The sequence below is a fragment of the Gordionus sp. m RMFG-2023 genome, chromosome 5 (assembly GCF_954871325.1).
Source record: "Gordionus sp. m RMFG-2023 chromosome 5, tfGorSpeb1-WG-v2, whole genome shotgun sequence".
In the NCBI taxonomy this organism is placed as follows: Eukaryota; Metazoa; Nematomorpha; class Gordioida; order Chordodea; family Parachordodidae; genus Gordionus; species Gordionus sp. m RMFG-2023.
This window is the reverse complement of record NC_088779.1, coordinates 2,570,133-2,642,221: the sequence shown is the minus strand read 5'-3', so window position 1 is coordinate 2,642,221 and position 72,089 is coordinate 2,570,133. Positions and strand designations below refer to the sequence as shown.

Genomic DNA, 72,089 nt, shown 5'->3' with positions numbered 1-72,089 from the left:
AAATTAAAAATTATTAAAATTAAATAAAAATATATAATTCGTTAAATTACAATCCGCTAGATGGCGCACTATTATTTTAATTTTTTTTAAAAATTTCTCTTTTATATATTTAAAAAAAAAATTATTTTAATAATATTATCACTTAAAAATAAACTTTATTACATTCCATTTATATTATCAATAAAACATATGATTGAAATTAAAACTTGTTTTAAATGGTTGTATTTTGAATAATGGTAAAATTGCAAATGGTTTCGTTCAAGTTTAAATTTTTTCAATATCAAGGTTTAATGCATCCTCAAAAGGATTTCTAGGTAATAATATTGTGAATAGGAATAGTATCAATTGATGAATCACAAATCGTTGAGTGATTTGGAGTCAAAAATGTACACAATAATTGGAATAAAAAATAATTATTTTATGGTAATCCTCAATCGTGTCCACGTTAATAATTGGACAATTTGTGTGCCAATCAGGTCCAGGCTTGTAAATAACAAAGTCATATTATATTTTTTTATAAATATTATCGGTGGGGTTATATATTTTTTTATATTAAATTATAATTACTTTTATAAGTATTTTTGGTTGATAGAATTTTTTTTTTTTTAAATTGGTCATATTGCAATTTAAATATATTCGGTTGTTGTTTGGTAAATTTTTATATATTAACAGAATTTAGGGTGGTTGGTCTGAGTCACTTATTTATAAAATTAAAAAAAAATATTCAATAAATATGAAATATTTTTTTTTACCCATATTTTAAAAAAAAAATATTATTTTTTAAGTAAACGACAAACGAGTAACGTTTTACGTTTTCCATCAAACGTTATGAAATTCCAAGTTGACGAATTAGGCGAGATTCATATTGAGTGATCAGTCACAATTTAACAGCTGATCAATTTTTGTTTTATGAGATTAATATAATTCTTAGAATTATTATTCAGGAATAGAATTAAAAGTGATAAATTGATCTCACAAACCGACTTTAAGATCAGCTGTTAAAATAAAGACGATTCGGATCCCGCTAGAATGCTTTATCGAAAAAAAAATTGTAACTCACCAGAAAAAAATAAAATCATTTTTTTATATCCTCCTAAAGGAATAAAATAATAAATATTTTGAAATCAAATAACAAATGCTAAACCATAACCACGTTAAAATCATCGTATATAGAATGGGAGATTAAAAAGGTCCTTTTAAAAGAAGTTTCGTAAATATTTCGAAAAGGAAAGAAAATGTGAGCAATAAAACGAATATTAAACGGCCGGATTGTTGTTAAACGGACCAATTTAGCCGATTTTAAATCAAGATTTTGTTCAAAATAAATATTACGAAAGCCTCAAGATTTTCGATAATAGATGTCTAAACTAGAGGTCTGCATTGGGCGGAGTTTTGGCCCGCCCACACCCTCCCATCTAAGTAGGCGGGTGGGTGGGATGGTTAAGAAATTTAAACAATGGGCGAGCGAAGAAATTTAAAATCATTGTTGTAATACCCGGAGGTGACAAAAGATTTGCCATATTAAGATTAGCAAGAAAAATATTGGCAATTCCTGCAACTAGTGCTTCTTCTGAAAGAGGATTTAGCATTGCTGGAATATTGTATATTTTTTTTTTATTTTGAAGAATTATGTATCAATTATTACTTTGATTATTAATGTCAGAGACCTGCAGGCCGCGGCCCTAAGCCCTCCGGGCCGTATTTTATTTTTTTAAATATAACTGTGCCGGGCCTGAAATAATTTTTTTTTAAAAAATACGGGCTGGGCAGTGCAAATGGTATCTTTTGCAGGTCTCTCTGATTAATATATTATTTTTATTTTATTTGTATTCACTCTTTAGAAAATGGGTAAAAATTGCCAAAAATTATGATTTTTTTTAATTTCGTTATGGAAAAATAAAGTGGTTATTGAGGCTGCGTCCAAAATCTTGAAAATATAAATAAATAAATTTTTAGGAAAAAAAAAACATAAGCTATTTTTAATGTAAAAATAAAATAGTGTCCAATTTCATTTTTCGGTATTTGTAAAAAATTTATTCAATAAAAATTTTTTTCAAAATTTATTTGTGAAATTTTTATCAAAAAAATTTAGTAGGTACAATTTTTAATGCAATTTAATTTTTATAAATTTACTAACCCCAACGATTTGTAACCTTTTATATTAATGTATTTTAGTGTCAAAAATATTTTTATGGACAGTATAAGAAGTTCACAGGAATCTAATGGTGCAATTAGAGGTCTGCATTGTGTGGGGTTTCGCCCCCCCCCATCTAAGTGGGTGGGTGAAAAATCTTTCGAAAATAGACGGGCAGGTTAAAGAAATTTAAAATAAACTAAAAAAAATAATTGTTTAAATGAACTATAACAATATTTCTTTTTTTTATTGTACCAATCGTTTTTTTTTAAGTGGAGAACATTTTACCTAACTATATAACACAACAATAAAACTTTTTTTCTCAGAATAAATAAACATTTTTGTCTATTAAAAATTTCTTTTATGGGAATGTAATAAAACTTTTCTCTTAAAATTTCCTTTTTTTTTTGGGTTTGCAATGTGCATTGTATTATTTTATTTTAGTAATAATTGTTTATCTTTATAATTGCCCTTTTCATTTTTATTTTATTATATAATACTAGCTAATAACCCGTCAAGAATGACGGGGAATTAGAATTTTCTCCTTTATAACTATTTTTATATCTTTAAAAACTCAATCTATGAAAGGATGATAGATATTAGGGCTCCCAGGTTCTTAAATATAGTCGAGACATCCCGGTGCTTGAGACATTTTCTTTATTGTCAATATATATACATGTTTAAAAGCAATGTCAATATTATTTAAAATTATACGTCATTACCTCTTGATAATATATTTTATTAACCCATTCAAATAAATAAACCAATAAAATTCTAAGACAGACAACAATATTCAATATTTTATTGGGTTACAAAACTAATACCAATACAAACCAAAGTATAAAACTAATACCACTTAAGCCAATCTCAATAACTGATAAATTCATCTACAAGTAAAGATATATACATGTTTAAAAGCAATATCAATATTATTTACAATTATACGTCATTACCTCTTGATAATATATTTTATTAACCCATTCAAATAAATAAACCAATAAAATTCTAAGACAGACAACAATATTCAATATTTTATTGGGTTACAAAACTAATACCAATACAAACCAAAGTATAAAACTAATACCACTTAAGCCAATCTCAATAACTGATAAATTCATCTAAAAGTAAAGATATATACATGTTTAAAAGCATTATCAATATTATTTACAATTATACGTCATTACCTCTTGATAATATATTTTATTAACCCATTCAAATAAATAAACCAATAAAATTCTAAGACAGACAACAATATTCAATATTTTATTGGGTTACAAAACTAATACCGATACAAACCAAAATATAAAACTAATACCACTTAAGCCAATCTCAATAACTGATAAATTCATCTAAAAGTAAAGATATATACATGTTTAAAAGCAATGTCAATAATATTTACAATTATACGTCAATACTATTTTTTAATTGTAATAATAATAAAAGTATAAAATAAAATTTACTGATGATGTGGTGTCGTTTTTTTGATGTTTTCCTTGCTCGTAACTTGCCGTAAATAACTGGAAATAAGATGTGTAAATTGAAAGTATAAAATAAAATTTACTGATGATGATGATGGTTGATGGTTTTGCTCGATGTGGTGTCTGTTAAAAAATATAATTATTTACTGATGATGATTGAAGGTTTTGCTCGATGTGGTGTCTGTTAAAAAAAATATCAATTATTGTAATTATTATATTATTATATGTTTTGTAATTGTTTTTTGTATTGAAATTCTTTTTTTGAAAATGGCGGTTCGATTTGGTTTATGAATGCGTGTTTGATATGTTTAAGCTATGATGATTTTTATTGAATATATATATTATAGATTTGAATTCCTTAGCTCTTGTAGGATTATCTGCAAACATTTTTTTCATACTAATGTTCCTTCCTGCCTATTGTCTCAAAATACTTCTGAAATGCTTTCCATGATTTATAGGAGATTAAATCCATTTTGCTAATATGATCTAAATTGGCTTAAAATTGCTATGATAGATAGATAGATAGATAAATTATAGATATATAGAAAGAACAATATATTTGACATCAATTAAGACAAAATATTTACATTTCAAATTAAAAATATAATGCTATTTAAAATAAAATACAATATTATAGATGGTGCTAAATATCATGGAGATTAAAACTACAATTTAACATAACTTAAATACTTCTGAATTTGTTAATATTAATTAAATATTATTAAGAATCACTCCATATTTAAGTAGGACAAACGTCCAATAATTAATAAAGAAGTTGAATATTACATAATATATTAACAAAATTATAATTGACTATTATCAGGTAAAATAATTGACTATATAATGTCACAGTTGTGAGAAGTCATTTATTATATAGAAGATATAAATTTTAAAACAAAGAAGAACGTGTTTGAAATGCAGAAAATGTCGATTCATGATTATTTTTGCATTATAATTACATATAATATTAATTTTACATTTATATTTTTTTCATAAATATTCATGATCAAATAAATTGCCCATATTTTACATTAATTATTTTTATACTTATATTAATTTCCTAAATTATAAAATTTTTGTAGAGGAGTAATGAAATATTTTTATTAGATGCTTAAAAAAATGAAAGAATGACCATCGTTAAATTTTATAAGCGGGCTTGGTTTAAAGATTTTTTATAAATAATGGGAGGGCAGGTAAAAAAATTTAGACTAATGAAACTATGGGCGGGGATTAAATTTTTTTTAAAACATTGGATGGGCGGGCTTTTGGTCCAAAAAATCGCCCAATGCATACATCTAGTTGCAATAATGACTTAAAATTATGAGATTCAGTAGAAAATTGGAAAATTTAGGAGGAAATAAGATAAAACACACAACTTGAAATGTGATAAAATGAGAAATTTTTTAGATTTAATTTGGAAAAATAAAAATTATATTAACTTATTTTTAAATTATTTATTAACTGTTAATTAGTTAATTTTTTTTGAATATAAAAAATTTTATATTTTTCTTTTTTTTTAACTTTTTTGTAAAATAAATTTTCGTAAATTTTCTTTTACTTTTTATAAAATATAAGGACGAACTTATCGAAATTCTTTTTTTAATAAAACCTTTTAAAAAACTTATTATTTCAATATGTAAAAAATGTAAAAAAAAGTGTAAATTAAAATTGTATCGATATAGAGCACAAAATGTTAAAGAAAAATTATATTAAAATTTTAAAAAAAATTTAAATATTTTTCCTATTTTTTTAGAGCCTTCCATTAAAATTATAATTAATTTTACGGACTTATTATATTAGTTCATAGTAAAACATTAATCTAATAGTTTCATACCGATTGCAAAAATAAACAACATTTTTTGATAATAAACTGGTGAAAAGGAAAATTGCCCATTAAATTATTTATAAGATATTTTAAATTCTACTCTTTATAAAATAAATTTTTTTTATTATAATTTCTTTATTTAAAAAATATTTAAAAAAAGATAAAATTTTATCCGTTAGGTAGCGTCTTTTTAATATATATATTTTTTAATTATTATATTTGTAAAAATAAATTTTTAATTCAATTTATAAATATTAACGATATCAATTTATCTTAGTTAAATATGAAAAAAAAACTATTATAATAAATGCAAATCAGCTGGCGACGTCATCTTGGTTTCACTAATCATTATTAAAATTTTAAACGGAAGCCTAATTTATTCCTATATCTGATGCGAACTTTATTAAAGAATTACCGGATCATCGAGATAATAAGGAAGCAAGTTATCAATTTAATAGTAGTTTATAACATGAGAATAATTACTATATGTGTTACCAAAATGGCGGGTCCAGCTGATTTGCTTTTAACGACGCTTAAAAATGCATTTTAATGAATGAATCGTCAGTCTAGGCATTGTATATGTCATTGTATTTTTCTCTATTCCACTTTATTTGAATAAATAATTTAATGTGCCATCAAGCGGAGCCATATTTTTTAGCCGAGCTATATTTAGTAATAATTTGATAATATTGTGTGGTTTAGCTGAACGATATTTTAAGTTATAAAATAATTCATTATATGTTTCGCCCAAGTATTATTTATTTTTATAAATGGTTTTTAATTTGTGGTCAAGCTGAACGATATTTGGTCATAAATGATTAATATTTTTTTTAGCCTTGAGACCTAGTGTTGTTAAAAAGCCCGGTCCGATTATAACCATAACAACATCATGCAAGCCCAAAAATTTTGTCTATAACTGGCAGAAATGCTTGAACATCTATTTGCAAAATATCGATGCTTAAGTAACATTATTTTAGCTAAAATCTTAATCGGCCCATTTTGAAAAATCTAATCCAAATCTGGCTTTTTAACAACACTACTCGAGACTCTTGCTAGGGTGCGATAAATAGATCCACCCGAAACATAATAACATAATATTGAAAGAAAAATTAATATATAGATCAGTCTGATTTGTCCAATGACATTTAGTGTTGTTAAATTAACTAACTTTGACCATTCTATTGTGTATTAGTCAAGTTTTTAGGCTAAATAAATTTGAATAAGGCTTCTAAGTTGAGCCTCGACTTGACGATTGATTAAACTATTTCTGGAAAAAAATATGGCTATCATGTTTTTTTAGTTGACTAAAGATAGGTAGTTTAACAACACTAATGACATAATGATAAATATGTTATTGGATTTATCGGCTCACCAAAATATTTTTGATTGTAGGACTTGTAATTTAACATTTTATGTAATAAATAATTTGTAAAATCATACAAATGAGTATTAAACTGACATTTATTATTTTAAAGTTTGAGCGAATTTGAAAATATTAGAATTTTGTTCAAATCAAATATTTCGAATGGGGAAAGCAGATTCCGTAGTTTTACCATGGATGGGAGATGATCATTACAACTATGGTAATCGACCATCAAAATGATAATATCCAAGAAATAAATGGACGAATATGTTTGGAACAAGTATAAGAGTGTTGCGAAAGATCATACGATTCCTAAACAACACGTAACAAAGTTTCTTATTTTGATCGGGAGAATAAAAAGCAAATCTAGCAAATGTGGGTCGGGCAAAGTTGGGGGGGGATATGAATCTATCGAAAAGACAACTCCGACTTTAAAGGGCATAGGAAAGAAACGTGAATGACATAATATACTTCAAAATAACAGGTAATTTCGATATCATTAATTTTTAAGATACAAAATACTTTTTTTTTTGGATCATATTTCATTCAAAATAAAATGTATACGAACAATATTATAATTGTAATTGAGGAAAAATAAATCTAATTTTAAAATAAAATGTGGATGAGTATATTTATAGATGAGGGAAAAAACCTACCTAAGGGTGGCTTTTAAAATACGGCCTGGTTAAGATTTTAACCAATAATATTATGTAAGCTCCTTGAGATTTAGCAAATAGAGGTTCAAATCTTTCTGCCATCTATGAGCAAGATCTCCAAACTTACATAATATTATTTTGGATAAAATCAATTTGGAGCCGTTATTAAAAATCGACCCATATCCGGGCCGTTTAACAACACTATTAGGAGGTGTAAAAAAAGACATATCAAACACATTTGTTTTTTAAATGTTTTATTTAAAAAAAACAAACAATTTTTTAAAAAAAAACTAGTCATGCCTAAAAATCATTAAAAAAAGTAATTAATAATTTTTATTTTTTTTTAACATAAGTAAAATGAGTATAATTATTGTGAGTGATAATGAGAAATTTCTGATACTGTATTTGTATTTGATTGTGACAATAAAAAATTTGGTTGATATTGGTCGATTATATTCGATTAGAATGGTAATAATATTAATATTTTTTCAAAAAAACAGAAAGTTACCTGTTTTTTTTTAAAATTATTAAACATACCTCATATGTTAGGAAAAATATATATCTTTCCATTTATTTCCTTTTATTTTAAATTATAATCGAAACGTGTAATGTTGATGATAAGCAATTAATACCTAGCTTGTGTGATATCGGTTTCAAAAAATTAAACATAAAACTTCAAAAAGATAATTGACCAATACGGTAAATAAACCAATAGTAATTATATATATCTTATTTGTCTCTTTTAGGCAAAATTGTTTAATAATATTCAACAAATATAAAATAATTAAAATATTTATATTATTATTTATCTATCTTTTGTCAAAATTTTGTAAATAACCCAAATCAAACGGAGTAAACATAGCAGTTATAAAAAAAATTAAAGTATTAAAATTTTTATGGGAAAATTAGCTAAAAATTGGGAACAGGATTTTAAAATTATTTTTTTTATTAAACATTAAAAAATCAATATTCATAGATATTTTTTTGATGCTCCAAAAAACTGAACCAGGACTGGAAAGAATTCTCTTGTTTTTTTATCTGGCTCAAAACGAATCCCATAGAATTCATTTTCTTAATACAAAAAAATAGAAATATTTAAATATATTATATTGTTATATTTTTCATTTTTTTTAAAAAAATAAAATTTAATAATATTGTCCATTGGCGATTTTTTTTAAAAATTATTGTATTGGTATATATTTTGTTTTTTTGTAAATTCATTATATGTATTTTTATCACGCGGAGTAACCCAGTTTGTTAACCTTAGCGCACTGATTTGTTTTTGGATTGTAAGACTCAGAATGAGTCAGTTTTTTTTTAAATTTTGGGAAAAAGAAGAATTTTTGTAAAATTTAATATATATTTTTTTTTGTCTTAAAAATTTGAATAAAAAATGAGTTTAAAAAGTTTTTTTTATATTTTCTGAATTAAAATATTTAATAAAGTATTCTTCGAAGTCAATAGAATTAGTTTTTTTTTATTTTGAATTAATAAAGTTAAATTATTCATGACGGTCTCGGATTTATTCTTAACGGCACAACAGAAATAATTATATATTATATTTTGTTTTTTAAGGAAATATATTTTAGAATATTTAACATAAAATTTCAATTTGTAAATTTTCGCCATTTCTTCTTTTAATGAGTGATTAATTTAATTGAAAATAATTATTCTATTATAAATACAATTAGATTTATAAATGTATAATTCATTTTATAGGGTTTTTTTAAACATAAAAGTTAGTGTCAAAATTAATTTTTTTTTTAAAAATAATTAAGTCTAGTTTTAAAATAATATAAATATATCTTTCATTTTATATTATGTTTTTCCAAAAAAATAATTTGTTTTTTGGAATCATAATTAACCCAATCAATTTCCATGATATTACGCTACATATTAAATTTTTTATCTCAATTTCGGGTATCTCCTACTTGAGCACAGGAAGTAGTTGAATGATGTCAGCGCTGCTGAAATCTAGAGCATAGGTGACAAAATTGAATTCTGACAATTTGGAGATTATGTTGCTTGAATAATCAATAATCTAGCACTCATTCAATTTTTGCCTTTTTGATAAGAAATTTAGAAATTACTTGTTTCTATGACAATTTTATATCAAATGTTATGAATTTTTGTTATATACCAATTGGATAGTTTAAAAAAGCCATTGAAACAAATACTAACTTTTCTTTTAGTTATATTTACATTAAGTATAATATATAAAAATTTACTTGTAAACATTTCGAAATATTGAGTTCTGGATGTATTGTAAATTTTTAAAATTAAATTTGTAAATAATGTTAAAAATGGCATTCACGTTTTTAAAATATTACATAATAAAATGCACCAAGATAGAATCAGAATTCTGATTTGTATTTAAAAAAATATTTTTATTATACCATTGTAGATTTTAACAAAATAGTGGATTTTTTTGCATTTAAAAATATTTGCACTATAGCGTTTTGATGGTGTATCATATTTTTTGATAATATATAAGATTAAAATCGTAGCCTCTCCCCCGTCAAAATTAGGAAATATACCGCTGACTATTATATGAAAGACTTTAGTTTTCTGTTATAAAACAGATAATATTTGGGACATTTAAATTATAGGACATTTAATAAATATATAGTAATATGTTTTCAAACACATTGGATGTCAATCACTTTATTATTTTGGACAAAATGAGCTCATCTATGGATCCTAATCTGATAAATGCTCTGGCTACAAACTGTGGGTGTATTCTCATTTTAGATCTTCCAATTGGTACAACGTTTGGAATAGATATTAACTGCTGGAATACAGATACAAAATTTAAAGGAATTAAATTAATTCCACCTGGATTACATTTTATATTTACAAAGTATTGTATCAAATTCATAATTTCACTATATCAATAATCAAAATACGTAGCTCAAACGATTCTCATGGAAATTCATCTTTTAGATCAGGATTTTTTCATTGGTTTGAATCAAAAGATATTCAAATTAAACAGTGGTGTAAAAACTCAGAAGGTTTTATACAATATATTACTGTATATTTTTTTTACAGGGCAATAAATTGAACTTTTCATTTGGATCAGGGGGAGAGGAGTGCATTAATTATATATGCACATTTTGAGCATATTCTTTCTTTTATCCTTTTCTCATTTACTAATTATACTAGGTTTGTTATTTTTAAAATGGGGTTCATAACAGCTTAGAATATGAATTAGCTAAATATGTACAATACTATAGAAATAATTTTTTTATTATAAATGTTTGGAAAAGGTATTCAACTTAATTTATTTAATTGGGGGGAGGGGCTAATCTTGTTATTAGTTGTCTGCAAATGCTAAATTTTTAGGACCTGCTTCATGGGAAATTAGTAGTTTCCTAGCCTGGGAAAATTTTTTCTGCGCTCTATTTCAATTTTTCTGCTAAGGTTGCCTGGCCTAATTTTTTAAAATTTGCTTTGTTTTTAAAAATCTGAATGATCTTGTTAAAATATGGTTGTACGTCAAATAAATAACTATAAAAATAATGGGGAGTAGTTCAATATACTTTATAGATTATCACTTCTATCAAATATCAAAATGTAAAAATGCTTATCATGCTAAAATATAACTAAACAAATCTTTTGTTCGAATTCTTCATAAAATTTAGTATCTAATACATTACAAAATATGTATTTTTGACAATAATAATAGGTTCTTGTGATATTAAATTTAAATAAAAAAAACCTAATAATTGTCATCATTAAAATTATAACCCAATAGAAAAAATTATTTTAGCAAAATTAGACTTTACAATATTTTTTGTATATTCTCTTATCTCTATTAAATTATCTGGCCACCTTTTTCTTTGCCTGGCTGATTATTTTTTTCCCAGGTTGGCCCAGAATTTTTTTTACTTATAGTTATATAGTCTTGATTTTATAATAAACATAAATAATTAATCTATTAGTCCTTCTAGATAGAAAATTTTTTACTTATAGTTATTTAGTCTTGATTTTATAATAAACATAAATAATTAATCTATTAGTCCTTCTAGATAATGAATTGAGTCACGAGGAAGCACTTAAATACAAATCAAATATACTTAGCTTTGACCAAGATCTAGCCCCATATCCATATGATAGCTTTAAAAAATGGACTTCACTAACAAATTACATAACAAAAGATATATTGAACAAATTAAATTCAAAAATAATATCATCTTGCCCTGATTATACCACCAAAAAATTTATTTCTTCCAAGAAAGGCACAATTAAAGAGTTGGTAACTACTCAAAACAATGATAATGAACATAATTCATATAAAAGCATAAATCTTCCAAAGATTCAGCCCGATAATGATATTAAAAACATAGATGATTTGTTAAATATTAAGCCAGAATACACTATATCCTATACAACAATACCTAAACGTTTGTTATATCCTAAAAATTCAAATCCTAGTGATATAACTAAACATAATTTAGACACATCCTACACCCTTCAAAGTTTAATCATACCTCAGGAAAATGAGGATAATCTAAAATTAGGCCATGAATTATTAGGTGAAATACAATTCTCATTCATATGTTTTATATATGGGCATCATTTTGAATCATTTGACCAGTGGAAAAAATTAGTTCTCTTATTGTGCAATAGTGAAACTGCAATCAGATCTATAAGGTATACCAATCTGTATATAGGACTAATCAGTGTACTTTATTATCATATTCAAGAGATCCCAGCTGATTTTTTCATTGACATTATCGAAGATCCTTCCCAAAATTTTCTAATTAATACCCTAAATAGACTTTTTAATAGTATATCCCTGCCATCATTGTCTGACGAGGATGAGGGAAGGAAAAAATTGGTTAATCGAGCTAAAAATTTTAAAAACTATTTAAGAAAAAATGGATACCATTTTAAATCAAGCAAATTTGTTGATGATGAATATCCTGTTGTCATTAAAACATTTTAAAAGATGTATTAAATATTGTATATAATATTATAAATTATGATACATAAATAAAAAATATTTAGTATTTATGATTAAATGAAATTTTACGGCAGTTTGATAATCGATCAAATAAGTTTTATAATATTGACACTCAATTTTATTACCTTTATTTGACCTCACAATATTTAACATATAGACCAATCCTAGACCACAACAGGTGTTCAGGTAATCAATAGAAATAACAGGAATTACGCAGGGAGCTTCCACAAGAAATTTCAGGAGAGAGGAATAATATTTTTATAATATAGCAGAATGAAGGACTACTTTCTATTTTTTTTTAAAAAAATCACCAATTTATTGCTTTTGTCATTTTAACATATTTCAAGCCTATTCACCATTTGTTATGCTTTTTGTGTATTTTGCATGTTTTCCTTAATTTGCTTTGGTTAGTAATTTTTTTTAGTGTAGTTTAGAATTTGTCATCGTTATGCATGTCTTTCTATCATTTGCAAGGTTTTTAATTATTTACAGGTTTGTGTGGTTTTAAATTACAAGTTTTGCGTGGTTTAGTAATAAATGTCACCCTAAAAAATAAAATATCATAAATTTATCCTAGTTGTCAAAATATTGAAATAAATTCTTTTGCCCTAGCCTACCATTGCCCAGTTCTAAAAAAATTTATATGTTTCGATTGCGATGGTTACTCAACATGATTAATGAAGCTAACCTACTATCACGCATTGTTGACCTAAATTGTGTTTTATTCACCCTTTTCTTAGCGCTAATTTTGCATGTAATAGGTAGTGATAAGACAATAGTGCCAGGGTGTTCTTCAAGTTATTTATTCCATTCAAATTATATGATTGGTACTCTTTATTTTGTTCTCCCTTTACACATTCCATACCAAATTTTTCCTTTTTTTCTGGAAATTGTCTAAAATATCGAAAAATCAAATAATTTAACTACCATTTTTATATAAAATTTAACACGTGACGTCTTTAACATTTGATTGGCCAGAAATTTCCATAATAAAATATTGGTTAATGATGCTTACTACCAAGTGAATGTATGGAAATATTTTAAATACCAATCTAATTTGCTAAATACCGACCAAAATTTATTAAAATGTAATAAGACCCTTATTATTTAATATATTAATACGGAATCACGTGGTCGAGTCCGGCCTTCTATATATCATCCCCCCAAGGATGGAACCACCAAGTTAGAATAAGAAAAAAAATATGATCATTCCCGGGATTCGAACCCGAGAGCATAGGATAAGTAAGCCAAGCTCTTGCCTACTAGGCCATAGAGGCTTTCCAAAAATCACGATTTTTCAAATATATATTATAAATATATTTGGTAGTGCCTATCCAAATGAAAAATGAACAAAATTCAAATTTGATAGATGGTACCTTAAGGTACCAAGCATCACTAACCTAAAATATTCTGGCCTATTATATTATTATTTTTTTTGTGCAGAATCATAATTCGAGTGGTGCAATATTAAAACTATTTTCTGCTAACTCTAAAAAAATTTTTAAAAGAATGTAGAAAAATATATTGCCATGGTCTTTAGATTTAATTTTTTGAAAGAGGGCAAAACCAGGGATGTGAGCTCAAACCCAGGTTCAGGAATTTAAAATTGTTTGGTTGGGAATTTTGAAAGCACAGACCAAACAGAGACCGATTTAAGGACAACTCATTAACCACGTGGTAATATAGATCTGGGGCGGGTTCGGACCCTCTTAGGAAATCTGTTCGATTAAGTTCCCTTATATCGAAATTTCCACTAAATAGAATTTAAAATTCTTTGTATCCGGGTTCGGGTTCACGTCCCTGGTCAAAACGTTCTAGTACTAAATTATGGAATCCATAAGTCAATACGACTCTGAAATTTTTTTATGAGTGTATTTATCATTTACAATATCGACCGATGCCATTTTCAGTTTAATCCATGTCCAAAAGATGATCATTTATCCTCAGAAATCCTAAAACGAATTTTTATTTAGCCTCTATTTAAAAGTTGTGAATTTATAACAAAAAATTTATCAACCTATTTCTAACCCACCATAAGAAAGTAAAAAATAAAAGTTTAGTGCTTTTAATTAATTTTTCCTCCAACATTCGCTCGCTTTCTCACTTTTCACGGAAAGTTACGATCTGATTGCAGCGCATGCTAACTGCATTAGTGTCAAGGGAACAATATTCAATCAAAATATATTAGTATTATCTAAATATCTAGATTTTGGACAGAGGTGGGAAGGGTGTTCAAAGGAATCCAAGCCGGTGGTGGAAATAATAAAGAAACTGCATTTTGGGTATGAGCTCTAGTTAAATACTTCAAATGTTGGTATCAGTAAATTGCAATCCAGACAATGCCCGGTGGTATGTTGGGGAACGAAATGTATCAACATCTCCGGTGTCCCATTGAACAGACCCATCAGAAATAAGAATATATTTTGATAGGCATATATCTTAAACTAGCGCGAGATATTATTTTTATTTAAAGAAAGGTCGCCACACTTATTATTACTTGAAAAAAAGAAATATAATTTATTTATAATATCGGAATCTATTCGTATAATTTTATAAAAAAAAATTTGAGATGTAACATTTATTTGTTTCTTTTTTTCTATCTTCTTTCTCTTCTTTCTTTCTTTCTTTCTTTCTTTCTTCTTTCTTTCTTTCTTTCTTTCTTTCTTTCTTTCTTTCTTTCTTTCTTTCTTTCTTTCTTTCTTTCTTTCTTTCTTTCTTTCTTTCTTTCTTTCTTTCTTTCTTTCTTTCTTTCTTTCTTTCTTTCTTTCTTTCTTTCTTTCTTTCTTTCTTTCTTTCTTTCTTTCTAGTTTATCATTGAGTATATACTTTAAAAAAAAATTAAAATGTTAGTGTCAAAAGCTAAGCATACCCTTTTGTGATATTTATAATATAAATCTGATATAATCTACTGATGCATCTAATCAAATACCCGAAATTAGCATTTTATGTAGTTTCATCAGCATCGTTACATTGTTTATATTCTTTTGATATATCAAGCTCTCTACATGCAGTATAATTGCCATTAAATTTATCTAAAAAAAATTGAAAAGTGTATAAATGATTTATTCAACAGTGTCATTAGATTTTTATTTGCTGGTGATAAGTGGGTGATTACTATATCTTTAGCCGTTTAAGCCAATTTTTAGCCCAAAACTATAACTCTGGTCTCGGAGTTTTTCACTAAAAGATAGCAGCTCAAATTTGGCAGAAACTAGCATAAATTAAAACGCTTTAACGTTAAACAGATTATCCCCGGCAAAGCGCGTGTTGATTCCCATTACCCAACAAAAAAAAAATGAATACATATTTTTTTTTGCTTCAGAATTTGTATTTTTAGAAAATTTTGAGAGGTCTCTTCGAAATTTTGACCTTCTCGAACTCCCTAATATAACCCCTCCCTCCCCCCAGTGACGATATTGGATTAAGCTTCGCCGGATGGATTCATTCGCCCATTCCTTATTTTTAATCTTGCCGCGTACTGTCGTGGCTATCTGAAGAATCTTTTCGAATGAACAAGAAGAAATATAAAACTTTAAAAAAAGGAAATAATTGTTGTTAAACGCGATTTTTTAGAAAGGGCTAACCCAATATTTTATCCATAAATATTCCGCAAGACCGGAGATTTTGCTCATAGAGAGAAGAAAGGTTTGAACATGTATTAACGAGATCTCGACACATACATAACTTTTTTTTGGCTAAATTCTTGTGTTGGCCGTTTTTAAAAATTGAACCGTTTAGTTAAAAGATACTTTTTAAATGGATCTAGATACAGATACATCGTCTAAAATAATATCTAGATACCGATATTTTAATCAAAAATCTATCTAGATACAGATACCACATTTTTATATCTAGATACAGGATCTAGATACTTGTATCTAGAGCCTTTAACAACTCTGATATATATACATAGGTGAAAAATTAATTCGTTTGGGGTTCGATGACGATAGTATATCATAAATCGTACGAGAAAAAAACCTTAAAATTAAATGTGTATATGTATATGGTTTATATGTAATAGTTATTTTGATAAAGGACCTAAAAAATCGTCAGTTGCATAGAGGATAGGTTATTTGTTCCAGTGGCCCTGTGAGTTGGTGTAGTTGTGGTCATCTCAGTTCTCTAGTAATTTGCATTTTTTTTTAAATAAAATAAAATATGAGAAATTAACATAATCAATTATAAACGGAAAGTCGATTAAGATAAGAATGACTGTTCTGACTCGTCTTATTTCCAAAAACATATCTCTGTTCAGACATTCAAATCAGATTTGGAACTAGGAGACCCTATATCGATTTGTTTTAACGGCTAACTCAATTTTTTAGCCAGAAAAATATTATCTAAGCCTAGAGCTTTTGAGAATATATGTCTAGACCCTTTGTTCCTTCTATGAACAAAATCTTTAGGCTTGCGTGATATTTTTCAGGATGAAATGTTGAATTAGCCATTTTTAAAAAATCGGCTCAAAACGAGCCGTTTAACAACACTAATACTAATTACGGCCTTAAATGCTTAAATTAAATAATATTTTTATAAATTTAAATGGCCTTTTTATAGTATTTTTTCTATTAAAATCGCTTATAAAAAATAAAGGAATTTTTTTTTTGGGAACGAACAACATCCCCGAAATTATGAAAATTATAACCCAACCCCAAAAACGTTTCTTCAATATAAAAAAAAACTAGGGGCCACATAAAAATTTCAGTCATATCCTGAGCATATCCACTGATGGCGTTCCATATTATTGGAATTCTGAATATGGATATCATTTCACCATATGAGAGGTTTAGGCACTGTCCTGGTTAGAAACTTATTTTTGACGCCGATTTCTAGTTAGCCTAGGCGAAACAGCTTTTGAACTAGGACACCCTATTTTGGTTTGTTCTAAGTGTTAGTGACGTTGTATGACCAAGAATATTTTTTTTAAGATAAATTGATATTCATGCAGTACTAAACAGCTCAAGTTCGGATCGAATAAAATAGGGATTCAAGTTTGTTTTCTAATAAAATAACGTTAAAACAAATGCCTTTTTTTTAATATTAACGTCCATAACCTAATTAATCGCTAAAAAAATATTCACAGGGTAAAATTACTCTGTCTTATCACCAATAGGTTTGTCAATCACATTTTCTTTTCGGGATTAACAAGCAATTCTATTATTACCGATACATAATTTTATTTCGAAGTACACAGTGGGCACCAATTAACAGCGAAGTACACGAAGCTGAATTTTTGTGGGTCATTTCTATATATTTCGCCTTGAATGCGCGGTAACTGTAAACGCAGGGTTAGACATCATTTTTTGTAATCGCGAAATAGACGCGGTGTCATTGTGATGAGCAATTCATCACTCTAAATCATGACATACCGTGCCAAATAAAGAAGAATACAAACCTCTATTTTAAAATCTTGTCATGTGATATTAAATTTAACCCCCTGGGATAATATGAATTTTAAAGTAATTGACATCTTGCATATGCCGTGAAAAAGGAAATAAGAACTATCTGGGATCATGAGATTTAAAAGAATTAATAATTCGATATTTTAAAAAGTAAGGTGTAATTACGTTTTCAAGTGATACTCGGGAATCTTATTTTAAAAAGCACTTTCGCGTTCGGTTGGTCCTAGTTCGACTTATTGCCACCCGGCCATTATAATTACAGTCGAAAGATATTTCAATCTTATTTGATGCCCATATTCAATCACGCGATAATAAATTCGAAGGAATCACAGATCCCCCCCTACCCCACCTCACCCCAACCACGCTTTACTACAATCTGAATATATATTAAATACTTAATTATTGATATCTTATTCTAATATAGCAACCCACTTGGTGGGATCAAACCCATTAAAAGTGAAATGCGATTAATACTATTTCAGTCAAATGGTATTTTAATTAGCTTTAATTTGAAAATCGTATCGATATGTCTGGTTGATAAAAATATTTTTGACCCCTATTCCCCCCAGGGCTAAACCGCTCATTAAGAGGAAAAGGTTGACCTCCAATTGGCTTGATCTTTTAATTAGCTATCGATTGATACCTCTATTGGACATATCTACTTTAATAAAGCCCAAGATAAAACAACTTTGAAAATAGATAGATTCCACATTATCTCGGTTAAAGTGTGATAATCAGGGCTTCGAACCGTTAATTATAGCGGTTCGGTTCGCTTCGCTTCGGTTTTAGTTTAAAATTTTATAAAGGTTTTTGTTCCATTTCCGTTTTATTCGAAGAAATTTAGATATTCATATATTTTTGGTTCGGTTTAGAATTTATAACGGTTTTTCTCGGTTCGTTCCGGTTTTTATAAATTTTTTAAAAAATTACCGGTTTTGCGATTTGGTTTGAAACCTTGGTGATAATACCACCGGTCTGTAACATAGGGTCCAGGGGCGGGCCAGGTAACCTCTGAGTTTACTTTTAGGCCGAGCTGGCCAAAATAATGAACGGCCCGGGTAAAATTTGGCAAAAAAGTTTGTTTTCATATTTATATTTGATTACATCTGATATTTCATAAAATGCCATAATCAACCAATAAAGTATAGTGTGGTTTCTATTTCCGCTCCCCGAGATTATAAATAGCAGTTTATTTTGGTGTGTGCAACAAACATATGTTTTGGTTTAGGCCTAGTTTTAAAAAAAAATATTAACCAGATTGTAACCGAACCGGGCTGGGCAAAAACTTAATTCCTGTCAAGCTGAGCCAGGTCTGAGAATTTTGCCATTTGCAGACCTCTGCCCACCGTATTACCATTCCCTAAATAAAGATTCCGATTTTTTTTAGACAACTCTTTCAAAACCTCTGATGATCCAAGAACATTCTTGCTTCCTTGAAAAAATTGCGATATGTAAAATCTCCAGCCCTAATTTTATTTCTTCTCCGTTTTATGCCGATTTCCAGGTTTACCCGGTTAGGCCAGTTTTCCCTCTGATTTTTCTTTTCCATTTTTGACGGTCCTGAGCATCAATACTTGTAAGATTCATGCTTCTCATATCCGCCGCTATCACATTTGTCCACGTCATCTTGGGTCTTCCTCTAGGTCTTGATCCTCCTACTTCCATCATTGTGCATCTCTTTACCCAGTCATCTCTTGTCATACGTTCCACATCCCCAAACCATCTTAGTCTATTTCGTTGCATCACCATACCAATCATTTCTATACCTAATCTTGCTCGCAATTCCTTGCTAGTTTTTCTCTCTCTCAGAGATACCCCACACATCCATCTAACCATCCTCATCTATTTCTAATTTGGCTTCGTGAGTCGCTTTCATTGCCCATGTTTCACATCCATAAACTAAACAACTCCTCACACAGCTTCCGTAAACTTTCCCCTTTAACTTCAGAGAAACTTTTTTATTTGTAAGAATAGACGACATCTCTCTGAACTTCTTCCAAGCTTGTCTGATCCTTGCAACAAGGGCAGAATCTACATCACCATCTGCGTTTAGCATATCGCCTAAATAACAAAACTTATCCACTTTTTCTAGAGTTAACCCATTGCCAATATCCAGACCACCATTTTTTAGGTTATCATTATTATGTATCCCTTTCATGCATTTCTACAAATAAAGGTCATTCTTTCTAACATCAAACTGCCTTTTTTCCAGCTACATCTTTTATGAACCCATTTCTGGCATCTGGTGCATTGGATAGAATTTCTAGCAACTCCTTTCCCACATACACCACAAGGCCACTTACCGGATTCCTCCGTCTTTAGATTTTCCCCAATCATCATCACCTTTGTTTTTGATGCATTCATTTTCAGGCCCTTTGCTTCCATAGTCATCTTCCATTTACTAACTTTATCCCTCAATTCTCCCTCACTGTTTGCCATTAATACAAGGTCATCTGCATATAATATCTCCCAGGGAAGTCCTTCACGCATTTCTCTAGCCACCACATCTATTACTAAGATAAATAATAATGGACTCAGCACGGATCCTTGATGAAGTCCTACCTTCACCTCAAAGCTGTCACTATCACCATAATTCGTCTACTGCTGTTTGTGCTCCAACATACATTGCCATCACTGCGGTAACCAACCATTCCTCCACACCTGATTTTCTCAAGGCCCATCTAGTAATCTCACGCGGCACCCTATCAAATGCTTTCTCCAAATCAACAAACGCATAATAGAGTTTCTTTTCCTTCGTAAGATACTCCTCCTGAATTTGTCTCACCACAAAAATTGCATCTGTTCTGCCTTTTCCCGATGTAAAACCAAACTGCATTTCATCAATTTTAATTTGTTCCCTTAACCGCTTCTCCAACACTCTCTCAAATACTTTCATTGCATGTTCCAAGAGTTTAATAGCTCTGTAAGACCCGCAATCTAAAGGACCACCTTTCCCCTTGTATACTGGGATAATTATACTTCTTCACCAGTCCTCGGGAATAGTACCTTCTGTGACAATTTGATTGGCTAAATTCATTAACCTACTACTCGCCCCCACATGTCTATTCAGATCATTAGCCAGGATAATTCCCTCTCCATTTGCCAGTCTCGATGTCACCCCCAATAGACTGTCCCAAAATATATCTTTCTCTTCTTCACTTTTTCCAACCTGAGGAACATATGCCGAGATAATATATTATAGCTTTCTACCAAAAATCATCTTGATAACCATTATCTGGTTGTCTAGACTTCTCACTTCGATTACTTTGTCTACCAATTTCTCCGCAACCAATACCCCAACTCCAGCTTACCATCATTACTCCTTGCCAATCATTCTGCTCCCATTTCCTTTCCATCAAGTCTCCTGTATGCAGCACACATCTATATGCCTTCTGTGCAATACATCGACGTCATACTCCCAACATTCCATGTCGCGACCCTAACTCGATCACCCGTAAACTGGTTTCTCCGCTTTTTATCAGGTCGTTTATGGCCGTCATAAGTTTCATTTTCATGAATAGTGGTTCCACCAGGTTTCCCATCCTTCTTTTTGTCGTAGGCGGATGAGGAGGCCCACGGGGTACTTTGGGCTGTACCCCGCCCATGCTTTGTTGTAAACATAGGAAAATTTTGTAGCAAGGTTTTTACAATCGCATGCCCGTTCCTGACATCAACCTCTTTAAGTGGTTTTTACACCTCGTCGAGGAGACGGGGATCCTATTCTAGATCCAGATCACAGGGAACCTTTTAGACCTCCATTAGCCGCCAAAAGACGTTGCCACTCTTCCGCCACGATGAGGCTGAAGGTAGGATTTTGGGAGAGATGGTTAATCCCTAGATTAGAAAATTTATATATGTTAGCGTCAATGCGTTTTCCCCAAATTATGTGTTATATTTTCAATCACCATTTTAAATAAATTCAAAAATCTGATTTTAACCGGAAATATATTCCATCATGTTTTGAACACCTACCATATGTTTCAGACCATTTTTGCCGTGAACGACAGGGAGGTGGTGGTACGACAAATGGTAAGAAAATTTAAATTTTATTTAAATTTAAAATTATGACGACTAAACTATCTATAAATTTAAACATCTAGGTTAATACAATATAAATTGATCGAATGTGAAATATCATAGAAAAGTTAAATGTATGAATGAATAAATAAAATTGTTATTTATGCTATTACAATACCTTAGTATAAAGTCAAATAATTTTATATGTAAAAATCCCCCTTTTAACACATTTTATGCTTTACTTATATATAATTTATACAAGTTTTTTCCATAAATTTTTTTTAACAATATCAATAATAAATGACTCGAAGGTTAAGGGGTAAAATTGTCTACAATTCATGTGATCAAGATAATTATTCTATAAATGTATGAATACATTTTTTCTGTACCAGACTTTTAAATTTGACAAAAACGTGTGCGCAAAAATGATTTAACGTTATAATCACATTCCGGAAAAAAATACATAGAGACTAACATATAGTGTTGTTAAAGGGCTCGTTTTGAGCCGATTTTTAAAAAACGTCCAACTCAATATTTCATCCAAGAATATATTACGCAAGCCTGATGATTTTGCTCATAGAAGGAAGGAAGGAAGAAAGAAAGAAAGAAAGAAAGAAAGAAAGAAAGAAAGAAAGAAAGAAAGAAAGAAAGAAAGAAAGAACGACAATTTTTCTTTATCAATTACTTCAATTTATATTATATAATAATGTTTTTTTAAAGAATATTTGCTAATATTAATCTTTTATTGTGTACATAATTTAAAAAAAATGTGTTAAAATAAAAAATATAAAACAAATTATTATTATACCAAAATATATATATAAAACGATAGAAAATTTCTATATATATATATATACATAGGCCAAAATGTAAGAAAAATTATATAATTTAAATAATTTATATAAATATAAGTAAAAAAATTAATATTGTTGATGTTTGAAACAACTTACAGTTTCTGAGCAGAGACTATAAGTAGAAAATTTAACATTAACCTTTATTCATTAAAACTTGAAATTAATGATATAAAAATATTTTCTATATATTTTTTTGACATTTTTATATTTTGGACAAATATTTTCTTATATATTATTTTTACATTTTCTATATTTTAGACTAATATTGTTTTATATTTGTTTTACCTTTTCGTTATTTTGGCCAAATATTTTCTATTATTTTGACCAAATATTTTCTAATATTTTGACCAAATATTTTTATAAAGAAAATTATTTTTCTCTATTTATTACAATTTTTTTTATAATTTGGGATAGAGGTCAGCAAAATTATTTTTTCATAACCCGAGTCCAACCCCGGCGCGAATTTAAATTTTTGAATAACTCGACCCGAACCCGAACCTGAACCCGAACCCGACCCGAACCTGAACCCGACCCGAACCCAATTATTTTTTTAAAAAATTTGAGTGCGAATATTATAAAATCCAAAAAACAATTAAAAATTATGTGTAATACCTTTAAATAAAAGTTTATTTCACCGCCATAATATATTCAATATTTAGCGCTCTTTCACTGCTAGTCGAGGTGGCATGGATAGCCAGGAATTTAAGAACCAAAACCCTTAAATTTGGGAAAGTCGTTTAGATGAGCCTTCCACCTATATAAGATTTTGGTAAACGATTTTAATTTATTGAAAATATGAGGTTATTTAATTAAAATAGATTATTTTAATTAACCTGATAGAATAGGATTGTAATAATTAACACAAAAAATGTAATAACAAAAAATAGTTTGGTAAAAACGGATGTAAAATGTAAAAAATAATAATTGAAAATGATATGTTATTCTAATTGACATTATTGAATTAAAATGATTAATTAGGATATTTATATTTATTTATCGGGTCGAGTCTTGCGGCTTCGGGAATACTCGTTAAAACCCGACTTGAAAGTAAGGGGAAGGAAGGGGAAGAGATAGGAAGCAAGGAGAAGGAAATGGATCGCGCTAAAATTTAATCGAGTATTAACTTTATCGGAGTACACCTATGCCCTATATGTAATACCGAGCTAATTACAATCATACATATATTGGTTAATAAAAAAAAATTGTCTAAAAACCTTTGTATCTAAAAAAAAAAAATTCCGTTTTTCTTATAGGTATATCAAGCGGCAAAAGATCAACTGATGTAATAAATTTTTATTTGGTAAAATCGAATTCCAATGTATCGATTTTCTAAACGTGATTTAAGTTAAAATCAAAATATTAATAAAAAAATTCAAATTTTACTTGGAAAATTAAGCAAATTTAAATATAAATAATACCAACATTTAAAATCTAATATATATAAGAAAGAAAGAAAGAAAGAAAGAAAGAAAGAAAGAAAGAAAGAAAGAAAGAAAGAAAGAAAGAAAGAAAGAAAGAAAGAAAGAAAGAAAGAAAGAAAGAAAGAAAGAAAGAAAGAAAGAAAGAAAGAAAGAAAGAAAGAAAGAAAGAAAGAATTTATCATCCAGTTTTTCAACAGGCATCGAATTTTAAAAACATCCGCTAAAAAATGAAACTGGGGTTCGAACTTGCGCCTCCTAATGCGGGATGTACGGTCTCTCAGAGAATTTCACTTGTAATTTGTGTACAGTTGAGGTTGACTCAAATAGTTACCATCCTCAGACATGTTAACAATTAATTTTATTTAAAAATAGGGTATAAAATTGTAAATATCGCATCATTTTATTGGAATATGGGTGAATTTCATCGTGTAGATGTTGATTAAAGCGGATTGAATCAAATTTTCTCACTTCCCTCATGGTGTAGTCGATTTCTTATCTGTGATTGTATATTAGATACAAAATTATTCTCGATCCCCCAAACCAGCTCAGCCTCAGAAAAAAAATATAATCTGCTTTTGGGAAAAACTCATAGGGTTTGATTTGTACGAAACCCTATTTCCACCAGATTAATAGCGAAATGTTTGCAATACCAATAGCACCGATATTCAGCTAGATTTGGCAATAAGATGTCAGGTTTAAACGATTGCTTAGCCTATGTAGAATGATAAAGTCGGTTGAAAGATAAAAAAAACGTTAAGAAAAATTTAAAAAGAAATTACCATGAATATGATGAATATTCCCAAGAAAAAATGAATAATTTTTCCATGGAAAATTTCCTGTTCACGTGTATTTACCAGATGCTTACATCACTATACTCTTTGGCAATTTCTTTTTTCTTAACCTTCCATCTAAAATCATCTATCAATCACTTATGTATTTTCCTTTCCAGAGTCATCTAGCATGCACTAAAGATCTCAATATTTCTCATCATTCCCAACATTTTAGGTTGCCCTGGTTTATAAAATATCTTAACACGCCTTTTTTCTAATAAATTCGTTGCTTATAAACGTAATATGCTTGATCGGTTTTAAACTTATATCATCGCATTTCGATCTTTTCGCGACGGATGTGACGCAAATTACGAAGTGGGGGGGGGGGGGCGAGCGGTTAGAGATGCCTCCAGTCCGTAATTTTTTTTTCTTCTAAGATTTGAAAAAATGTCATTCGAATGACATAAATTTTCGAAGAGGAGAGGTGAAAATTACTTTAAAACCCTTTTCAAACAAAACCAATGACGTATAATAATACCTAGACTGACGATGCATTCATTATAAGTGTACCATCAATGAAAAACAGCTGGGAACGCCATTTTGGTTACTCATATGATTATTAAAAATTTTACCCGAGAGGGACAAATTTATTCCTATGTCTTGACGCAGAACTTTATTGAAGAATTGCCTTATCATCGAGATAAATAAGGAAGCAAGTTATCGATTTAAATAGTAGTTTTTAACACACGAGAATAATTACTATACGGGTTACCAAAATGGCGGGTCCAGCTGATTCGCATTCAACGACGCTTTCGTCAGTCTAGGTATTATTATATGTCATTGCGCAAAACCGAGCTTAAGATGTTAAAAAAAATACATTTCGGTATTATTTATGCATTCTACAAATTTATAAAAAATACTTTTTGACTCGCGTGGAAAAATTATCGTGGGCTCATCTGATTTCATTTATTACAAATTTCTGGGAAGAAATATATTGCAGTATATATTTCCGTTCACTTGGTGGCATAGCCAGGATATATTTTTTTTTGGAGGGGAGAAGGTGGGTGGGAGGCTTCGCCTCCAAACTTCGTTTTACCCGGCCCAGCATAACATTAATACAAACCTAGTCTAACTACTATCATTTCAAAAGTTTAACATACATATGTAAGTCAGCCGTAGAGTCATTGTCAATGGCTATGGTAGTCGCCATTGAAAAGTTTTTTTTTCCGTCTTTGTCAAGCTTGTCAAACGACATTAAAAATATGGGTTTTAAAATGGTTCCTAGTTTAAATTCTCATTATTTTTTTGGTTCTTATGAGCTCAATTTTCAGTTTATATGAGTTTCGAATTTCAAAGAATTAATTATCATATTCTTATATATATATATATTATATATGTATATTGTATGTAAAAGTTGACCCTTTTATTTAATAATGGAGAAAAAAAAACACAAAATTAATAGAAAATTAAGTTGTACATATGTATAAATATAAAAACATATTTTAAATTTATAGAAAATCTTTTTTATTTTTTTAAAAAAAAAATAAGTAATATTTTAAATGATGGCAAATCAATTATCTATAAATAAATAAAATTTTAAAAACCGGTAACTGGGTTCTTATTCGCTCCTTTCAAAAGTCGGTTATGGTTAAAACACGGATTCAACGTTTTATCTCGGTTTTGAGGTAAGGGTCGGTTAAACCCCTAATTTCAATAAATTTATCACGTGTTCAAAATCATGTTTTTTTTTTGTTCTTGTTTAGAAATCTTCATAATCGTTAGTTTAATATCTTTGTCAAAATATTGAAAGGATTGTATAAGTAAAGTAAGTCACTATAACTAGGGGAAATTTTTTAAATATTATTTTTAATATTATTTATTTTTTAAAAATAAATATGCCATAATGCGGCCATTAGCTGAAGATTTTTTTTTAAAATTAAAATTCCCCTTTTTTTTATGGATTCTCATAATTTTGAATACAAGAGATCACGAGATTATTAATCACGTGTGTTGTTATATAATAGAGTCAAATTGGATACTATATAAAATGCATGCAGCATCTTTATATAGTAAGAATTCTCAACAACATATTCAAGCAAGTTATTATTTAAGTTTTTTTTTTTTAAAAAATGATATAAATTAAATATAGAACCAATTTTTTTGTTTTTTTTTGTCCTTAAAAAATATATCTTTATCTATATTATAATTTGTATATATATATATATATTATGGTTTATTCGAATAAATTTGCTTAATTATTCTAGTATTTGAATAGTTCCTAACTTAGTTTTGTGTCCAATATAACAAACGCCCTTTTAAAAATTTAAAAAATATGTTTTTAGTTCTAAAAAATGACGCAAAAAATTTACCTGCCCGACCCCGGCCCGAATTTATTTAAAATATATAAATTAATTTTTTATAATTTACTCAAAATAAAAGACATATGTTATGTGACATCTAGTTTCTATGAATAAAATCAAATATTTTTATTTTACATTTCGATCATAAAATAGATAAATTTATATATTTTTAAAAAAATTTCCAATGCCCGACCAGACCCTGCACAAATTTTTTTAAATCTACTTTTGCGGATCTCTAATGTACAAGCCATTTTTAATGTAAAATCAAAGAAATTGTGAAAATTTTCACAAAATGTTATACAATTCCTTAAAACTTTTGACGTAATTAAAATATCTTAATTATTATTACATCAAAAAAATTTCCATTAATTAATTATTTTTTTAATTTAAAAAAAAAATAATCTTAAAAATTTCCCCTATAATCTCAGTGACTTACCCGAAGGATTAAGGGATATGTTTTAATATCTCCTTGACAGTAAGGAGGATAAATGCATCACCACCCTTTCAAATCATAGTGGATTCGGGATCTAAAACTTTGTTCTACTAGAACTAAAGTTCTGACTTAATCTTAGAGTCATTAAAAAATTATTGGGACAAAATCATTCTGATGACAAATAACTCCAAGAATTTCGAATAGTATATTAGGCGTTTACCCGTTTCCACAACTGTAGTTGCACATCTGTATTTTTTTTAAAATATTTTGTTGTAAACAGACTTGACATGTTTATTGAAATAAAATGATTTTTTTTTTAAAAAATTTATTTATGTATATGTTTTATATAAAAATTATTTATTTATCATTTTAAAAAAAAAAAAGGTTTAAGAATGCTAAAAATAAAAATTATAAATTTGCGGGAAATAGGTCTGCGCGCGCTGAAGAAAATATTACGCTAGACTATCGCTGACTGGGAGGAGGGCCTGGCAACCCTGCCATACAAATTCATTACGCGTGTAAGATGAATGTAAAAAAAAATATCTTTAAACTTTAAAAGGCCAAACCCATACGTTTAAAATACAAAGAGTTTCATGCATTTAATTTATGTCTCACAAGGAAAATAAAATTAAAAATAAAAGTTATAATTCCAATTTATATTGTGTTAATATTTAAAAATTTTGTATTTCTAATTAAAAAATTATCGAAAATTTGATTTTGTATTTTTGTAAAGTTATTTTAAAATATTATCAATTTATATTTTGTAAAATAAAATAAAATGTGAAAAAAAAATAAAAAATAAATAATAAACCAATTATAAAAAATAAAAAGAAAATAAACACAAAAATAAAATAACATTTAAAAAAAATAAAAATTAAGTATGTAACCAAGTTATTTTAATGGGAAAAAATAAATTTTTAATCTTCACGTCATAAATTAAAAAATAGTGATAAATCCATATTGTTCTTCTCTAACTATTAAATAATTTAATTACATTTTTAATTTTTAAAATTTTTAATATAAAAAAAAAAATCTAATTATACTTCGCTATCGTTAAATAATATCATTCATTTTCTCTGTTGACGAATTTCCTATTTAAACTCAATTTGAGGACCAGCAAAAATTTTCTCTCAAAGCCAACAACAAACTCAAGTTTAAAAAATAAAGTTTTCTGCTACTCGAAAAGAAAGCCAGACAGACAGAACGATCAAGAAATTGATAAGAAAGACAGAAAGAAGATTGAAAGTACGAATTATGATAGATAGAAAGAAAGAAAGAAAGAAAGAAAGAAAGAAAGAAAAACGAGTTTAGCGAGTTGTAAGTGTAACACGGAATTGTCAAAACTCGTTATTGTGTTTATATTTTACTTTCAGTTCATTGATGGAGGGGGGGGGGGTCACCTGGTTTACATATTGATCCTGACCCCAAACCGTTTTTGTAATATCAATTTATAAAGGAAGAAATAAAATTTGACAATATTTTAAATATATCGAAAATAAGACAAAAATTACTAATATTTTAAATTTTCTAACTTCATTTTATATGAATTTAATGGTAGCTGTTGTTAAAAACGGCTCGATTTGAGCCCTATTTTTAAAAACGGCTAACTCAATATTTTAGCCAGAAAAATATTGTCTAAGCTTCGAGGCTTCACTAATAGATGTCATAAATCTTTATATGCTCTTCAAGTCTTGGGTAATATTTTTCTGGCTAAAATATTGAGTTAGCCGTTTTTAAGAATCGGCTCAAATCTCAGCCGTACACTGTATAAATTATGATTTGTTGTTAAAACATTTCCATATTATTTGTAACAACTTTTCTTTTAAAAATAAATTTCTTTTACTTATACTGTGTAAAATTTATATTATTTTTTATCTTTAAAATGTTATCAAATATGTTATTTTATCACAATAAATTATACAGCAAGTAATAAAATAATTTTAATAAGAAAATTGAATTACAAAATATATGGAAATTGTTTTACAACAAAATCAAATGCAGTTTTGCAACTTATTATTTTTTTTTGAGTAAAATTTGATGAACAATTTGTAAAGCAAAAATAAACTGCATAAGTAAAATCGAAATTTAATATGAGAAGTTCTCAGTCTTCGCACTCTGCCAAGCACTATCCCCACATATATATATATATTTATATATATAACCCGTCTTGATAGGTAGACTTACAGTGTAAATTTCTATACGTAGTATTTCCCCAACCGTTTTGTCAATATAATATGTAATATATATAAAAGGAAATTAAAGGGAAATGATTCAGATACCTTCGGACGTTCAAATTCCCGCATCCCCACCACCGTGTTTGGCGAGCAATAATGGGCAAGATGAATCCCAAAATGATTTCTGCGAAGATGTTGTTAGCCAGAATCAAAATGGAATCCATAATATGGTAATTTATACAATTTTTTTAAAAAAAAATTAAGACAATATATATATTATGAGCGTTTTAGCTTTAACGATTTCAGCAAAACAAACCCACTGATGCGACTTCTTTGCGTTCCCGGTCTGTCAAACGTCGATCCCATTAAGAAATGATATTAATAATTCATATTTTTACCAGAGTTGTTGAAGTATCTAGATCCTGTATCTAGATATAAAAATGTGGTATCTGTATCTAGATAGATTTTTGATTAAAATATCGGTATCTAGATATTATTTTAGACGATGTATCTGTATCTAGATCCATTTAAAAAGTATCTTTTAACAACTCTGATATTTACGTTACAATAAAGCCGGGTTTAAAATTGTTTCTTAATAAAACGTGGAGGTTTGGGAGAGGAGTGGGGGTAGCGGGTGTGGTATAACTGTTTACTAACATATTATATACAGTAAAAAATAAGGGGGGGGGGGGGTTATAACTACAATTATATTATTTTAATAATGAATAATTAATAAATAATGTACTCCCCTCCCTCAACCAAAAAAAGTACAAAAAATTTTTGGTAAAAATATACGCATTCCTCTTGATGATGATGAATGATTTGATAACGAAACCTTCCATAAAATCTCCATTCTTATATAATGAAATCGGATGATTTTTTTTAAAAAAAATTTGATGGATCTCAGATGTTTTGCTATACAAAGAAAACAAGCAAACCACATATATTCCTATCTCTATCCGATTAAAGAATAGAATGTAGATAACTTTCTAATTATGATAAAACATAAATTTCAATATTACTGTAGATATATATATTAGTGATCTGTATCGGGCCTAATTTTTCAAGCCCGGCCCGGCCCGAATATATTTAAATATAGAAATTAATTCTTAAAATTTACTCAAAGTAAACGATATTATGTTATATTGCGTCTACTACTTTCTATAAATAAAATCACGTAATTTTACATAAAAAATTCAACATAAATTTAGATATATTTTAAAAAAATTTTAAAGCCGGACCTACTTTTGCAGATTTCTAATGTATATACCGCTTTAAAAACTAAATGCATTTTTCAAAAAAAAAAAATCAATAAATAACTTTAAAATTTTGGATTAAAATCAATCGTATGATTTTTTTTTAGCTCAGATGTTTTAAAATGTTTTAAATATCAAAATATAAAAAAAACTTTCTTTATGGCAACAACCTCTTTTCTTTTCTTTGTGGCAAGGAGAATAATAATTTTATGTATAATAAATTTCTTATAGTTTCGTACTTATAGTTCACCACAATTAAGATTTAAAAGGGGAATTTTTTTTTTCTAAAAAAAAACATATGATTTAGAAAACACACCCTCTTTTCTTATAATTGTTTAGCAACATCTGATAAGGTTTACACCATGCTTCATAAATCTTCAAAAGTTTTAAAAAAGAAAAAACACGTGATTTAGAAACACACCCTCATTTCTTATAATTATAATAATCATATTGGCAAAATCTGATAAAGGTTACCATGCTTCATAAATATTCAAAAGTTTAAAAAACGAAAAAAAAAACATATGATTCAAATCCTCTTTTCTTATAATATAATATCAGATTGGCAAAATCTGATAAAGGTTTGCCATGCGTCATAAATCTGCTTCAATTTAAAACAGAAAAAACATATGATTTACAAACACACCTCCCTTCTTCTTATATATAATAATCATATTTGCAAAACATGCTTCATAAATATTCAAAAGTTTAAAAAACGAAAAAACACATGATTATGAAACAAACCATCATTTCTTATAATTATAATAATCATATTGGCAAAATCTGATAAGGTTACCATGCTTCATAAATCTTCAAAAGTTTAAAAAACGAAAAACATATGATTTAGAAACACACCCTCTTTTCTTATAATTTTAATAATCATATTTGCAAAATCTGATAGAGGTCACCATGCTTCATAAATATTCAAAAGTTTAAAAAACGCAAAAAAACATATGATTTAGTAACATCAGATTGGCAAAATCTGATAAAGGTTTGCCATGCGTCATAAATCTGCTTCAATTTAAAACAGAAAAAAACATATGATTTAGAAACACACCTCTCTTTTTCTTATATAATCATAGTTGCAAAACATGCTTCATAAATATTCAAAAGTTTAAAAAACGCAAAAAAACATATGATTTAGAAACAAACCCTCTTTTCGATTGGCAAAATCTGATAAAGGTTTACCGTGCGTCATAAATCTGCTTCAAAAAATAGAAAAAAACATATGATTTAGAAACGCACACCCTCTTTTCTTATAATTATAATAATCATATTTGCAAAATCTAATTAAGGTTTTCTATGTGTCATAAACCTGTTTCAATAAGTTTTAAAATTTCGAAGAAGTAATGTGTAAGGCCCTAATTTATTTTTTTTTGGTTTTTCGATGAAAGTTTTTCTGAAATAATTTTTTTTTGATGTTTTGGACACAGTCTTAAACAACTTTGATCATATTTTTAATCAACGGACTGTCTTTTGGGTCTTTAAGACTTGGGCATTTATTATGTAAATTTTAATGTTGTTGTTATTAAAAAATGGCATAAACATTTTATTTTTTTTGAAATAGGGTTATATATAAATTAGGGTTCATACTTTTTTTTGAACGAAAGAAAGAAAGATTTAGAAATTTTAATGAAATCACGTTCGAATTTACAAACAAATTTACAAAGGATGGGACCAGATATTTTGTTTAATTTATATGATATGCCTTTTTCTCAGTCGATGGCGTTTGTTTTATCAAGTTTGAATCATTGTTTGAGCTTTATTTAAATTTAAAAATAATGTGATTTTTTTTTTATTGAAAAATGTATTTCGGGATTACGTATGTAGTGTAGTGTTGTTAAACGGTGGTTCGTTTTGAGTCGAATTTTACAGACGGCTTAACTCAATAGTTTATTCAGAAAAAATGTTACGCACGCTTGAAGATTTTGCTCATAGAAGGAACGAAGTTCTATAGCCATATATTATCTTAATCTCGAGGATTAGGCGAATATTTTTCTGGCTAAAATATTGAGTTAGCCGTTTTAAAAAATCGACATCAAAACGAACCCTTTAACAATACTAGATATATGTAAATAACCTTACTTTGTTATGCCATAAAATTTTTAAATCTAATTATAATTTATATTAGTGTTTTCCAGAGTTGTTAAAGAATCTAGATACAAGTATCTAGATCCTGTATCTAGATATAAAAATGTGGTATCTGTATCTAGATAAATTTTTGATTAAAATATCTGTATCTAGATATTATTTTAGACGATGTATCTGTATCTAGATCCATTTAAAAAGTATCTTTTAACAACTGTTTTCCGTCTATAAATTGAGCCTTTCAAAGGCTGCGTTGCAAGCGCAAATAATGCATTTCAAAATGGCCTCTTGCTAAATTGGTAAAAATTAGCTTTTGGCATTAACAACGATTTTTTTAAAAAAAACCCCAAAATAGGTTTGCTTTTTGCATTACTTTTTTTTATTCTTAGCTTTTATAATATTATATAAAAATGTAATATAAATAAGTTACTTATAATCCTAAAAAGGAATATTTAGAAATTGTAGATATAAGAGGAATATTTGGAAATTAAGGAAATAAGAACGCAGACGAAAGGAAGTATTTAGAAATTAAAGAAATAAGAAAGCAGACAATAATATAATTTTCATAAATCCTTTTTTTTTAGAAACTTGTTTATAATTTAGAATTGACGATATTAATAAAAACGAAAGGGACGTAATTATAAAATTACGGCAAAACGTAAAAGGCTCAATTTGTGCGCACTATTAATACTCAAAAAATTGAGGACCAAAATTGTGCGAAAATTCTTAGCATACGCGATTCTAACCCCCCCACCTCCCATGATAGAGTAACATCCCTGCAAAAATTAGATATACAACCCCTCAAAGAAATGATTTTAAAAAGCTAAATTAAAAAAAATTAAATAAAAAACATATCCACGGGGAAAAACAAACATAGTCGTTTATAAATAATTAACGTATATATTTAAAAAATAAATTTATCCGAATGAGATTAACTTTATAATATTTAGCTCAGGGGGTGTGTGAACTAGTATTGTTATAAAGCCCGAGTTTGGTCTACTTTTCAAAATGGTCCGATTAAGCTTTCTGCTAAACTAATATTATATAAGCATCGAAATTTGGCAATCAGATGCCCAAGCATTTCTGCCAGCAATGAGAAAAATCTTTAGACTTACATAATGTTATGGTTATGATCTTAATTGGGCCGTATTTTAAAATCGACCTGAATAGGGCTTCTTAACAACACTAGTGCGAGTCTGAACGGGTTCAAGAATTTTCGAATTCTGTTTAGTTGGAAATTTTGACAGGAAACAGGAACTTAATCGAAACCGATTTCCCTAAGAGGGGTCTGAACCTGCCCCAGGCCCATATTACCCCGGGTTCGATGAGTTATTCTTAAATCGGTCTCTGATTTCAAAATGCCCGGCCAAACAATTTTAAATTTTTTCACGAAGCCGGGTTTGGGTTCACATCCCTGATTTATCTAAATTTTAAAAAAAGATAAAAACGCGTTATTATAATTAGGTAACCATGTCCAAGCGAGCGGGGAACTGCATTAATCCTATTCGTGTCATCTTGGAAAATTTGTCTATCCAACCGAATCCCTGCAAACCTCTAGTATCTTTGTCGCAAGGTTTATATGCATCAATAATAAAAAAAAAAATTTTTTTTTTATTTTGTACTACTCATTCATTAGGCGCCTTTATTCAAAAAAAAAAGAAGAATATTCTTATAACGAATCGAATAATTCGCTATTCGTTTTCGATTTAGAATTATTCGAGAAATTGGTATAAAAATAATTCGTATACGAAATAAGATTGACCAAATTTTCATGCAGGCCCGCCCTGGGTCGGGCTGTGCCGTAATTTAATTTTTATAAATTTATCCGGGCCGGGCCTGAAAATTTTTTAAAAAATATATCAGGGCCGGGCCGGATATTTTAAAACCAAATATTTAAAATCGCCATTATTACCGGGCCAAAAATTTTTAAAATATATCCGGGCCGGATATTTTAAAACCAAATATTTAAAATCGCCATTATTACCGGGCCGGGCCGGATATTTTAAAACCAAATATTTAAAATCGCCATTATTACCGGGCCAAAAAATTTAAAAAATATATCAGGGCCGGGCCGATATTTAAAACCAAATATTGAAATCGCCATTATTACCGGGCCAAAAATTTTTTTAAAAAATATCCAGACCTAACCGTACAAATGGTGCCTCTGCAGGTCTCTTATATATATATATATGTATATAAATTTTAAACAGAATAAATTATAATAAAAATCTAATAATTAGAAGAAACACGAGGTCAAACTGTTTGCGAAAAATTAAAATATTTCATATTAATTTTAAATTTATACAATTTGCCAAAAACCAATTGTTTTTAAAGGTAAAAAAAAAGTTAAAAGTTTTTTTTTAAAAAATTGTTTCTTAAACAGGGGTTTCAGAATGTCTATCTTATTTGTATTTATTTTGTCTTACTAATTTTAACTTGAGGCTTTATATTAACATAATAATAATAATAATAATAAAAGTTATAAATAGAATATTCGATCAGATAATTCGAATAAAACTAACTCGCCGAATAAATAAATCTCATTCGTCGTATATTCAAATAAATTCAAATAATTTTTTTATTTCGAATAGAATTATTCGTATTCGAAAAAACGAATAATTTACTATTCGTATTCGTTACTATTCGATTCGTTTTTGAATAGGCCTACTCTATATATATATATATATATCAGAGACCTATAAGCCTGACCCTAAGCCCGACACCGGGCCATAAATTTTAAATCCAAATATCATAAATCGCCGTTATTGGCAAATAAAAACTTAAAAATAAATATAATATATTTACAAAAAATCCGGGCCGGACCTGAAAATATAAAATTTTGAGAAAAAAACCGCGTCTGGGTCGGACCATGCAAATGGTACCTTCTGCAGGTCTCTGTAACCTAGAAAGACTCCGTGAAATTATCCAATATGATATTCATGAAATTAAAATCATAAAATATTGCAGCAACCAGCATAACACCGAAACTGAGGATAGTCTTCGGTTAACGGTTTTGTTGTTTTTTGGAATCGTTCTAAAACGAAAAATAAAATGGAGATATTGTTCGACTATATGAATAACTTAATAACGAAGCTGTGCTGGGAAATTTGATTTTTTTTACGATTATAGAAAAACGCCTATTTCCTTTCGCCTTTGTGATTAAGCTAATTTTTCAATAATTTCATATATAGGGACCAGCAGAGGTACCATTTGCAGGCTCGGTCCAACCCCAAAAATTTTTTCAGCCCAGCACGGGTTTTTGATGGCGATTTCAAATATTTGGTTTTAAAATATTCGGCCCTGCTCGGATATTTTTTTAAATAAAATTTTTAGGCCCGGCCCGGTAAATTTAAAAAAAATTAAAATACGGCCATAAGGTATGCAGAATATATTCCTTTTTGGGAAAATGGCTAATAAGCATTCAGAGATTAAAAAATTAAATATAATTTTTAGTATATACGACAAGGATAATACTTTTTTGATTTGTATTGCACGATAGATCGGCTAATTTTGGATATTATTTTGACTTTTAAAATTATCCAAAGAGTGAGATTTAAAAGATTTATTTTATTATATTCCTCTATTGATTCCTACATTAATATTTGGAACGGTAGTGGACTTGTCTTGGTCCAGGGAACAAGTCCGGGCATGCGAAAAATTAATTAGTTAAGATATAACCATCAGCCCCAAATATGTTAAATACCATATTGCCAATTTTTTCAAAATTTGGATTTTAGAAACAAATGTAATTTAATTCAACATTTTTCAAAGGTGATCCATCTCTCTACAATCTATTCCCGATCCACGATGAAATGAAAGAAGCCGTCATAAACACTGTCAAAAGTGGGAAATTCAACTCCTACATTCCTTCAGCTGGTTAAATCAATTTTTTTAAAAATTTTCCTTCCTTCCTTCCTTCCTTCCTTCCTTCCTTCCTTCCTTTTCCTCTCTTTTAATACATATATTTTTTATAATTTTAAGGACTCGAATCAGCTAGGCAAGCCATAGCCAATCAATATATCGAGCAGGGAATCAAGATCGATTGGAAAGTATTATAAATATAATGCCAACATTAGTTCTCACGTAGCATTTTTTTTTATGAGTTGACCGGATAAAGATTGTTTAAATGTTATTTTTTTATTACTGGGATCCCCAACCTAAACCGTTAAAAACCGATATTAATCTATCTATTATTTACCGACACCCGAACTTAAACCGAACTTCCGTAAATAGCCATAAACCGGGTCCGAACCTTTTGATATTTTTAACTCTTTTTAAAAATACGATTAATAATCAATTTTTGATTATTAAAATTTATTAGTTATAATTTGTAAGATATTATTTCTATATCGCATTTGACGGTGTCAGCCAATAGCGTCACTAGGGGGAGGGTGGTAGGCGCACAGAAACTCATGCCCCCTTTGAAAAATTCGAGGTCATTTTCATAAATAGCACAAAAATAGTAATTAGTTCTTTGAACCCCAACCTCCCCCTACCTCTCTTTTCCGGGATTGTAAAGACTAGTGACGCCAACGGTGTTAGCAACCCAAATTATAGTAATAGAACTTTTCTTTTCAGTTCTAATGATTTATTCTTCCTTCTTTTAGATATTATTCGATAGAAGAGAATCTTGAAAAAAAATATTATTAACACGGCTCAATTATTTTTTATAGAGAATATTAAACATGATCCCAATATGCTTATATGCGAAAAGGATTTTAACCGGTTTTTGTTCAAACCGAGCCGATATATTATTTTTTACGGACCGTACCGGAAACATGAACCGTTATTTTTTTAGCTAAACTCGACCCGAACCTATAAATGGTTACGGTTTTTCGAATCCCTATTTTTTTTATATCCATTTTATTTATTTTAATAAACCATTTTTTTTCCTTTTGATTACGTGAACACCGATTCTCCGATATTCAAATATTAAGAGAGGAAAAAAAAAATCTCAATCTTGTGATTGGTCAATATTTTTAATCTAATCATATATTTTTTTTGAAAAATTTTCCTTTTTTTTACAAAAAAGAACGTTTTTTTGACAACCGGATGTACCCAGGCCCTATTATGGTCCATTGAATGTTTAGCCGATAAGGGAGACAATATACTTATACCAAAGCCCTGTTTTCCTATATACAAAACTTTCGCTTCAATGAATGGAATCGAATATCGGGATTACGATCTTCTGGTATATATTTATTTTATATATAAAGAAGATGGATCATATTTTTAAGATTAAATATATCCGGGCCGGGCCTGAAAATATAAAACCCGGGATCGAGCGAATGGTACCTCTACGGGTCTCTATTTGCAAATTAAATTAGCCGGCCACTGAATCGACTATGCTATTCACGCTACTCGAAAACATCAATTTTTTTTTGTGTATATAACCGATAAGAATACAACGACGATATCCAATTTTTGTCAATGAAAGAAACATATTTTATAAAGAAAAAAGTCAATAACCCTTCGACGCTATTCGCCATTACCCTAATTTTTTAAAAATATTAACCGCCTTGAACCGGTAATATTTTGGGTTGAAACGGGTCGGTTACGACTCTTAAATCGAAGCGATTTAGTTTGATACCACTCCGCTCTGCTTCTCACTTTTTTTTATGGTATTACATATATTTTATTAAAGAGTTGTATGGGTGTCAATCATGTATAATAATACCGAGAGTGTGGATTCATTCATTTAACTGTGTATCAATAGAAATCAGCTGGTGTAGCATGCCATAAAACAAAAAAAAATTAGAGTTTCATATATAAATAAAAAGAAAATTAATTATATAGGAAAGCAACATGGCGTGCCACCAGCTGACTTGTATTCAACGAAGCCTTCAAAACGCATTTTAATGAATAGATCGTTAATCTATAAATATGCTATGTATCATTGATGGTTTTATGGAACTTTATATCATCAACATTTTTTTTAAATAATTGAGTAAATTTTTTTTTTAAAAAACGGGTTATATGAGTATGTTTGATAAAACATTCCATATTATTAAAATTAATGGTAGGGCAATCAAGTTGGGGCCAGAATGGACCATGAATCTTTTTGAAATTTTTTTTATCGTGTTTCTAATAATCTTTCCTTCATAAAATAATTTTGCACATGTTGTCCGTATTAACATATTAAGGAAAACGAAATTTAAATTAGCCCAATTAGCAGCCTTTTTTTTTAAAATTCAAAACTTTGGCACCTGTCAGAAAAGTTTTATTTTTTGCAAATTTCGAACAAGGCAACGTTACACCTCTAATGGTAATGTCGTATATTTAGACCTGTGCGCCGCCGGTTCACGCCGGCGCCTCTGGCAATTTTATTCACGCTGAAACACCGCCGATTGAGATCATTGTTTTATGGCGGCGGCGCGGCGTGTATATTTTTTAGAATGCTGTTTAATTTTAATTTTATATATTAAATTATTATTATTATTTAAATTTGAATATTAACATTAATAAAATTAACATATGAATTGTATTCTTATTGCTATTATATAATAGAATAATGTTTATCATTTACATTCATTCCTAACATCATATTTCATTTCCACAAACAATACATATTAATTATTTTTTTGGACGTTTTAAACCACCCTACCTACAATGAAATAACAACCCTCTCTACTAATCATAAATCAAGTTATTTCTGGAGGTACTTTGGAAATCTTATTTAAAAAAAAATATCCTAAAAATCCTCGAAACTAAAAAAAACTGTCAAAAATTATACGAAATTACAAAAATCAGAAAGCAGAAAAGAAATATAACTGACAAACTAGAGAGCTAAATTTAGAAAAAAAACTTAATCAATGCTCTAATATATAATTAATTAAACACACTAAAATTACACGAATAATTTCTTTATTAATAATTTCCAAACAAAAAAATCTTCAAAATTTCATATATTTAAAATTAATTAAAACTGCGTTTTCGTAATTTTCATATTAAAAAATTAATGAATAATAAAAAAATATATTATTACATATAATTTTTATATCCAATCAACCTTATTTGAATCGGTTGATTGGCATTTCGCGTAAAAAAATAAATGTATTCGTATATACAAATACGACATGCCACCCCTTTATGGGCTCATGGCATATCGGCAGATATAAAACAAAAATAATCTAAAAAAAAACTTACAATATTATTTCGATAATATTTTTACACATAACTTTCTTAAACAGATATGGGGTTGACCCAAAAATCCTCAGTGCCCGCCGTCTGTGGAACACCAGTAGTTAGCGTAGTGGTCACCGCTCTCTGCAATATATCCTCCACACTCGGACCTCATCCATTCAGGGTCTGACCTCGAGCGTTAAAATGGCGAATATTGAGAGAATGTCTATCCATGTCCCTATCCGGCCTTGAGGGAATTGGGTCTATTGGCTGTCCCACCTCTAAATCGTGATGCGAGCGTTTTCGTCCTTCATTGATTCCCACTCGCGGGTTTTCGGATAGCACTTCTAAGGGTACGCGAGTCCCCCGGGATGACCGGGAACACTGATGCCGCAAATTATTTTTACACATACCTTTCTTAAACAGACATGGGGTTGACCCAAAAATCCTCAGTGCCCGCCGTCTGTGGAACACCAGTAGTTAGCGTAGTGGTCACCGCTCTCTGCAATATATCCTCCACATTCGGACCTCGGGATCCATGATCCCTGAAGTGCGACGCCGAAGGTGTTACAACTGCCAGGAGGTGGGACATCATTGTAATTTTTAAATATACATCTAAAACTTTTAGAGCATGATAGAAATGCACAGAATGAGATTCAAGTTGAAGATAATGGGCATGCGTAGTTCTTATATAGACAAAATAGCTCATAAAAATTCCTTTCCTAACAACATTAATAATCTAGAACAAGAATGCCATATTTTGCTCAGCCAACATAATATCGCAGAAGATAATGCACATTAACCTTTTGGAAGAAAAACGACGGAAAATTCCTAGCCTTGCTAATTTAGCTTAGAAAGGTTCTTTGTATACCTGCAACCAGTACGCCCAGCGAAAGAATTTTTTCCATTGCTGGATTAATATTCCATGCAAAAAGGACTTTTTATGTTCCACGAATCTTGATAAAATACTACTTATTCATGGCAATTATAATTTTGATGAGTCTGAATTCTGATTTATTATATTTCATATTTTATATTTTGCATGCATTCCAAATTTATATTTTAATTTTTTATAATAAATATCATTAGAATATTGCTAATATGTGTTGACGATCTGAGTAAAAATGCAATTCCATAGTCTTTTTCTGAGAATGAGAAAATAATTTAAATTGGAGTGAGACAGGAAATAATCTCAGAAATGAATTAAACTTTGTTAACAATGTGTTAGAAAAGAGTGCCCAAATAAATTATAAAAAAATTTTATATACTTTGATTTATAAATTTAAAATTTTTTTAAAATAAATATCGCTCCGCCGACAATAAAAAATTACGCCGCTGTCGATTAAGACATCGGCGCACAGGTCTACGTATATTCCTACTTTATTCAAAAGTTATTCTACCAAGATCTAAAGTTTTAAATCTATCAAGAAATTTTGGGTGTGTATTAATTTTTTGTTAAAAAAAATTTAATTCCCGTTTTTGGAGTTTTTGGAGTAGATATAACACAGTTGCTAGTTTTATATCATAAATTATCTGTTATGTAATTTGTATACAAACTAAACCATGGCCTATATAGCTAGTTTGTAAAAAACTAAGATATGTTAGCACTTTAGTTCGTAACCATATCAATTAATCAATAATTAATTTAAAAGCCTCAAAATTGTTGGGAAATTAATCTGGATCATTTAGAATCCCTGATAGACTCCAAGACGAAAGCCGTAATTATTAACAATCCTTCGAACCCGTGCGGGTCTGTATATTCCAAGAAACACCTTCTAAGTTTCCTCAAGATAGTATCTAAATATAATATACCAGTGATATCGGACGAGGTCTACGCTCATTTTGTAAGAATAAAATTTATTATCTATCTATCTATCTTATCTATCTATCTATCTATATTCCTAGTGGAAATTTTGGAACAATAAAACATGGGGGGGGGGGGTTAATGTGTAACTTTATAATTTAAGGTGAGAAACTCTAATCGTAACTTTTACATCGTTTGTACGTTTAGAGGTAGCCGAGATATTTTTTTTTTACAAGTGTCCAGTCCAGAGAGCTGTCAATTCCTTGTAAAATTACGATGTTTAAGGTTAGAGATTCCGAATTAAAATTCTCAGGGGAAAGTTTAGTATGTTTGTGCCCATTATTTCGTATATACCCTTTAAATCCTATTTTTCCCTATGTTGCGATATCGAAACAAGTGTCATTTTTTTTTGGACCTCGTAAACCTTCCATTTCAATATTAAATGTAATTAACTCCTATTCTCCTCGATGACTGATCTCTTTTACATATTTAGTTGCCATTTTTTTTTATACGTTTGTTAAAATCTGTTCTGGAACCATCTCCTCGAATTTTAAAACGATTTCCGGTTCAAATTTCTTCCCAAATTTGTTCCTGGTTCATGTTCTGTTTCCGGTTTACAAATTTTTTTATACTTTTAAATTACCACGTGCACTCGTAAAATAATGTTTGTTCTTCGCGCTTTTTACCTCTGATGTCTCCTAAGTATATTATTCGTAAGTTTACAATTACTTTGTAGTAATACCGAATTTCGTAAAAAATTTGAAAGGGGTCTAGAGAATCACTTGTTCGAAAGGAAGGGAAGAGAATTGGAGAAGTAAGGTAACTTCAGCAGGTTATAGTTTTTTTTATTTGTTATGGGTGGGTGGGGGGTGGGGGTGTCCTATACTTGTTTTGAAAATATTTTGAACTTTATTTGATAAATAAATATATTTTTGTAAAATATAAGGTATTTCCTGGTCAAACGTATCATTCCATTGCCGATCTAACTTCCACCGTGCCAATTATAATGTGCAATTCGTTAAGCAAACGGTTTAATTTCATTTTTGTTATCTCTTGATTTTTATTTTTCTAAATTTATACCATACTTAATACCTCTTCCATATTCATTTTCATTATTCTTTATTACATTTTTTTATTTATGCGGCACCAACTGTCAAAACTCACAAAGACTCAAAAAGGATCTACGAAAACGAAACAAAGAAAACTTACCCAATCAAATATATATATAAAAAAACTCCCTAACTTACAGAAAGACCTTCTTACTAATTCTTAGACTTGGTAAAATTTCCACAACAGATGATTACAAACGGTTTTTATTTAAAATACTCAAATTATTTAAAATGATAAAAATCATTTATTATTTGAAAAAAGAATTTTCATCGTAAAAAAAAATAATGAATGTAAAAAAAAATATATATCAAAAATCAAAGTTTTAATGATTGACATTTTTTTAATATACATAAAAAAAATGTTATAATTTACTACATGCCACCCCTTTATGGGCGCATGGCATGAATATAAAAAAAATAATAATAAGATATTACTACAAAATTTTCGATGTACTAACACTAATACTATAGAATTCAATAATGTATTATGATACTAATAGGGGTGTTAATCATTTTAATGATATTGGAAAGTTTTTTTTTCGTGCATGGGTGGCGTTAAGGAATGTTCGTGAATCAGTATAATTTTTTTTGTAAATATGCTTATAAGATGGAAAGTTTTGGTTTTTATGGTCATATTCGTAATAATTCAATATGCCCAGGTTTGGGGTTCAGTTTGATTAAAATTATAGTTCAATTTTGACAGGTTCATTAAAAGTTTTTTTTTATCATTTTAATGATATTGGAAAGTTTTTTTTTCGTGCATGGGTGGAGTTAAGGAATGTTCGTGAATCAGTATAATTTTTTTTGTAGATATGCTTGTAAGATGGAAAGTTTTTGTTTTTAAATGTTATTTTAAAAAAAATGGTTTGTCGTGTGTTATCTGTTTTTACAGTCAGATGACTGTTTTAATGAAGAAGAAGATTTTTATGATATTGGTAAGGTTGGTGGATATTTTTGTTTAAAAGAAAAAATTGTTTTGTCTGGCCAGTTGCCAGGGTAGGTGACAGTTTTGTTTAAAAAATAAAATTTTTTTAAATTATTAGTCTGTTAGAAAGGAAAAGAATAAGAAAAGTTTATGAATAAACATGTGTGTGCCTCATCTAGTTTACATCCCATAAGTCGGAGTGAGAATAAATTATTTTGAAATTGTCGTTTTTTTTTGTTAGTAATTATTTTTTTTAATTGCATCAATGTACACACTATATATATGCCTTTCTTTTTGGTGTATCCTCATTAAAGTTTTTTAAAATAAAATTTGTTAATTTAAATATTTTTTTTTAAAATTAAAATAGTTTTTTTTTCTTCCAAAGTTGTTTCCCATCCGTGTTGAATATAAAAAAAAATAAATATTATAATCCATTTCTGGGTCGACACCCCTTCATCCGATTGATAATACTCGCTAGCCGCCCAAATAATATTAGACATGGAGACAAACAGTCAGTGGAGATTCTCGCCCCCCCCCCTCACTACTATAAATACCAATTCTCTGGGCCAGTCTGCGGGGAATACCAACAGAAGGATGCGCGAACAGATGCAGATCCCACTGTCGCTCCCTAGCACACATTCAGCTCCATCGGCGAACAGAGGAAATTTAACGCGAACATCCAATGATAGTTCCAGTCTCTCGTCAACGCCGCCGGAGGAGGATTTTCTCAGAAGAGCTATGACTACTATCGTTGAAACCGCCCCGTGCACTTCGGGATCCCAGATATTGTTACAAAATAACAACGCGATTGAATTGTGGGAAAACCAATTATTACTACCTTGATGTCGCCCATAAAATGTCTTCATCATAACACCCCTATTAGTATCATAGTACATTATTGAATTCTATAGTATTAGTGTTAGTACATCGAAAATTTTGTAGTAATATCTTATTATTATTTTTTTTATATTCATGCCATGCGCCCATAAAGGGGTGGCATGTAGTAAATTATAACATTTTTTTTATGTATATTAAAAAAATGTCAATCATTAAAACTTTGATTTTTGATATATATTTTTTTTTACTATTCATTATTTTTTTTTACGATGATAGATTCTTTTTTCAAATAAAAAAATGATTTTTATGATTTTAAATAATTTGATTATTTTAAATAAAAACCGTTTGTAATCATCTGTTGTGGAAATTTTACCAAGTCTAAGAATTAGTAAGAAGGTCTTTCTGTAAGTTAGGGAGTTTTTTTTTATATATATTTGATTGGGTAAGTTTTCTTTGTTTTGTTTTCGTAGTTCCTTTTTAGAGTTTTGACAGTTGGTGCCGTGTATTCATTTTCATTATTCTTTATTACATTTTTTTATATTTGCAATAGTTATTAGCTTACGATTATTACTGATACAGATTTTATAAAGGGCCAATCATATTTCAGCATCGAATTGATATTGGCTAATCCGATATCAAATTAATGTTGGCCTAATATCTAATGGATTGACCAACCAAACTATTTTATAATACATATAAGAAAAATTTCAAAAATGTTATATTACTATTAAACAACCTCAAAGCAAACGTTTATAGTTTTATAAAAGGTCCTCTGAGATCCCTACAATCCAACAAATACAGATCGGCCTTTTAGAGTTTACATCGACAGATACTTCTATTAATCTACATATACATATATTTACTCTTAATTTATAAATCATTGTTAACCAGATACATCGTACCCGGTTGGAGAATTGGATGGGTGGCCATTTATGACCCCCTTCATTGCTTGGGCCAAGTAATAATTTTCTCTTCCTCACATTTTCACAATCTACTGTACTATTAAATTAATTTTCAATTGTTTATATTAAAATATATTCTATTATATTTTACTGATAAACAGGTCCAAGAGGGTATAAACCGGTTTTGCCAAGCCAGTTTTGGCGTTAACTCCATGATACAAGCGTCGTTACCTTTAATATTAACCAAAACCCCCGATTCCTACTTTCAAAACGCTGTCCAATTAGCCTACGTAAGACCCGATAAAATATTTCGCTTTTTTCCTGATATGTCACATCAATTTGGCATTTATTTAGCTAGAGATTGCTACTGTAAAACTTCTGAGAGAAAGGGTATATGAGTGAGAGCATATATCTTCAAATAAAATTTATTCTAAAGTGACGATCATCTAAATGCAGAATTTATCTAGGGAATTGTTGTTATAATAACCTTTTCGCGCTCGGAATATTTCCCATGGACAAAAAATACTTGTACTTTGATAAAATAAAATAATGATTTTGACATTTTGATATAATAAAATAATGATTTTGACAGGTTAATGATAAAATACGAAATAACAAATATTGTTTTATAATTTAATATCTCTAAGTACCAACCATTAGTTTCTTTACATATAAAAATTAATTGATTAAAAATTTTGATGACAAATGATCTCGCTGGGTGCGAAGGGGATAAATAGTAATTGTGTCAATATATCGATTAAAAGAAATCGAATAAAACTTGGATGATTGATTCGATTCCTGCGTCGTAAACTTTGATTGGTTCATTTTATATTCTACAAATTTAAATCAAATCGCTTTCGTGTTGTATATCTAAAATAATGTTAAATTTAGAGAATTGTACGCATGTTTAGAATGTCAAAATTAGAAGTTAAATGAATTATCGATTGGTGTGGATTTTCATCCTTCCATATTAGACTGACTGCATTCATAATTGTTGCATTTGAAAGCGTCGTTGAATGCAAATCAGCTGGAGCCGCCATTTTGGTAACCCTTATAGTAATTAATTATCCTTATGTTAAAATCTACTATTTAAATTGGTAACTTGTTTCCTTATTGTTTCGATGATCGGGCAAATTCTTTAATAAAGTTTGTGTCAGATAGGAATAAATTGACCTTTCGTTTAAATTTTTTAAATAATAATATGGGTAATCAAAATGGCGTCTCCAGCTGTTTTTCATTGATGTACACTTTTTAGTGAAGGATCTTTAGGTATTATTATATGTCATTGATTGTGGTATCGGAATATAGGATCCATGGGGAATTTTGATTCTTTTGAATTTAAATCAATTTTCTGAGAACATTATTATAAATGTAAAGAATGTGATTTAACTTATACCAGCCCTTGTTGGATTACACCTACCCCATGAATTTCAAACTATCATTAAATTTTGAATATTTGTCTAAAAAAATTAATGTATTGTTTTAAATGTTTACGGCTAAAAATGCCTGAAATTTCAAGATGTGGACACTCTATGAATTCTGGAATATATTTCCGGTCAATCGCTCATAGTGAATGATTTTAAAATTGAAAGGTTCCATGTCCCCAAATACAAGATATATAATAATAAAATTTTTTAACTACTATTATTTATTAATAGGAGAATGCTCAAACAATAACGAACGCTCTCGAAGCCGTTCCAGGTATTAATCCGATATTCCCGCAAGGATCAATGTTCATGATGGTGCGTAAAAATTTTTTTTTAAATATTCTTCTTCTTTGCGAATCCGGAAAAAATGAAAATTTCTTGTCAAGTTAAATTTGAGCGGCAAAAAAAATTATCATCTAGACTTCCGGGATTTTGGGTCAAAAGATATTCACACTTTTCTCGCCTTCTAAACACGAAATCTCCTGACATTTATTAATACTTTTTTTTTGTGTGAAGATCTTGGATTTAGTAAAAAGGGGCATAATCAACATTTTGGGAACAACACTATATGCTATAGAGAGTTTTTAATATGCTCCCTAGTGTTGTTAAATTGCCTTTGGTCAAGCTTTTAGCCTAGCCTCTAAGTTGAGTCTAAACTTGAAGATTGATTCGAATATTTATTTTTTTAAAAATATTCTTCTTCTTTGCGAATCCGGAAAAAAAATAAAATTTCTTGTCAAGTTAGATTTGAGCGGCAAAAAAAATTATCATCTAGGCTTCCGGGATTTTGGGTCAAAAGATATTCACACTTTTCTCGCCTTCTAAACACGAAATCTCCTGACATTTATTAATACTTTTTTTTTGTGTGAAGATCTTGGATTTAGTAAAAAAAAAAGGAAGCTTAATCAACATTTTGGGAACAACACTATATGCTATAGAGAGTTTTTAATATGCTTCCTAGTGTTGTTAAATTGAACTTTAATCAAGCTTTTAGCCTAGCCTCTAAGTTGAGTCTAAACTTGAAGATTGATTCGAATATTTATTTTTTTTAAAAAAAAACATGGATACGCAGTTTTATAGTTAACTAAAGTGTTAGGTAGTTTAACAACGCACACTAATGCTTCCCATAAAAAAATAGGAAATATATATATACATATTTTGGTAAATAGTTTTGGGAGGATTCTAAGTAAAAAAAAATTTTTTTTATGAAATATAAGGGTAATAGTGCGAACAATTTGAACGTTTTAACGCAGCGTTTTAAAACTCATATCAATAATTTAAAATACAAAACGCAAACGTACTCAAATTAAACTAATGCAATTAAAATGCACATTATTTGCGTTTTTAAACGCTTGAATTGTTCAATTTGTGCGCACTATAATGCTCATTTATACAAATATTTTAAATATATTTTCGTTAGGTTCATATAGCCTTGAAATGTTTCCCCGAGTTCAAAAACGAATATGAAATGGTGGAGAGACTCATCCAAGAGGAATCCGTTTTTCCGTTTCCTTCTTCGGTTTAAATAATATATATTTTTTTATTTATTTTTCTAACTCATCATCAACTCTTCCCCAAAATTCCTAGAATCTCAAGACCAATTCCAAATCGACTTAGTTAACCTCATAAAAAAAAAATTCGTAATAAAATACTGAGTACGACTAGCTCGTTTTACCCCGACCATTTAGCCCTGCCCTGATGCAGATCTCTGACATTATAATGAATATTTGTTATATATATTCTTATTTTGAGTATATATAGTAGTAAAGGAGGTGACTGGGTATGTTTAATTATTTTTTGATAGGATAATATTATATTAAACAAATAACATGCAAAATCTATAACTAAAAAAAAATTATCCTAACAATTTTGCTGGATAATATATGACAAGCATGCCAATATCGTGCCAAATTAAGAGATTATATGAGTATTACAATAGTATTTAATTTAAAAAATGTTGTTATTTATATCTAGAGCCCTTCAAACTGATTTTTTTCGTAGCCCAACAAGCTCGACAATGAGCATATCTGTTTAAAAAAGATTTTAAAATATTTTTTTACACTGTTTATTAAATGGGGAAATATAAATTTAATATATATAAAATGATATTTTTTGAGCAAATAAAAGGAACATTAATAAATTATTTATGTGTTATATGGAATAATGTTTTTGAATAATAATGGCAAAGGTTATAAGAATAATTGAAATGAACGAAGTGCCAAAAGTAGGCACATTCAAAACTGTGCTATTTTTGATAATTTATTCTTCATTCCCTTATTTGTAACGATTAGTATTACAATTTAAAGTTATAAAGTCAAAAATTAGTATTATTTTGTTGAATAAAAACAATATTTTAACCACTTTGCCCCTTATGCTTAGCCTACCCTGGCTGAACGTTTTTTTAATATTATTTTATAGGTAATGTGTGGGGCCATGCAAAAATTTATAATTTGTTTTGTCTAAAAAAAATTTTATGATTAAAAATAAATGCAAAATTTTAACCGTTTTACCCCGGTCTCCTTTATATCGCGTATTTTTTTAATAATATTTTCTTGTAAGAAATAAATATAGTAAAACCTGAAAAAAAACCTCTTACATTTTTAAAAACAGCACATAGAAGAGTTTGACCTTTAAAAAAAATATATATATAAATAGTCTTTCATATATTATCTGTTATTTAAAATAAAAAAAATAAGATATTTGGCATAAATGACTACCTCAGAATTTCGTTGATAGTTCCTAAAGATAATGCCATTGTTGCGGCCAAAAGGATGTCCGAATTTTTCAAAAATCATTATAAATTTCATAATTCTTAGGGAAAAAAAATTCCATTTTTAATTCCATTACATTATATATTTAAAATCTTTTTAATCCGTTATGTTTCAAATTTTTCAAAAATCATTATAAATTTTATAATTCATTAGAAAAAATTTTGTTTTTAATTCCATACATATTTATATTTAAAATCTTTTTAAATCCTAAATTTTTAACTATTCCTATCTTCCATAATTTTTTAATTTTTATTATATAAAATTTTAAATCATAAAAGCAATAATTAGAAATTATTTTACCAAAGTTAATTTATTTTTATATCACAATCACTTCATCTCATTTTATTATCGAAAAAAATGTAATAATTTTTAATAAAGGAAATTTATTTTTAAAATTTTGCCTAAAATGATATAAATAGGCTCTCGTTTATTTAGGCTTTTTTATTTAAAAAAACAACTAGTTATATTATCTTTAGAAACAACAAAATCAGCCTATAGTAGGGGAGAAAGTGCATGAATTCTTCTCTTCTCTTCTCTTCTCTTCTCTTCTCTTCTATAGTTTTCCCAATTTAAAATTTTTATAATATTTTACTAAATATTTTTTTCCCTCGTGGTTCATATACGTTCATTCTTAGTCATTCTCATAATAATATAGCTCATCCCATTTGTTCATCTGTAAAGGAAATTTTTTTTATTAGCAGAAAACGTGCTTGAAGTTAAAATATGTAATAACTGAGGTAAGAATAGGATTATAGGTTAGAGAGATATGTGATAGGTATTTACTTAGTAAAAAAAAATGTTAAACAGTGAAAGTAAGGATTAAAACAAATATATATATATAGTAATTAAAGATTAGACCATTTGACCCTTATTAATGATGGGAAGACAAATATAAGAGGATGAATTGTAAATTCTATTATAGCAACCCCAAGCCGAAGTCCCATATTTTATAAATAAATTAAAACAGTAACCAATATGTATGCGGGAGAATATATATCTAATGAATTTATTAAGGTATTTGAAAAAAATAGTAAACAAAAATTTAACAGCATTATAACTTATAATCCTAACAATTTGAAGATAGCATGGATACTTGTAAAAATAATAAATATCCAAGTATGGAAATGCATTAGGTGTGCAGCTCATGGACTTAATTTGTTTCTAACATATAGTAAAAATTTTAGTAACAAAGGCCAAAAGTATTATAAAAATATGTGAAATCCAACATCAATTTTTTATTAACATTTGAGGCAAAACAACTAACAAAATACGATGAGAAAGAAAGAAAAACTTACCAAAATCCAAAATATAAAAATAAGAGAACTTATAGTAAATCAATAAATCAAAAGTACCCGAAAATGAGGGAATTTACACGAAAAATATCAGAACTTTTATATTGTAAAACTTTTTATTCAAATAAATTTGCAAAAATATAATCTTTAATATAAAAAATGTCGAATAAATTTTTATATCAATTTTAATCACAAAAAAATTAATTATATAATATTAAGCATAAAAATTATTTTATAAATTTAATCATAAAAATTAAACATGGTTTTGAAAATTTACGCATAAAAATTAATAATGATAATCATTTTACAAAAACGATGGAAAAAATGATATCCAAAAAATCAGTTATTATTAAAAATGATTGACATTTCTACTAAAGAAAAAAAAATATCGTTGAACTACGACAACAACTACTTAGAGGTAAAAATAATTGTCAAACCCAAATCGTTGGGCAGATATAATTTTGATTATTAATAGCCTCCTTAAAAAAATTTAGCCAGAAATGGTAATAGAGACTTACTCTTCTTCATAATGAAGGTTTTTTAAAATAATTCGGTATTATACATTATAAGAGAGCCATTTCAATACAAATAGATAGTGTGAGTGGAAAAATCCAAGTATTCTTATGTTTCTCAGACATTTAAATCAAAAGATATTTAACAATTACAAAGCAATATCTAGTTTTGTTAAACGGCTCGATTTGAGCCATTTCTAAAATTGGTTAACTTAATATTTTATCTAGAAAAGTATCACACAAGCCTGACGACTCTGTTTATAGATGGCAAATAGTTTATACATCTATTATTATAATCACAAAACTTTTGGAGTATTTTTCAGGCTAAAATATTGAGTTAGCCGTTTTTAAATCGGCTCAATTCGAGTCAATTAATAATACTAGCATAGCAATATCAAATATCTTGTAAAAGCGGAAAATTTATTTGCACCCAAACCTGTATATCTGAAAATTTTATAATTACAAAATTTGTCTTAAAATTATGCTATGGCAGCAAATTATTTATTCATCTTAGACTATCTTAGGTTTGAGACATGCAGCCCTCTAATTTTTTGGGTCTAGTTACTAAGCTCCTATATTTTAGAAAATTCATTCAAATTTTTCTTTGGCCCAATATAAATGTGGTCTACGCTGTGATATTTACCCACCTATTATGCTCTAACAACCCCATGATATAAATTTTATATTCTATAATGAGTCACCCTTTATAATCAAACAATTTTAATAAAACTCTTACAGTCCTCATAAGTCCTAATTATTTAGGCCAGGAATAACAAATAATTATTGTTTGGTGAATCAACTAGTTATTACTTAACATATTTTGGCCATGAGCATGTATTAAGATGCACTAAAATGCTTTATGTGAATATAAATAATTATTAATAAATTTAATTTTTTTTAGCAGTTATATTTTATTTTTACTCTAAAAAGAGTGATTATTTTTACTTTCCTTTGCCCCCCTTTATATGCCTCCCCTTACCCACTTCAAAGTAAAAGGCAGATCGTTTTAACCTTATTAGTATGAATTAAGTTTTATAGTTTAATTTGTTGATGAATTATCCCATGCAATTTTTTTATTTGTATACTAAATTTTTCACTATTCTATTTGTTGCACGTCTGCTAATGTTTATCAATTAATATTTATATCCCTTCATTCATAAAATCAAGCATGGGAATTTTTTCAACTATTAGGACACATTGGAAAAAGTTTACAGCTGCGAATATTGTTCTTATATACGCTGCTAAATATATGCATTACCGATATAAGTTTCAACTAATTAAATATCTTAATATTAATTTTTTTATAGTGAAATGTCATTAATGAAGACTTTCTGTCAAATGTCCCAGGTATAATATTTTATATATTGATTTAATTATGCTCTTTCTTGTTAGAGTAGGCATACGGAGATCAAACAATAAATCCATTTGAAAATTCTAGGCATCTTTATGTTTTCTTGGACGAACAAAATGACAAATACAGAGCAGCCACTAAATCTTATTTTGAAAAATACATGGCACCTATATTTAATTGTGCTGGATTATTGGTTGATGTCATTGATGTAAAATATTGAATTCACTTTATATGATATATTATTTTATTTGATATGAGGTATGTAAATTATGCAAATAAATTTTTTACATCTTTATAAGTATTTTTTTTATTTTCTTAAATTATAAAAATTGATTTTATCAGATTTTGAAATAAGACTAAAAAAGATGCCAATTGTTAATATTTTTATAAAAATGATTCTGATTGTAAATTTAAAAAAGTCTATAGCTCTAGTTCTTAAATTTAAAAGATTCTGAATATCAGGGCTGGAAAAAGCTATAATGGCATTACATTATAGGAACCATTATGTTATATAATGTAATATTCTTATAATTCAACCATTTCATAATGTAAGAGCAACCATTGTTTTGTGTGTATACCATTTAAAAATAATTTTTTAAATATATTTTTTTAATAAAAAATTATTACACATCTGAAAGGGAATTTCTTAATTATATTTGTCAATAGAAAGCAATAAATTATAGTTTGAAATGCATTTCACAATAATAAAAATCCTTAAAACTTCTGAAAGGGAATTTCTTAATTATATTTATCAATAGAAATCAATAAATTATAGTTTGAAATGCATTTCACAATAATAAAAATCCTTAAAATTTTTTTATCTCTGAAGTTATTTTTTTTAGAATGCTTTTACAAGGATATCTGATCAAATTTTAAACTAAAATTTCAAAACTTTTAAAAGTGTATATTTTGTAATTTTAATGCAATTCCTCATTATTCTCTTCAAATTGAAAAAAAAATGGTTTTCATGATGATTTAATAAAATTGTTTTTATTTCTAATATATTTCTGACAAATATTATTTGGGGCAGTTATTTTAAATAAATTTTTAATTTTACTTTACATTAGTAATCTGCATTGGGCCTAATTTTTTTTTAAAATAAAAAATTTGTCTGGCCCAGTTTGACCCCAAGCAAAATTTTTATATTGGTCCTGAAAAGATCGACTCAAAATATAAAAAATAATTATTTTTCCACCCAGTCCAGCCCAAATTTATTTTAATATAGAAAAATTTAATTTTTTTTTTGATCGGTAAAATAAATTAATATTTTGCAATATAAAGAATATTAGCACCTTGTTTCTTGCTAGAATTTTCCAAACATATCAATTTATTATACAAAATGTATTGATATCATATTTAAAAAGATTTAAGCCTGACCTGGCCTGACCCAACATTTTTGTCGGGTTATAGCCAGGCCATGATTTACAGATCTGTAATATGCATAATTTTTCCACGTAAGAACCTTTAGTTCAGTATAAATAGCGCTGCCGCTGCTAATTTTTCCATTCGTTCACAGGTCTAAATATATAATAAAAATTATGAATTCTAGATTTTTCTTTTTGGTTTGCTTCCTTTTTTTTTTTATTAGAACCCAGTCTTTAATATAAATATATATATATATATGTTGTATTCCATATCAAATCAACTGAAGATTCAACCCGACCCTCTTCGGTTTTTTTTTAAATTGGCATAATGGTAGTATATACACTAACTAGCAATAATATTAAATTTTAATTCTCAACTCAGCTTACTTCATGAGATATGGTCATCTTTAGAAACGCGAAAAGTTCAAAATACACCATATTTAATTTTAAATATCTCAAAAAGTAATTAAGCTAAAGGTATAATTTAAACTTTATTAAATAACTCTAGAATAGCCCTTTAATATGATATAAAATTTATTATATTAAAAATAATTTTATTACCAAAAACCGGTAATAGAAAACCGGAAATGGTTATAAAATAAAAATTACACTTTTTTTCCTTTCAAAATTTTTTAACAAATAGACATTGTATATCTTAATATTTGTACAAAATCCTAGATTGGGACCATTACTGGGCCAATAGTTATTACGCTTTAAATATAAATAGTATGGCTTAAATTCTATATTATACGAAATGAGTAATTATTCTTTTAACAAAAGTGATAATATTTGTGAATAATAGTATTTAAACTGAAATCCGAACCCCATCTTAAGATTTATATTCCCCCCCCCCCCAAAAAAAATTCCTTTTTAAATTCGAGATTTTTGACCTGGCAATTCTATGAGTGAATTATGTAGATTATTTTCTTTGCCGGATAAAAAATTATCTTTGTGATCGTCAGAAATATATTTTCATAAAGATTATTTTCTACTTATAATTAATTATCAAATAAAATAATTATCATAAAAATCAAATTCAATTCCAACAGCAACAGCCGTCATTTTTATTGATTAATTTTATAAAGCCATTTTTCTAAGAAAATTAAATTATCGGTATTCATTATCCAATTTATTTTTAATTTAAAATAATTATATAAAATTAATAGCTATCTTTTATTCCTTACCAAAAAAATTTAAATGTCTAGAAAAGTTATTTCTATTCCAGTAAAGTGCTGTAATCCCTTTAGAATAAAATCTCAATCAGTACGTTACGATCTTAGAAATGTTTTACACAATGGATGATAGAAGTGAATTCTAGCTTATCAATTAATCTAAAAATTTGTAGCTCTTGCCGGAAAAAATTAAAAAAATATTCAACATGATCTCACCTTTTACTTCTACGATCCCGATCACATTACCTTCTATTTCTAACTTACCTTCTACCTCAACTATTAATGAAACATTTAGCGATTCTGAACCTGATCAACCATGCAATAATCCCGACTCTTATACAGATTTTAATACTTTAATTTCAACTTTAAATAAAACTTTGCCATTTTTAGGGGAGACACCTATTAAAAAGAAAAGGTTAAATTAAAAAAAATATCCTGTAAATAAATTTTTGAAAATTCAGGGAAAAATTAAAAAAGTTTTTAAAATAAATCTAGAGGATCAAGCAAAAAAAGATGAAGCCGAAATCATAAATCAACTGAAAGAAAAATTTGCTACAAGTTCTCGCAACAATGAAAAAATACAAATTTTAACAGTTTTACCTAAATCTTGGACTCTTGATAAAATTGAAAAGGAATTTTCAACCACAAATTTTATGGCCCGGACAGCTAAACAATTAGTTGAAGAAAAGGGTGTTTTGTCAAACCCAAATATCATAAAACCAAGTAGAATAATTCCGGATGACATTGCAAATAAAGTAATAGAATTTTATAATTCAGACGAAAACAGCAGACTTTTGCCAGGTATGAATAATTTTATATCAATGAAAGTTAATGGTAAAAGGAACCAAGTACAAAAGAGATAGTTTTGTGTAATATGAAAGAATTATTTACCAATTTTAAAGAAATAAACAGTAATATAAAGATAGGTTTTAGCAAGTTTGCTATCATGAGACCAAAAAACTGTATTTTAGCAGGCAGGTCTGGAACGCATGTGCATCTGTACATTTCATCAAAATTTTAAATTAATTATAATTGGGGGTAAATTAAATCAGTTAACTGCAAACCAGCATAACTATCCATTTCCTCCCTTAAAAGATTATAAGCATTACATTGCACAAAGTCTATGCAATCCAGCCCAACCTTGCTGTTACTTAAAGAAATGCCAAATGTGTCCAGGCACTTTGGAACTTAAAGAAAGATTACATTTATTGTTTGATAATAATGTCATAGATTATATAACATTTAAACAATGGTTGGCGGCAGACCGTACCACCCTCGAAACGTTAACTAAGTCCGCCAGCGAATTTGTGGAGTATTTGATTGAAAAATTAAATATTTTAATTCCTCATGCATTTATTTCTTCGGAACAATCTTCATTTTTTAAGTCATTAAAATCGAATTTGAAGGATGGGGAATATCTAATAATATCCGATTTTGCAGAGAACTACGCTTTTTTAGTTCAAGATCACGCTCAAGGCTTCCATTGGACTAATAATCAGGCAACACTTCATCCATTTATGATTGATTACTGCGAAATGTACAGATGCACATTGTATGCGTTCCAGACCTGCCTACTAAAATACACTTTTTTGGTCTCATGATAGCAAACTTGCTGAAACCTATCTTTATATTACTGTTTATTTCTTTAAAATTGGTAAATAATTCTTTTATATTACACAAAACTAATCTCTTTTGTACTCGGTTCCTTTTTCCATTAACTTTCATTGATATAAACTGGCATAAGTCTGCTGCTTTCGTCAGAATTATAAAATTCTATTACTTTATTTGCAATGTCATCGGAATTATTCTACTTGGTTTTATGATATTTGGGTTTGACAAAATACCCTTTTCTTCAAACTAATTGTTTAGCTGTCCGGGCCATAAAATTTGTGGTTGAAAATTCCTTTTCAATTTTATCAAGAGTCCAAGATTTTGGTAAAACTGTTAAAATTCGTATTTTTTCATTGCGAGAACTAGCTAAATAAAGTTATAAATATTTTTACAATTATTTTCTCTCTAAAATAAAATCGCTAAACTTATATGTTAAATATGACATAATGTCTAGTGGGCTCACAGCCCGAATTTATAAAGAAAATATAATCGGCCCGATCATAAAGGAATTTTCTTTTTATTTATTTCGTAAATTACTATATATTTGGTATAATTTATAATTTAAGCCATACTATTTATATTTAAACCATAATAACTATTGGCCAAGTAATGGTCCCAATCTAAAATTTTGTACAAATATTAAGAAGTATAATGTCTATTTGTGAAAAAAAAAATTTGAAAGAAAAAAAAAGAGCAATTTTTATTTATAGCTATTTCCGGTGGATTTTGGTAATAGATTTTTTATTAATAAAATAATTTTTATATCATATTAAAGGGCTATTCTAGAGCTATATTAATAAAATTTAAATCATGCCTTCAGCTTAATTACTTTTTGAGATATTTAAAATTAAATATACTGTATTTTGGAATTTTCGCGTTTCTAAAGATGGCGCTATCTCATGAAGTAAGCCGATTTGAAAAGTAAAATTTTACATTTTTATTAGTTAGTGTATATACTACCAACATACAAATTTTTAAAAAAATCTAAGGGGTCGGGTTGAGAATCGACTTTTTTTGGTTGATTTAATATGGAATACAACATATGTAGTATAAAATTTTTGTCATTTCTTGGATGTCAACAAATAAAGTTATAAAATATCATTTTTTTCAAACATTTTTAACATCGAATTTAAAAAAAAAATAATAAGAAAATACGAGAGGGAGGATGGGTGGTGGATAACTTTTTATAAGAATACTATATAAAAAAAAATAAATACATTTTCTATGAAGAAAAAATTGGGCATCAAACACGGGACAGCGATCCTTAGACCCCTTGGATAATTTTGGCCCTTATTTTGCGACTTCTGAAACCCATGAATTCCAGGTTCTACAGGGAAAGAGAGGGAATGTTGCTGTTCCTTATTCACGAAAAGCTGCCTTTTTTTTAAAAAAAAAAATAAAATAATTTTAGGTTCGTGTCCTAGGTCGGCTTAATTCGGATACTTAATTGCTTTTTTTAGTTATAGGTTAAAAAGTATTTGATCGTAAACACTATGGCTGTGCCGATATTAAATATCGGTATCGGATCGGGTTTTAACCGATATCGGATCGGATCGGGTTTGAACCGATATCGGATCGGATCGGTGAAAAATATGTGGATCGGCAGAGCCCTAGTAAACACCCTATTTAGTTTATTTTTTTAGTGTTTGGTGTTGGACGGTGAGGTGCAAAATTGATGCCAAAATAAGATAGTAAAACTTTTCCAAAAAAAAATAATTGAATATTTTATCAAATGTATTTGTCAAACACAACACAGAGTATCATTACTGATGTATATTTCATATATATTTAAAATAGTAGTTTTAAATAATTATTGATAAATTTAAATAATTATTGATAAATGTCAATCAATAAAACAATTTGTATTTAAAAAAAATAATAGATATTAATCATATTATATTAGATTATTAATTGATGTTGACTTTTTACTTTTTTGTTTGTGGGTTGAATGAAAAAAAAATCGAAATATTTTATAAATTAAAAAGGAAGAAAATTATATTTATACGAAGAATACATTTTAAATAAAGAGATTGAAATGAAATTAATTCAGTAAAAATGAGAAATATTTTAATTACATTTCCGGTATAAATTAATGACATCATAGTTTGCAGCCGATTTCCCAAAAAAAATAAATTTAATTGAAGGGGGTTGGTTTCTGGGTTCGGTGTCGTCTCCTATTTCCGAGGTGTTCTTCTGGTTAAGCTCTCAAAATTTTAATTTAAAACAAAGGTTAATAATTACGTTTACGTATAAATTTAAATAATATTTCTTATTCGAGAAAATTAATTTCTCTCTAGCTCTTCTTTTTTTTTTCGATTTTTTATTATTCGAAGGTTTACGAAGGAGACATAAAATATTATTTGGAAGAAAACTCTTCCCTCAAATCCTTTCTCAAGAATGTCCAAGCGACCGGTGAAACTACTAAAACCCTCACATCGTTTGCGTCTAAAATCTACAAAAACGCTCAAAGCCCACACTCGCCACATTCCACCAAATACTATAAGGACACGGCTGTATTGATACTCGGTAGTCGTCCATTTATTTCGACGGTCATTGATTTCCTACTGACACCGCCACCAATGAACGATGTTCCCGGTGATGCCATCACAAAATTTGAACACCAACTTCAAACTTTCAAATCCAATGTTCAGGTGAGCTGGGTCGATTTTGGAATCCCGGATTACAAGTGGATCAAAACGAGGTACTCGTCCTTCGGCCCACAGTTCCCGTTCTCTCGATTGCCACGCGCACTCGACGAAAACCGCTACTCACATTTATCGAATGTTCGGATAGAACAATCAGCCGACCTCACGAATAAACTGAAAAACCATCTTGATAACTTCCTTAACCTTAATTTACGAAAATTGACCCCGATTTCGACTCTGTGCCACTTGGCTCTAAACATATCTTCTAACGGGTTCCCCAACCCATCACTAACACCGAAAGATGGTAACTCAAAGTTCAAATACGTGTACACCGATCACCTCGTTAAACGTGAAGCTGGGTTAGTGCCCTACGACGCGTTTAAAGTTACGACGCTAAAAAGTTCGGAGGATTCCGAGAGTGTCGAAGATCATGAATACGCGTTCAGCGATCTCGACATAGGCCTAGATGGCGTTACGCATACCGCCGACAAGTTGAAAAACGTGAACCTCTCGGAGCATCGACTCACTCCGCAACTCGAATCGAGGATTGACGATTCCACGACTTTGGAGACTGCCTTGCGATTTCTTAAACCAAAGGTGATTCATTCATTCATAATTGTCATTCCTTTGTCTATCAATGGAATTTAAAATATTTACCCTCCCTCCCCACCCGTACGAAGCCATCGAAAACGCATAAAATTAAAATTATGTATATATATATTTAATCGGAAGAAATCTTGAAATTTATGTAGAATCGGAAACTGAATTTTTTAGAACATTTTCGGGATTTAAATGTTTGGGATTTTATTTTTTGAAATCCGATCCACTCTAAAAATTTGAACTAAGTATTCGTGAATTCAAATTCGGGTTCAGAATGTAAAATGTTCGGTTGGGCATTTTGAGACCACGGACCGAACAGAGACCAATTTATGGCAACTCATCAAACCTGGGTTAGGTCCAGACCTCTCTCAGAAAATCGGTTTCGATTAAGTTCCTGTTATCAGATAATTCTTGAATCCCGGTTCGAAAACGAATACCTTTTTATTTATTTTATATCCAGGTTCCAAAAGTCTCTAAGCGAGAATTTCTAACCAGAGATTCAAATAACATTAATACAGACCTAATCTAACGATTTATTTATTATAAGTGTAACATACATGCGACTCAGCTGTATTCGATGTCATTTAACTATATTCTAAATTTTCAACGGCGATCTTCGATGTATGTACACCTTGTAAATGTAGATGAAGGAATCGTCACTCTATGTTAATATTGATATCATTGGCAAAGGCTCTATTTAGAAATCTATTTAGGCTCGGCCGGAATTTTTTTTTGTAACGAACATAAATAAGGCTCACCCAAGACCAAAGTAAATTCGGACCCCAGGAGGTTTTGGGTGGGTGCAGACTTTGCAGATCACTTGCGCTAATATTCTTACCAACACCGATCTAAATTAACTATTAACCTAGTGAAACAATTTATTGTTAAAAAAAAATTTATTTTTCTTTTAATCGTAATTATAAAGGCCCAAAATTGCGTTAAATTTTTTTTGTTGTGTTAAAGATTGCTAGTTTTAACGATTTATTTCGTCGTGCGCAATCTCGCGGAAATTTTTGATTTCGATCAATAATTTTATCGTTCCTTATTATTCCCTAAAAAGAAAATTCTAATAACGAATCATTCCTTTTCGATATAGTCTAAGAACCCGTTCGGGGTTGTATTCCAGTTCCAGAAAGAGGAGAGGAGTTCTGGCTTACGAACTCCCGATAAAATAGACACGAGAATTCGGGTAGCTATAAACTCCCGAATTTTTAAACCCCCAGTTTTATTTTAGCTTTATTTTGTTAATGTTCCCTCACGCCTTCCAATAATCATAATTGGTAAGATTCCAAGATTTCATTTGCAAAATTAATCAAGATCCACCGGGTTGAAATTGATTCAAGCAACTGCCCGATTTCTCAAATAATTCGAGTATGTACAATAAATTTAATTGCGCAATATTGTTAGCAATTTAGATCTCCAAAATCGTTCGAAGCGAAAATAACGCTCACCTTCAACGCTTGCGATCCGGGAGATCGATGCTCAAAGTGCGGAAATTTTCCTGTCCCTTCGCCTTTCGAACCCGTATACCGATTTTTCGGGTGGCACCGAACTAAAAACGTTTTCCGTCAAAAGAATCACAGTCATATTATATTATATCAAATCAATATTATCATATTTTATATTATATCGGAAAGAATTGTTTCGAATATTATGTCCTAAACGCTATTTTTTTAAAAAATATATATATAGGCGGACATAATACTCAGGAGCGCCATAAAGAACCGCAGTCGATGACGTTAAACTCTAGTCACCTCAAAATAAGAAACGATTCTAACGACATAAAATCCGCCTATCCCGACGAATCAATTGACTCCTCCAGGGTTCGGATTTTGTCCGTGCCTCCTGTCATAACTTCGGAAGAACGGTTGAATCAAGTTATCCAATCAAATATTATCACGTAACATTTTTTTTATTGTATTAACTCTTTTTTTTGAGAATGATATTCTACACTTCACGAGTAGTTGACGCGAGGTCGTGACTGTCACTCGACATTAAAAACATGCGTTTTTGTAACGGGAACATGAACATTTTTTTTTACTCGTTCAATTGAATATGATTGAAAATTGCCCTATTCTCTTTCCAATCCAGTTCACATAGCATCAAAATTGTCTATTCTCTCATTCCGAAACAGTTATAACCTCCCATGGTTATTTAATATACTCAATTCTTAAATACATAAAAGGAGCAAAATAATTATTTTACAGTCAGAGATCCAGAAGATTTTCGCAAGAATGAAATGACAAAATAATTCCTAAACATATGTTGAAAGCTGATTTAATTCATTAATTAGCATGTTGGTTTACACGACCCCATCTTGATAAGATTACACTTAAAAATCGTCGCGTTTTTTTTCAGTGAGGAATCCGATAAACTGGCCAACCAAGATAAGAATAATAAGATGGAGGGACTGAAAAATTATTTCCTAGTTTAGTTGCATTTAAATTTCCGCCTAAAAAGGTTGGATGTCAGAAAGGGCGTCCTATTGTAAAAACCTTTATGTACAAAATTTCCTAATGATTAAATCAGGGGGGAAAACTGGCCAACCCGAGTAAACCTGGAAATCGCCATTAAACGGAGAAGAAAAAGTATACTTTCCATGAGGATTGGTAGTAATAAAAAACACAAAAAAAAACAACGTTTATAAAAGGTTATATTTTATATGATGTAACAAATTCTAAAAAAAACATCTTTGGAATATTTGGAAATGATTTCTTTTTCTTGCAATGATTATTGTTGTCTTATAATTCTTTATAAAAAAAAATATGTTTTTTTGAAAATATTCAGCTGATTTTATTTTTGGTTAATCAATAATTTACTAAAAAAAATTTAAATCCACCTTGCGGAACTAATATTATAGATTTAACATATATTTCCTTTCCCATTGTTATATCTTTCAATGGTTAATATCTGCCCCCTTTATTTTTACCCTGCGACTCCTTCTCATTCTCCTGCCCCAAATTAAACTACACATCCATATCGCTATGATTACCGATGCTCCAAAAAAATATTATTACTGCATTTCCCAATATTTTACAAATTTCAATGTTTACTTATAAAAAATTAACTATCGCTTTTAACATGAATATTTTGACTATTTGTAAGGTTAAAGGATATGTTATTATTAATAAAGTGAATAATCCAAAAATGCACATATATATATAACCACAATTTTTCTCCCCAAAAAAAAATTAACTTATTTCCGATACTATGTTGTCAAGTTTATGTCATTAAAGTTTTATAATTCACTTATACGACGGTTTCTTCAATATCTCTATGCGCGGAAGGGGGGGGGTGGACTGGTAGCACTTTTGTTATGCTAAGTCACAATTTGAGCAGCATATCAGAGACCTGCATGGGTACCATTTGCAGGCCCAGTTTTTTTCTAAAAATAAATTTTTCAAGCCCGGCCCGGATTTTAAATCTCTTACATTTACTTTTGATTTTTATAGCCGGCCTGGCCCGGTTTTTTTTTAAAAAAAAGGTCTCTGATTTATATACATCTATTATCGCTAATAATTGGAAGCATGTCGATTTATTACAATATAAATAATCATGCTATTTTTACTGCGATAATTAATATATTTATATTTACTAAAAACAAAAACTAATAAATAAACACCCTATTAATTTATAATAGCACTAAATAACTCACATTTTTTCCCGCGATAATAAATTATAAAAACCGAATACCACAATAATATCGTTGCGATTAGTGTTGTTTAGGAGGCAACTCAGTATTTTGGCCAGAAAAATATTGCCTAAGACTCTAGATTTCGCTAAATAGATGTCCAAACTGTCGTGACATCTATTGAACAGAATCTTTGGGCTTGCGTAAAAAATTTTCTGGATAAAAAATATTGAGTTAGCCCTTTTTTAAAGATCGGCTCAAATCGAGCCGTTTAACAACACCAGTGACAATATATTTTTTTTCAACTTTAAATCATTTTTTTTGAGCGCGTTTTGAAAAATTTAAAAATCTGATATTGCAAGCTAAATGTATTCCATCGTGCTTGGGAATACCTTACTCTACGAATTTCAGACAATTTTCCCAAGATCTTTCTAACCTGATATATTTCAATAAGATAGATATTTTTAAACATCTGGAATATATTTCCGGTAAAATCAGATTTTTTGCAGTTAACATATATTATGTACTCTTTCTATAATTGATATAAATGATTATTCATTTTATGATGGTCTTTTTTTTTAAATAACTTAAATTCTTAAACAGTATATAAAGTATAAATATGAAATTGTAAATTAAATGTATCCAAAGTGAAGGATATTTACATATCCATCCCCTTTCTTTCAAGAATGGATAACCCAATATTTACCCAGAAATATTACGCGCGCTAATAGCGAAAAACGTGACAACATCCTTTCTTATTATTATTGTTAAACGGCTTGATTTCAATCATTTGTTTGAAAACGGAGGATTACTCAATATATTATCCAGAAATATTACGCAAGTGTCCCGAAGGTTTTGCTTTACAGATATGGCACAATTAACGGAATCTCTAAGCTTGGTCATTATTTTTATGGCTAAAATATTGAGTAGGCCCTTTATAAATATCGGTTCAAATCGAGCCGTTTAACAACGCCAATTCTGATTGTTCTTTTATATCAACCAAAATATGGTAGATTCAATATAAAAGATACGCTTCATTATACGGCCAATAAATTTCGCCGCAAATTTACGCGTTGTCGATTGGTTCATACGGTAACCAGTACAACTTCTTAAAACCGGTTTACAGGATCGCTCTCCAAATAGCATCAGAAACTACCGCCATTGAGATGGCGGTCTTATTTTCTTTCGCTATGGCGGTTTTTAGATGAAAGTTTTTAAATCTTATAAAAATTAAGATGCGTACAAAGCCAAACATTAATGTTAGCTAAACGTAAAACAACGGGGAAAAAAATTATTATATTAGGTTTAGCTGCTGGAATAAATTTCTTTCCCATACTTTCCCTTCCTCCCTCCCAACAAATAAAAACGCATATATTGAACATCTAACACTAACATATACTTTAAAATATACAAACGAATATATGTATAATAAAAATTAACTTTACTTCCCATTAGGCCTAAAACGAATTATTTGTTATTTGATATTCGATTCGTATTTTACGAATACGAATAACACAATTATTCTATTCAAAATCGAATCGAATATGAATAATGAGGAAAATTATTCGTATTATTCCAAATTATTTATATATAAATATTCATAATTATTCGCAAATATTTTATTGCAAGTAAAATAAAAAGAAGTAATTAAAATTTCCTAGTGGATATCATTTCGTTTTATTTTATTTCCTATTATCAAATATCAAATCATAACAAGTTATATTTGCTGAAAAAGTTTAATGGAAGAAAAGGGAAAGCTTCAAAGTAAAATATAATTATTTTATTTTGATTGTTTCTCTTAAATCATTTTTGATGTTATTGAACAAGTCAAAACATTTTTATAGAGTGTGCCTCTTTCCCATATTCTCAAGCTCCTGACAGATAAATAACTAAATTTTTTTGACTAGTTCTTATTATTTAATTAGGAAAATCCTTTTCCCATTTAGTAACCTTATTTTTGGCAAATTTTAGACAATCTAATTCAGATAGTGCATTATAATATCTTCATCCTCTATTACATTTTCATAATCACTTCTAAAAATTATATTAATAATTAAATAAAGGAAATTTATGCTACTAAAGTATTTTTATATATTAAATAAAATCTATAATGAAATACTTTCTAAAATTTTGTTATATTTTATATGCAAATATTTAAAATGTAGATATTTTAAATAGATTATAATTTAAAAAATTTTATTTTGTCATAATCACCTTCACCTCTAACTAATAAAATGATATTAATAAAAAAATAAATACATGATTAAATAAAGGAAATATATGCTACTAAAGTATTTTTAATAAATAAAATCTATAATGAAATACTTTCTAATATTTTGTTATATTTTATATGCAAATATTTAAAATGTAGATATTTTAAATAGATTATAATTTTAAAAATTTTATTTTGTCATAATCACCTTCACTAAATATTTTTTTATAAGCAATTCTAATTCTAAAAATCGGATATTTTGGTCAATTTGTTTGGTTAACGTTATATGAAATCATTGGGTTTTATTTCGTTTATTTTCTATAAATTTTTATATTTTAATGACAATTAGTTTAAAGAATCCTTAAAAATGTCATCTTTAAACATCTGTAAAATTTTTTTTGCAAAATATTTTATAAGCTTTAGAAAAATTTTCGAATCGAATCGAAACGAATAATGATTTTATTATTCGTACGAATACGAATAGCGCAGTTATTCGATTCGTTTTTTTGTAGGCCTATTTCCCATGAATTAGCTTAATCTTTACGATCATGATCATATGAACATATATTTAAGTATATACAAACAATATCCAAAAATCCATCAACAAAATAACATCTGATCTTCTGTCTTACATTCATCCTCCAACAAAAACCAAAACTAATTCCAACTATCACTTTTGATCGACATTCCATATATATCATTATTTCAATATATGACAAAAATACTAAACTACAACAAATTGAAAAATAACAAATAGTTCGCTCTTCGTTTACTACCATTTTCTAGGGAACTCGGGTGAAGTAGCTATCCTTTTTTTAAAAAAATCTTAGGCTTAAAGCTAAACAACAATCACTGAAGATCCTAAAGAAATTTTTTTTTTAACCTTAAACAAAGAATATCTCCTCGAGATATGCAGATTCTATTTTCTCTGTTCTATCCCAGACAATATTTAAAATATATTCTTTTGAATCCACCCCACACCCCCCTCCCCTCAATCCTCTTTTATAAGTTTTAATTTTTTTTAACAAAAAATAATGCGGTTATTTTTGAAAATTTAAAATAAAAATGCTAAAAATAATGTCGCCCAAATTCATTTACGGTTAACAAATTGTAAGTGTGGTTTGTATTTATCGCGCCGGAAAAAAGTCAGCGATATCGCGCAACGAAAAACGTCGCGAAAGTGGGATATTTCTACCTATGGTAGTAGGCGCGCGAGACGCTTCTCATGTCGGGATCCAATTTTTTTCCCTACGTTCATCTTTAAAAAGGGGAAAAAAAAATTAAAATCCGAGTAAATTTAAAGCTTATTGGGCCTGATTTTCAAAATGGGGGCGAATCTTTCCCAAAATTATATTTTCTGCAATGAGCCGATTAATCAACTCGAGCGATTTCAATGACTGGGTCTTTTTAGCCGGAAGTGGTTTTTGAGTTAATTAGAGGATAAATTTCGTGTTCCCTACCCTTCTCTCCTATCAAATTTATCTATTAATAATTATATAATTTTTTGTTATATATATATATTCATAACAATAATTTATATATTAAAATCAGTCTGTCCGGGCCTACTTTTACAGAGAACTTATTAATTACATTTTATTTCATTTTTTTTTAAAAACAAGTCATACCTCGGGGATGTCCAATCCTTCCCCAACACAACTACCCGATGATAACATGTACGAAATCGTAGCTTGCGACGTGAACACCATAGATATTGATCTCTTGCCTCTCACTCAAACTTTTACGAGTAATCCCTCCGAGGAAAAAGGTTCGGTGAATCCCGAAGAATCCTTAAAAATTTTATACGACGTAAACGTGGTTAAAGCCGCTTCGATCGCGAAACCCAGTTTAGCGGAGAATGAATCAGCCAATCATTTTATTCGGATAAAAATTTTGCCAGAATGCTTCAATATTGTAACATAAGATATTTGGAAATAATTTTGCAAACTTTACAAAAATCACTGAAATTATTGATCAAAATTGACTTATTATAATAAATTATTATTGTCAATTGTCATTCAAAATTTTTAAATTTGTATTGACTTTGCAATAAATTATTATTGGGCTAACGTCTCACATTATGTATTATTATTTTTGAAATATTAGCATTCAATTCTTATTTTACGAGTAACGAAAATATTCCAATTAAATATCAATAATAGTATCGATTAAATTATTCAATATAGTTCCTTTTTAATTAAACAATTTAAATACATTTTTGGTCAAGTTTTGAAGTAGTAAATTTTTCAATATTTTTTGTAAGCCTGATTGGTTGAGTTTTAAATATACATAATCAAAACAAATTTCTATAGACATGTGTCATTTGATTTGATGTCTTTCTTAAAATATATAATAGTTCCAAAATTTTTACTAAAGAAGAGATAGAGAGAGCAAAAATTGGATATTATTTTCAAAAAGTCAAGAAAATGATATTTGCATTTAAGATTTTAATAAAATTAAATTAATTGGATCTTATTTAAATGTATTATTGGTAACAATGAATTTTTTATTTGGAAATAATATATTTTATTTTGGATCACCTATCTTTAGCCAACCTCCAACACTGGCTTAGCCATATTTCCTATTAAAATTCATCTCCCCAAAGTTAAGGCTTAATTTAGAAATTTAAATCTCTTAGACTATAAGCTTAGTTTAGGCTAAGTGGACTTGTCTACAGGTCTTATAACAACAGTATTTGTAATATAATTATAATTTCACATTTGTCGTAGGGGGGCCGGGAACTTGTTATGGTCTATTATAATATGAGAACGATTTTGATAGTGACACGATTATATATAGTATGTTGTTTTATTTAAAAATTAAGAATTTAATTTTTTAACAATTAACGTTTAAACCCAAAAATTAATATCATATAATATCCAATTGTCAAGTCACAAATAAAATAAAAAAAATAACGACATAAACAATGATATATAAACATTAAAATGTAAATTGAAAATAAAATATTATTTTACAATATTTACAATCATGTAACAACACTTTATATTCGCTCTTCATTCGTGACATTCATGTCGGATAATTGATTGTGAATATCAGAGTCGTTAAAAGATACCTTTCATGAATCTAGATATAGATACAATTTTTATTGTATTTGTAAGTTGTGCATAACGCTTAATTTATGATTCTATTGTTAAAATTAGTTTAAAAATTTACTGAACTGATATATCACTAATTGAGTTAATGATTGTTTGATTTTAATAATTCATATACGAAATTTATAAATTATAAATAAATTTTATATTTTAGCAATATAAAACATCCTCAAAATTTTAATCATATGACATTTTTAGCCATACTAAACCCTTTCTACCTGGGCACTTGACGGCAGATTGGTTGTTATATTTAATGAATAATAACTTTATTTTGGAATAATCAATAAATATATTGAGATCTCGATATTCAATCTTTATAAAAATCATTCAAAATTTGACGAATGTCAAAACTTATATCAATATTTATACCATCTAAGGATTGACCAAATATCAAATTATTTGACTACTTTTTCAGAGATTGTTTAGAAATATTGTTTCTAAAAATTATGATTTACATTATCTTTAAATTAATATAATAAGTTAAATTATAGTATATACCATTTGGTCGTCATTAGTGTTGTTAATCGGCTTAGCCGAGTCGTCGTCATTATTTTTATGTTCCCTGAACCCGGACCAGAACCTGGACCCGGGTCTTTTAAATTTATTACCTGTACCCGAAACCGGACCTGGTCCCTTTTTTTGTCCAAGGGTTCACATCCCTGCTTATCACCCTAAAGAAGAGTGAATGCTTATGCTTGTAGTCTTGGTTGAAAGAAGAAAAAATATAAATCTCAATTTTATACTAGCTATTTTTTTTAAATATAATATTTGACACTACGATAAAATCGCATCAATATAAACGGTATCATTTGAAACTCATTTTTTAATTATTTAAGCGAGTGGTCAAGATTCGCAATTCGTACTCACTATTACACTTTTTAGATTGAATATTATGAAATAATCGATATCGATCAATAAAACTGCCAACAACATCTGTTTTGAAAGTTCGCGAACGCGATACGAGATTTTCATTTATTCGGGACTCTCAACACATTTAAATATGACCATAATAATATAAAATAAACATTAATTTTAAGTTTTAAAAAAAATTAATTTTAACAATAAACGCCATCTATCGGACAAATCTATATTGGATTAATTGTAAAATAACTTTTGGTGCCATAGTAATATATAATAAATTGTTTATTTTTTCTGAATAATAAATAAATAAAAATAGTTTTACCTAATAATTAGAATATTTGAATTTTATTTTGTGCCCGTAAATATTTGATTGCAAGTATAAAAAAAATTATGTGCCAAGTGGAAGATATTTCATTATAATAACTATATAGACATACGGGACACCAAAATTAGAAAGACATAAGGATCAAATTCCAAAATCTACTACCTTGAAAAGGGGGTACATGTTGTATTATAATTGTTACATGTTTGTAACATGTAATTTTTTTTTGTATTAACCAATGACATATATAATACCTAGACTGACGATTCATTCATTCATTAAAAGTGTACATAGATGCAAATCAGCTGGAGACTCCATCTTGGTTACACTAATCGTTATTAAAATTTTAAACGAGAGCCTAATTTATTCCTATATCCGATGCAAACTTTATTTAAAGAATTTCCGGATCATCGAGATAATAAGGAAGCGAGTTATCAATTTAATAGTAGTTTTTAACATGTGAAAAATTACTATATGGTGTTACCAAAATGGCGGGTCCAGCTGATTTGCTTTTATCGACGCTTTATCATTCTAGGTATTATATATGTCATTGATAGTAACATTTTTTATTGTATAAGGTTTAAGGCGATATATTATATTGTAATGATATATTTTATGTGTTGTAAATTGGATAACGTAATCAAAAACAATTGATTTACGTTATATATGGTGAATTCCATATCAAATCAATTAAGGTTTCAACCCGACCCCCTTCAATTTTTCTTAAATTTTGTATACTGGTAGTATATACTATAACTAAGAAAAAAGTAAAATTTTACCTTCCAAAACTGTTTATCCGCTAAGATATGGCCGTTTAAAGCCGCGGAAAAATGGTTCATTTTTTACAAAATGCACCTCATTAATTTTCAAATATCTTGAGAAATAATTAAGTTAGAAAAATAATTTAAATTTTATTTTGTAGCTTAATAAAAGTTCTTTAAAATGACATAAAAATAAATATGATAGACTTTTGATTAATATCGAAAACCGGATGTGTAAAACCAGAAATGGCCATAGAAAAAAAAAGTATTTTTTTTTCAAATTTTTTTTTCTGTAGTTAGATATCACACTGCTTTATATTTGTATACAAAATCCTAGACTAGAATCAACATGGGTTTAGGAGTTATCACTCTTTATATGGCTAAAATTGAACAAATTTAACATTAATATCATCATATTTTAATTTAATGAATAGTTATGAAATAATGTTAATTTAGAAATTATGTGTAAATGATAGGCCTTTACTTTTTTTTATCTTTATCAAAATTTTTGAGAAGTGGCTGGAATAATGAGCTTTGCTTAACACTTTAGTTAA

At 28.5% G+C, this 72,089-nt stretch overlaps 3 protein-coding genes across 4 annotated transcripts; all 3 read left to right on the top strand.

The window, feature by feature from the left end:
- Nucleotides 1–10,139: 10,139 nt before the first annotated feature.
- On the top strand, nt 10,140–12,490 carry LOC135929745 (protein AAR2 homolog). The gene is made up of 3 exons (XM_065466448.1): nt 10,140–10,316; nt 10,367–10,467; nt 11,476–12,490. Exons 1-3 carry the CDS (start codon nt 10,150–10,152, stop codon nt 12,402–12,404), a joined length of 1,197 nt encoding a protein of 398 aa, XP_065322520.1. The 5' UTR covers nt 10,140–10,149; the 3' UTR covers nt 12,405–12,490.
- A 16,318-nt stretch (nt 12,491–28,808) lies between these two features.
- LOC135929674 (tyrosine aminotransferase-like) lies at nt 28,809–50,370 on the top strand. Its single transcript, XM_065466361.1, has 13 exons — nt 28,809–28,831; nt 29,942–30,083; nt 34,659–34,767; nt 36,966–37,070; nt 37,176–37,243; nt 38,227–38,385; nt 41,969–42,160; nt 43,067–43,149; nt 45,883–45,949; nt 46,055–46,183; nt 47,552–47,635; nt 48,741–48,839; nt 50,017–50,370. The coding sequence occupies exons 2-13, from the start codon at nt 29,946–29,948 to the stop codon at nt 50,134–50,136; spliced, it is 1,353 nt and encodes a 450-aa protein (XP_065322433.1). The 5' UTR covers nt 28,809–28,831; nt 29,942–29,945; the 3' UTR covers nt 50,137–50,370.
- Nucleotides 50,371–53,067: 2,697 nt separating this feature from the next.
- Nucleotides 53,068–68,524, top strand: LOC135929748 (uncharacterized). 2 transcript variants are annotated; one of them, XM_065466452.1, is made up of 7 exons: nt 53,068–53,161; nt 53,203–53,242; nt 53,288–53,454; nt 59,727–60,635; nt 62,046–62,220; nt 62,331–62,538; nt 68,101–68,520. In XM_065466452.1, the coding sequence occupies exons 3-7, from the start codon at nt 53,407–53,409 to the stop codon at nt 68,399–68,401; spliced, it is 1,641 nt and encodes a 546-aa protein (XP_065322524.1). In that variant the 5' UTR covers nt 53,068–53,161; nt 53,203–53,242; nt 53,288–53,406; the 3' UTR covers nt 68,402–68,520. The 2 variants fall into 2 exon arrangements, with proteins under 2 accessions (XP_065322524.1, XP_065322523.1); XM_065466451.1 differs by having other exon boundaries at nt 53,127–53,161; nt 53,293–53,454; nt 68,101–68,524.
- Nucleotides 68,525–72,089: the final 3,565 nt, after the last annotated feature.

Excerpts from the sequence above, each read along its gene's own strand:
- LOC135929745 (XM_065466448.1), top strand. The coding sequence starts at position 10,150 with ATGGATCCTAATCTGATAAATGCTCTGGCTACAAACTGTGGGTGTATT. Across the intron at positions 10,317-10,366 it reads TTACATTTTATATTTACAAA|CTCAAACGATTCTCATGGAA; the intron begins GTATTGTATCAA and ends CAAAATACGTAG. Across the intron at positions 10,468-11,475 it reads GTGGTGTAAAAACTCAGAAG|TCCTTCTAGATAATGAATTG; the intron begins GTTTTATACAAT and ends TTAATCTATTAG.
- LOC135929674 (XM_065466361.1), top strand. The coding sequence starts at position 29,946 with ATGATTCAGATACCTTCGGACGTTCAAATTCCCGCATCCCCACCACCG. Across the intron at positions 38,386-41,968 it reads ATCGGGATTACGATCTTCTG|CCTCAAAATTGTTGGGAAAT; the intron begins GTATATATTTAT and ends TTAATTTAAAAG. Across the intron at positions 43,150-45,882 it reads TGCAATTCGTTAAGCAAACG|ATACATCGTACCCGGTTGGA; the intron begins GTTTAATTTCAT and ends ATTGTTAACCAG.
- LOC135929748 (XM_065466451.1), top strand. Across the intron at positions 53,243-53,292 it reads CTTTCTGTCAAATGTCCCAG|GCATACGGAGATCAAACAAT; the intron begins GTATAATATTTT and ends TTGTTAGAGTAG. Across the intron at positions 62,539-68,100 it reads ATCCAATCAAATATTATCAC|TCATACCTCGGGGATGTCCA; the intron begins GTAACATTTTTT and ends TTTAAAAACAAG.